Source organism: Heterodontus francisci, chromosome 8, assembly GCF_036365525.1.
Source record: "Heterodontus francisci isolate sHetFra1 chromosome 8, sHetFra1.hap1, whole genome shotgun sequence".
Classification (NCBI taxonomy): domain Eukaryota; kingdom Metazoa; phylum Chordata; class Chondrichthyes; order Heterodontiformes; family Heterodontidae; genus Heterodontus; species Heterodontus francisci.
In genome coordinates this window covers 120,027,651-120,099,739 of record NC_090378.1, presented here as the reverse complement: position 1 = coordinate 120,099,739, position 72,089 = coordinate 120,027,651, and positions in this window count along the sequence as shown.

The window sequence follows — 72,089 nt, the reverse complement described above, 5'->3', positions numbered from 1 at the left end:
ACGCCCTCCATCACTGAAGCACAGTGACAGCAGTGTGTACCATCTACAAGATGCACTGCAGCAATGCACCAAGGCTCCTTAGACAGCACCTTCCAAATCCGCGACCTCTACCAACTGGAAGGACAAGGGCAGCAAATCCATGGGAATACCACCACCTGCAAGTTCCCCTCCAAGTCACACACCATCCTGATTTGGAACTGTATCGCCGTTCCTTCACTGATGGAGGGTCAAAAACCTGGAACTCCCTTCCTAACACCACTGTGGGTGTACCTACCCCAAATGGACTGCAGTGGTTCAAGAAGGCAGCTCACCACCACCTTCTCAAGGGCAATTAGAGATGATCAATAAATGCTGGCCTGGCCAGCGGCACCCACATCCCATGAACGAATGAAATAAAAGCAACTCAACTCATCCCACTCCCCTGCCTTTTCCCCATAGCCCTGCAAATCGTTTCTCTTCAGGTGTTTATCCAATCCCCTTCTGAAAGCCCCGATTGAATCAGCCTCCACCATACTCTCAGACAGTTCATTCCAGATCCTGACCACTCTCTGGGTAAAACAGTTTTTCCTCATGTCATCATTGGTTCCTTTACCAACCTCCTTAAATTGGTGTCCTATTCCTCTACACAGCGGGTCTTTCTCTCTCTCCAGGCAGGTCACAGCCAAATTCCAAAAATGCCTGCTCTTTGTCCAACTCATTGGTTTTAAAAAGTGTCAAAAGTGAAAGCAAACCTTCCTGAACCAATCACATGACAAGACAGTCTCTCCAGTCATTCAAAGTGTTGCTCTGAGCAGGTCAAAACCCCTTGCTGTTTCCTTGAAACTGTCTGCTTCCCAGTTCTTTTGTACAGAGTCAACATCCAAAAAATTCAGCTATTTGCAGGTCAATGTCCACTGAGTGAAAGTCCTTTTCTCAGTTTTTAAAACACAAAGAATTCTAAGTTCTGAGTACAAAAAGTAAAATTCTTGTTACACTACGCTGAAGACAGTGCTGCAGGTGATCAGGAACAATGAGGGGAAATATGACTATTATATACACAAAATGAAGGCTCATGCTAAGACAGAGGTGAGATGGGGAGGAAACGAGAAAGAAGACATACTAGCAAAGAAAGGCGCTATAGGAGGAGAGTCTTGGGATCCCATGGAAGAAGTGGGAGAAATAGCAATGATGGCAGTGGTTGAGCCAGTGAGAGTGAGTGATCTTATAGAAGTGAAAAAGTTGGATCCAGCACTCAGGGAGGTGTTAAACAAACTAGAAAAGGAGGAGACTGTTGAGAGACCCTGTGGAAGAGCTGAAATGGGAATTAAAGAAGGGATGTTATTTAAAAATGACAAGTGGGTGGTGCCTACAACCCAGAGGGAAGATTTTCTCTGATTAGTACATGGAGGGACCAGGAGCAGGACATCCTAGTGCAGAGGGAACATGGAAAAGAGTGAATGTGGTGGGATCGTGGCCTCATCAGACAGAGGATGTGGAGGATTTTTTCATAATTGTTGATTTGTGCAGCCAATAATCCAGACCTACAGAGGAGAAAGGCACCTTTGGGGCACACCCAAAGATTAGAAGCACCTTGGCAGTGTGCATATAGATTTTATAGAATCTCTTCCAACTTCCAGCAGTGGGAATAAATACTGTTTATTCTGGTTGATAACTTCACCAAATGGGTTGAGGCAGTTCCATGTAACGCAGCTACCCACTGAAGTATCTCGAAAATCCTGGTGAAGGAGATATTCTCCAGAAGGTGACTACCACGGATCATGGGATCAGATCAGGAAAGACACTTTACTGGAAAGGGAATGCCAGTGACTTTGAAACTGCTGGATATTGAAGGGAAATAGCACATAAATCATAATCCACAGTCCTCAGTAATTGTAGAGCACATGAATAAAACCCAATCGGCCCGTCATTTCTGTGAACACCTGGAAAGCATAAATGGGATTGGACAAAGTCAGCATGGGTTTACGGAAGGGAGATCATGCTTATCAAATCTACTGGAGTTTTTTGAGGCTGTAACTAGTAGAATAGATAAGGATGATAAGGATAATAGATAATAGATAACCAGTGGATGTGGTGTATTTGGATTTTCAGAAGGCTTTTGATAAGGTCCCACGTAAGAGGTTCGTGGGCAAAATTAAAGCACATGGGATTGGGGGTAATATATTGGCATGGAATGAGAATTGGTTTACAGACAGGAAACAGAGAATAGGAATAAATGGGTCTTTTCCGAGTGGCAGGCAGTGACTAGTGGGGTATGGCAGGGATCAGTGCTTGGACCCCAGCTATTCACAATATATATTAATGACTTGGGTGAGGGAACTAAATGTAACATTTCCCAGTTTGCAGACGACACAAAGCTGGAGGAGGGGGGGGTGGGGGTGGGGTGCGAGTGATCTGTGAGAAGGATGCAAAGAGGCTTCAATGTGATTTGCACAAATTGGGTGAATGGGCAAATGCATGGCAGATGCAGTATAATGTGGATAAATGTGAAGTAATCCACTTTGGTTGGCATAATAGAAAGGCAGATTATCTGTATGGTGAAAGATTAGGTAAGGGGAAGGTGCAACGAGACCTGGGTGTCCTTGTGCACCAGTCACTGAAAGCAAGCATTCAGGTGCTGCAAGCAGTTAGGAAGGCAAATGGTATGTTGGCCTTCATTGCAAGAGGATTTGAGTACCGGAGTAAGGATGTCTTACTGCAGTTATACAGGGCCTTGGTGAGACCGCGTCTGGAGTATATTGTGCAGTTTTGGTCTCCTTATCTGAGGAAGATGTTCTTGCCATGGAGGGAGTTCAAAGAAGATTTACTAGGCTGATTCCTGGAATGGCAGGATTGACGGATGAGGAGAGAATGGATCGACTCGGTCTATATTCACTAGAGTTTAGAAGAATGAGAGGGGATCTCATAGAAACCTATAAAATTCTAACAGGACTAGACAGGCTAGATGCAGGGTGGATGTTCCTGATGGCTGGGGAGTCCAGAACCAGGGGTAACTGTCTCAGGATATGGAGTATGCCATTTAGAACCGAGATGAGGAGAAATTTCTTCACTCAGAGGGTGGTGAACCTGTGGAGTTCTCTACCGCAGAAGGCAATGGAGGCCAAGTCATTAAAATATATTCAAGAAGGAGAAACATATATTTCTGAATGCCAAAGGGATCAAGGGATATGGAGAGAAAGCAGGAACAGGAAACTGAATTAAACTATCAGCCATGATCTTTTTTGAATGGCGGAGCAGGCCTGAAGGGCCGAACGGCCTATTCCTGCTCCTATTTTCTATGTTTCTATGTGTTGGTTCTCAGAATGAGCAATTCAGAGTGTGCCACACTCCCGCCTTCTCCCCGTAGCCCTGAACATTCTTCCTTTTCAGACAATAATCAAAAGGCAATGGAAGCAGAGTCCTTAAATATTTTTAAGGCAGAGGGAGATAGATTCTTGATAAGGAAGAGGGAGAAAGGTTCTCAGAGGGAGGTGGGAATGTGGAGTCGTGGTTACAATCAGATCAGCCATGATCTTATTGAATAGTGCAGCAGGCTCGAGGGGCCGAGTGACCTCCTCCTGCTCCTAATTCCTATGTTCGGATGCTTGTAACTGCTTCCACCACACTCTCAGACAGTGCATTTCAGATTCTAACCACTCGCTGTGTGAAAAGGTTTTCTTCATGTCTCCATTGCTTCTTTTGCCGATTATCTTAAATCTGTGCCCTCTGGTTCTCGATCCTTCCTTCAGTGGGAGCAGTTTTTCTCTATCTACTCTCTCCAGACCCCTCATGATTTTGAATACCTCAATCAAATCCCCTCTCAGCCTTCTCTTCTCCGAGGAAAACAGTTCCGGCCTCTCCAATCTATCTAAATAACTGAAGTTCCTCATCCCTGGAACTATTCTTGTGAATCTTTTCTGCACCCTCTCTAATGCCTTCACATCCTTCCTTTCGTGTGGTGCTCAGAACTGGATGCAATGCTCTAGTTGACGATGAACCAGTGTTTTATACAAGTTTAACATAACTTCCTTGCTTCTGTATTCTATGTCCTTACTGATAAAACTTAGGATGATGTATGCTTTATTAACCACCCTCACAACCTGTCCTGCCACTGCAATGATTTACACACGTCTACACCCAGGTCCCTCTGTTACTGCAATAAAAACAAGAAATGCTGGAACCACCCAGCAGGTCTGGCAGCATCTGTGATAAGAGAAGCAGAGTTAACATTTCGGGTCAGTGACCCTTCTTCGGAACCGACAAATATGAGAAAAGTCACAGGTTATAATCAAGTGAGGTGGGGCTGGGGCAAGAGAGAACAAAGGAGAAGGTGTAGATTGGACAAGGCCACATAGCTGACCAAAAGGTCATGGAGCAAAGGCAAACAATATGTTAATGGTGTGTTGAAAGACAAAGCATTAGTACAGATTAGGTGTTAACGGACTGAATACTGAACAGCAGCAAGTGCAAACCTGAAATAAACAGTGGGTAAGCAAACTGAACAAACTAAGATGAAATGAAATAAATGCAAAAAAAAAAAATTGTAAAAAATGAAAAAAGAGAAAAAGAAAAAAGAACTAAAAATGAAAGTAAAATGGGGGGGCTGTCATGCTCTGAAATTATTGAACTCAATGTTCAGTCCGGCAGGCTGTAGTGTGCCTAATCGGTAGATGAGATGCTGTTCCTCGAGCTTGCGTTGATGCTGCACCCACTTTAGAATCTTACCCTTTATTTTATATTGTTTCTCCACATTCTTTCTACTGAAATAAATCACTTCACACATTTCTACATTAAATTTCATCTGCCACTTGTCTGCCCATTCCACCAACCTGTCTATGTGCTTTGGAAGTTCTACACTATCCTCCTCACAATTCACAATGCTTCCAATGTGATCACAAATGACAGAATCTGCCCACACTGACAGTGAGTGAAATACACAGCACATTCAGACAGACCCGAACCACATCCCTATCCTATTAAATGATGCACGAACTTTGTTTCTCAGTGAAATCAGTAATAATCAACATCACAGGAACCAGCTCGGAAATTATTTTCTAGAAACACAATTTAAATTCAAGTACGAATGCCTAGCAAGCTGTACAAAGAATGTTACTGTTTATAAAGCAGCAAAGCAGTGAACTGCATTAGGCCCAGGATAGTTTAACTACTTAGTAAAGGGTGCCCTCTATTGACTGTCATCACTGTCACATACACAGAATACACTGAACCATTAGTCATACTCAAGTATGGTCGACAGGAGTTGAGAATCCACCAGGGCCCTGAGCAGACATTTGCTTCCAGGTGTCTCTTGGTCTGTTGCTCTGGAATGTTGGATGTGGGAGATACACACAAGGATATAGGAAAGCATATAACAAGAAAAGGCCATTCTGCTCATCAAGCCTGCTCCTTTCACTAACAAGGTACAAATCTTCCCTGTTCTCGATTATATTCCCACTGAATCTCAGAAGAGAAGTTTCTGTGTAAATACACTTTGATTGCCAAACATAATCAAACAAAATTAGAGAATAGTAATTCATCTTCCCATTTTCACCCCTGGATTGCTCTCCTCGAGGGATCAATTTCCTCTTTGGAATATGTTAACAGACCTCATTATCTCAAACTGATATGGTTGTACAAAATGTACCATCCTGGATCAATGGTTTAATTGAAATTAATTTTCACTCCGAGAATGTGTGTGTGTTCTGTGGAAATAATTCTTCACAAATCAAATTAACAATAGCATCAAATTAATCACCTCAATTGCTCCTCGGTGAAACAAGTTGACAGTGAGTGGCAACAGGCTATTCAATCATGGGGGCATCACAGGAAACCTGATTCTGTAATAACCTGACATCCCTACATACAAACTTTCTAGTGAGTAACATGTACAGTGATTGGAAACTGACACTTTAATTTAATTCAAGTTTTTATATAAAACTCACAAACTCCTGTTAAAATGCATTTGTGAAGTTATCAAATATTGTCTTGTATTCCTCTGAGTTTAGAAAGTTGAACGGATGATTTAATTAAGGTGCTTAAAGTAATAAAAGGATTTGATAGGTTTGATGAAGAGAAGTTATTTTATCAAGTTCGGGAATCCACAACAAGGTGACATAATCCTAAAATTAGAAGATTCGAAATCAGGAAGCACTTCTTCACACAAAGGGTGGTGGAAATTGGAATTCTCTCCTCTAAAACATTGGAGATGTTGGTCAATTGACATTTTAAAGGCAGAGATTGACTGATTTTTATTAGATAAGAATAACAAGGAATATGGATCAAAGGCAGGTAAATGGAGTACAGATCAGCCATGATTGAACTGAATGATGGAACAGTCTTGAAGGGGCTGAATGGCCTACCCCTGTTCCTATATTCTACATAGCAGAGTAACAGTTACGTGCTCATTTGGAGGCTCATATCTGGGGCTTTGTTCTTTGCTGGGTTTCTGCTTCTGTGTTTACTTCCCGAGATACTAAACACAAAACACTTTTTTTTATTTTTTTATTTCCAAAATATACTTTATTCATAAAAATCTGTAAAAATTACATTGCCAAACAGTTTCCAAACAGCACGAAAAAATACAAACATTGCAAAAGAGATCAGTTTCTTTCAATAATGTCATGAGTTTCTTCCCAACCTTTCCGTTTCACAATTGTCATGTCAATTACAGTTTTACATTTACAGCAATTGAGAATATTAACGATACAGTTCGAGGGGTTTCCCATGGTTCCAGCCCCTCAGTCCAGCTTGGTGGGGGAACCTTACACTGTGGTCTTTCCCCATTGAGCCTTTGCTGCGGCTGCCCCAAGCTTTAGTGCGTCCCTCAGCACGTAGTCCTGGACCTTGGAATGTGCCAGTCTGCAACATTCGGTGGTGGACAACTCTTTGCGCTGGAAGACCAGCAGGTTTCGGGCAGACCAAAGGGCGTCTTTCACCGAATTGATAGTCCTCCAGCAGCAGTTGATGTTTGTCTCGGTGTGCGTCCCTGGGAACAGCCCGTAGAGCACAGACTCCTGTGTTACAGAGCTGCTTGGGATGAACCTTGACAAAAACCACTGCATCTCTTTCCACACCTGCTTTGCAAAGGCACATTCCAGGAGGAGGTGGGCGACCGTCTCTTCCCCACCACAGCCAACGCGGGGGCACTGTGCGGAGGGGGCGAGACTTCGGGTGTGCATGAAGGATCTGACGGGGAGGGCCCTTCTCACCACCAGCCAAGCTATGTCTTGGTGCTTGTTTGAAAGTTCTGGTGATGAGGCATTCCGCCAAATGACTTTGACGGTCTGCTCGGGGAACCATCCGACAGGATCCACCGTTTCCTTTTCCCGTAGGGCCTTGAGGACATTCCGTGCAGACCACTGCCTGATGGACCGGTGGTCAAAGGTGTTTTTCCGCAGAAACTGCTCCACGAAGGATAGGTGGTACGGCGCCGCCCAACTGCATGGTGCGTTCCGCGGCAATGTGACCAGGCCCATCCTTCGCAACACCGGGGACAGATAGAACCTCAGCACGTAGTGACACTTGGAGTTTGCGTACTGGGGATCTACACATAGCTTGATGCAGCCACACACGAAGGTGGTCATCAGGATGAGGGCCACGTTGGGTACATTTTTCCCGCCCATGTCCAGAGATTTGAACATCGTGTCCCTCCGGACCCGGTCCATTTTAGATCCCCAGACGAAGCGGAAAATGGCTCTGGTGACTGCCACGGCGCAGGAGTGGGGTATGAGCCAGACCTGCGCCACGTAGAGCAACAACGTGAGCGCCTCGCACCTGATGACCAGGTTCTTACCCACAATGGAGAGAGATCGCTGCCCCCACATGCCCAACTTTTGTCGTACCTTGGCTACTCGCTCCTCCCATGTTTTGGTGCACGCCCCGGCACTTCCGAACCATATCCCCAGCACCTTCAGGTAATCTGACCTGACGGTGAAGGGGACAAAGGATCGGTCAGCCCAGTTCCCAAAGAACATGGTCTCGCTCTTGCCGTGGTTAACTTTGGCTCCCGAGGCCAGTTCGAACTGGTCGCAGATGCTCATCAGTCTGCGCACGGACAGCGGATCCGAGCAGAAGACGGCGACGTCATCCATGTACAGGGAGGTTTTGACCTGAGTGCCTCCGCTGCCTGGGATTGTCACCCCTCTTATGCTCGCATCCTTCCTAATAGACTCAGCAAAGGGTTCAATACAGCAAACAAACAAGACCGGGGACAGAGGACAGCCCTGTCTGACTCCAGATTTGATCGGGAAACTTTCAGATTCCCAACCGTTGATTGACACTGCGCTACTGATGTTTGTGTAGAGCAGTTGGATCCAATTGCAGATTCCCTCCCCAAACCCCATTTTGGAAAGCACGTCCATCATGTAGGTGTGCGATATCCTGTCAAAAGCCTTCTCCTGGTCCAGACTGATGAGGCAGGTGTCCACCCTCCTGTCCCGTACGTAGGCGATCGTATCCCTGAGTAGCGCGAGACTATCAGAGATCTTCCTGCCGGGTACAGTACAGGTCTGATCGGGGTGAATCACCAACTCCAGAGCAGACTTGACTCGACTGGCTATGACTTTGGACAGAATCTTGTAATCAACATTAAGCAGTGAGATGGGCCGCCAATTTCTGATTTCTGCCCTCTCCCCCTTCTGCTTGTAAATGAGGGTGATGATGCCTCTTCTCATGGATTCTGCCATGCTGCCGGCCAGGAGCATACTCTCGTATACTTCCAGCAGGTCCGGGCCGACCCAGTCCCACAGGGACGAGTACAACTCGACCGGTAAGCCGTCGCTCCCGGGAGTTTTACTCGTCTCGAAAGACTCGACGGCCTTTGTCAGCTCGTCCAGAATTAGCGGCTTGTCCAGTCTCTCCCTCCTGCTGTCATCTAGGACCTCTGTGATAGATGACAGGAAGGACTGGGAGGCTCTGCTGTCTGTGGGCTTCGCGTCATACAGCCCAGCATAAAAGGATTTGCTGATCCTTAGTATGTCGGACTGCGAAGACGTTACCGAGCCATCTTCTTCCTTCAGGCTGCTGATAACAGAGCTCTCTCTGTGTACCTTTTGGAAGAAGTAACGCGAGCACGTCTCATCCTGCTCGATGGAGCGGACTCTGGACCGGAAGATGATCTTGGAGGCCTCCTTGGCAAAGAGCGAGGCTTGCTGGCTCTTCACCTCTTGGAGGTCCTCCTTGACCTCGACCCCCATTGACTGCAAACGGAGTAGATTTTGCATAATTTTCTGGAGTCGGGACAGTTCCCTCTGTCTCTCTCTCGCCTTCTGAACACCTTTGTGGATGAAGAACCTCTTGATGTTCTCCTTTATCGCTTCCCACCAGTGAACTGGAGACTCAAAGAGGGGTTTCACGGTCCTCCAACCTTTGTAATCCCTTTTGAGTTCCTCAACGTTCTCTGGGGTCAGCAGTGTCGCATTGAGCTTCCACGTCCCTCTGCCAACCCGCTGGTCGTCCTGTAAGTGACAGTCGGCCAGTAAGAGGCAGTGGTCGGAGAAGAACACCGGCTTGACGTCGGTGGATCCGACCGTGACAGCACGGGACACAAACAGGAAGTCAATCCTGGAACGGGCAGACCCGTCCGATCTTGACCATGTGTATCTGCGCTGCGCTCCGTCTGCAGGTTTGCTGAAGACGTCGTGCAGTTTGGCATCCTTAACTGTTTCTATTAGGAATCTGGACGTAGCGTCCAGTTTGCTGTCGTCACTGCCGGATCGTCCAGCCGCATCGATGATGCAGTTGAAGTCACACAAAACACAACTTCACAAATTGAAGCAGAAGCAGCATCTTCAGCTACAGATGAAAGTTGATTTTCGCTGCCAGTTCAAAGTGCAGCACATTAGGGTCATTACAGCCGTAACCTTGGACCGACTTCCAATTTCCACCAGCTGCTCCTGAGGAGTATCGATAAGAGGGAGACGGACAAGTCCCCACCCTCCCCCACTCTCCTCCACATGTGGGGGGTGGGGAATAGGTGCTTAACCGTGGTTGCAGCAGGGGGGCTAAATTTTGCTCAGGGTGGGAATACGACATTATTCCCGACTGTCCAAATCTGCTCCCTTTCCCAGACCATGGTGCCATTGACAGGAAACACTGGGTCACTAAACACTGGGCGGACACATACAGCAATTTTACAGAATAAACATTGGGTCACACTCACATTCACCTGTGTCTAAAGAATATTCTTGGTCTGATGTTGGATATTGAATCATCAGGTAACAGAAATATGTCCTTGGTATTTATTCTGGAAAAAGTAAATCCCAACAATTACTTCCAATTAAATTATGACAAGAGCTGGAGGCCACACATTCAAACTAGTAAAAGGCAGCTTCAGGACTAATATCAAGGAGTCTTTCTTCATATCAGAGTGACTAATCATGGAATGGATTCCCAGATAAAGTAATGGAAATGAAAGTCATGGAAGAACCAGCTGGATGCTGCATTGGGGAGACTTTAGGGTCATCATCAATGAGGGAGCTAAGGTGGGCCGAATGGCCTTCCTCTTCCATTAATATCTTGTAATATATAGAGGAAAGGGGCAATGTCTGTCATCGTAAATGAAAGAACTGGATATTCAGGATTAGTGACTTGTTGAAACTGAAGTGTTCACACTCTTTGTTTCAGAGACAGGATCAGTGACACCTACAATGAGATTTTTCTCAGCAATTTACCGAGACCTCAATATGCTGAGGAAATCTGTCCGAGTGTGGCACTGGGTACAGAAATTTAAAGTGAAATATAACCATTATTTCAGAACATCAGGAAATCCTTTTAAAAGTGATTCATTATCTTCACTAAGACTGCTGTGATGAACCAGTTCTCTGAGGAAGATCTTAATGTGCGTGATGTTTCAAAACATTGGCTTCAAACGGAGACTAGAAACATGCTTTCCTGCCCTCTGTCAGAATAGCTACAGTGATAAACCTGGGCCTAGGAATTCAGGTGCACCTATTTTTGGGAATGTGAACAATGATCCCAGTACCTGAATGGTGAAGTCCACGGCACCACCAACACTGGGTCACTGGTCTCATTTCCATTGGGCTGGTGAGTTGTGGACAGCAACAGGTTTCTCTTTCTGAGGTCTGGCCTGCACTTTGGGCCACCAGACAATCCAGTAGAAATGAGGAACTCACCACAGGAGGAAAAGTGGAGGTGGAATGGCACTGTGATACTTTGAGGAATGGCTGAACGTGTGAGAGAGCGTGCACCAAGCTTTTCTGATGATGTGTTACAGGTCTTGGTGGAAGATGTGGAAAGAAGGAGAAACATCCAGTATCCACAGAGAGGCAGGAACTCCTCCAGATAGATGTTCAAGAGACAGTGTGAAGAAGTAATAGCAGAGCTCAATGTCAGGAGTGTTGCTCCAAGAACAAGGATGCAGGAAGAAGTTTAATGATCTGACACGAGTTGTCAAGGTGACTGAGTGCATCTTCAAATGGCAGATCCTTCCAACTGCATCACTAACCTCATCCATTGCTCAATTCACCAAACCCACATCACCCAGCCACCAACAGTCTCTATAAATCAGTATTCAACCCTTCAATTCATAGGATTTACCTCACCCTCACACACTTAGCATTACTGCCAACCTTGTACCAACAACTCACAGCTAGCACACAGCTATTCAACCATGACAGCCACATCAAACATATTACAGGACACTCACTCTCACACTTCTCTCTTTCTTATAGGAGAAGGTGGTTCATAATAGAGGCAACAAGAAGGAACTGGAGGCGGACAAGCAGGTCTGCAGATTTTGACCCTCACGGAGGAGACAGTGCTGGTCAATATGGGAAGGGGCATCGCTGAGGCTATGGACACTGGTGGGGCTGGAGAGATCGATGATAAGGTTGTCTGTATACCTAATCCTCCTTCTCTCATCACACAATCTCTTCAGACTCTCAAGCTGCAGACGGTGTAAACATGCACTTCTTACTTTCTCCTCTCCCCTCACCACAACCCAATCCTTGTCCATATTCATTTCAGGTACCCGAAAACTGGGAGCTTCCCAGTCAGGGAGGAAGAGGCAGAAAACAAGGAAGATAAAGAGACACCGTCACTCAATCTTACACTTACAGCCACCAGTATTTTAGAGGCTAAGATAGAGGAGGGATCCAGATAGACTGATTTATAGTTAGAGTTTCTGCCAGGTTAACAGTGTCTTAAAGGGACACGGTCTCTTTAATTACTCTTACTATTAATCATTTCAGCACTGAAATGTTTCTGCCTCCACCACCCTTTCAGGCAGTGAGTTCCAGATCCCCACCACCCTCTGGGTGAAAAAATTACTCCTCAACTCACCTCTAATCCTTCCACCAATTACTTTAAGTCTATGCCTCCTGGTTATTGACCTCTCTGCTGAGGGAAATAGGTCCTTCCTATTCACTCTATCTTGGCCCCTCATAATTTTATACACCTCAATTAAACCTCCCCTCAGCCTCCTCTGTTTCAAAGATTATAACCCCAGCCAATCCAATCTTTCCTCATAGCTGAAATTCTCCATTCCTGGTAACATCCTTGTAAATCTCCTCTGTACCCTCTCTTGTGTGATCACATTCTTCCTGTAATGTGGTGACCAGAACTGTACACAGTATTCTAGCTGTGGTCTAACGATCCACTGATTTAAGGTGATTGGTGGAAGGATTAGAGAGGACATGAGGAAACACATTTTCACCCAGAGGGTGGTGGGTATCTGGAATTCACTGCCTGGATCGGTGGTGAAGGCAGAAACCCTCAACTCATTGAAAAGGTACCTGGACCTGCACCTGAAGTGCTGTAACCTGCCAGGCTATGGACCAGGTGCCGGAAGGTGGGATTAGAATGGGCAGCTTGTTTGTTCAGCCAGCGCAGCCACGATGGGCTGAATGGCCTCTTTCTGTGCCGTAACCTTTCTCTGGTTCTAACTAGTGTTTTATACAGTTCCAGAATAACCGCTTTGCTCTTATAGTCTAGGCTCAGCTAATAATGGAAAGTATTCCATATGCCTTTTTGACCACCTTTTCTACCTGTCCTGCTACTTTCAGAGAGCTGTACAGATAAACTCCAAGTTCCCTCTATTCCTCTACACTTCTCAGAATCCTCCATTTATTGTATATTCATTTCCCTGGTTTGTCCTGCCCAAATTCATTCCCTCTCACTTCTCTGGATTAAGTTCCATTTGCCATTTTTCTGCTCACCTGACCAGTCCATTGATATCTTCCTGCAGTTTACAGCTTTCTTCCTCACTATCCACCACACGGACAATCTTTGCATCATCTGCAATCTTTTTAATCATGCCCCGACATTGAAGTTTAAATCACTGATATATACACAAATAGTGAGGGACCCAGTACTGAGACCTGTGGAACCCACTGGAAAGAAACTTCCAGTCACTAAAACACCTGCCAACCAGAATCCTTTGCTTCCTGTCACTGATCCAATTTCCCACTTTCCCTTGGATCCCATGGGCTTTTAATTTTCTGAACAGTCTGCCATGTGGAACCTTATCAAAAGCCTTGCTAAACTCCATGTAGACTGCATCAAACATGCTGCCCTCATTGACGCTCCTTGTAACCTTCTCAAAAAATTCAATCAACTTAATCAGACATGACCTTCCCTTAACAAATCCAAGATCACTGTCCTGGATCAATCTGTGCCTCTCTAAATGATGATTTATATGGTCTATCAGAATGTTTCCAATAATTTTCCCACCACTGCAGTTAGGCAGACTGGCCTGTAATTGCTCGGGTTTTCCCTTCCTTGTGCTGTGCTAGATATTATTTGCTCTTTGACAGGATGTAGAATAGATTTGTTAAAATGTTACCTTGATTTCACTAAGTAGTGAGAATCGATGCAAGGTTAAGGGGTATAAAAGTACTACTCACTTTCGGTGAGGTGATGACAACACATTAAGGTCACTAAAGACTGTTGTAATTTTGTGAAATTGTTGTAATTCTGTAATTCAGTTGAAATCCCCCACTATTACTGTTTAATTGTTTTTGCAGTTCTGAAATTTATCTACATATTTGCTCTTCTCTCCCCTTCTAACAGTTTCAGGGTCTATAGCACACTCCCAGTAGTGTGATTGCCCCTGTTTTGTTCTTCAGTTCAACCCATATGGCAACATTTGTTTATCCTTCTACCATATCTTCTCTCCTCACAGCTATAATTGTTTCTTTAATCAATATTGCAACTCACCCCCTCCTGAGATATCCCCATCTCTGTCTCGTCTGAAAACCCTGTAACTAGGAATGTTGAGCTGCCATTCCTGCCCTTCTTTCAGCCATGTCTCAGTAATAGCTAAAATATCATACTGCCATGTGTCAATCTGTGCTCTCAGCTCATCAGCCTTATTTCCTCAACTTGGATTATTTAGCTCTGTCAAACTCCCTTGTTTATTTTCTAACCTTCGTTTTCTCTGCCTTCCAAACACGCTGACTAATTTACTGCCTTCCATTTCCAACTTTTCTTCTCTCTCTTCTGAATCTACTCTCAGGTTCCCATCCCTGTGCTCAGCTAGTTTAAACTCTCCCCAACAGCACGAGTAAAACTCACTGCGAGGATATTGGTCCCGGCCCTGTTGATTTGCAAACAGTCCGTCTTGTCCAGGTCCCACCTCCTCCAGAAGCAGTCCCAAAGCCTCAGGAATCTAAAGCCCTCCCTCCTGCATAATCTCTCCAGCTCTATGTATTCATCAGCTCTATCTTCCTATTTCTGTACTCACTAACACGTGGCACTGGGAGTAATCTGGAGATTAATACTTTTGAGGTTCTGCTTTTCAATCTCCCTCCTAGCTGCCTAAATTCTGCCTCAGGACCTCATCCCTCCTTCTGCCTCTGTCATTGGTGCCAATATGGACCACGACCTCTGGCTGTTCACTCTCCCCTGTCAGAATGTCCTGCTGACGCTCAGTGATATCCTTGTCCCTGGCACCAGGGAGGCAACATACCATCATGGAGACACCTCTGTAGTCACAGAAGCACCTGTCTATTCTCCTCACTATCGAAGTCCCTCCCACTATTGTTCTTCCACTCTTCTTCCTCCCTCCCTGTACAGCTGAGACACCCATGGTGCTGTGGACTTGGCTCTGCCTGCACTCCCCAGTGGAACCATTACTCTGACCAGTATTCAGAACTGAATACCAGTTAGAGATTGAGACGCACTCATGGGATCACTGTCCTGCATGCCTGGTCCTCCTTGTTCTTCTGGCCCTCACCCATTCCCCCTCTGCCAGCACATTTTTAAACTGCAGGGTGACCACCTCCAGAAAGCTCTCAGCCTCGTGGATGCTGCATAGTGACTCCAGTCAGTGCTCAAACTCCGAAACCCAGAGCTCGAGCTGCTGTAACCGGTGACACTTCCTGTACATGTGGTCATCCAGGTCATGAGAAGTGTCCAGGATTTCCCACATGACACAGGATGTGTATTCCACGGGGCTGAGGTTCCCTGCCATGTTTTACTTTCTAGACTATTATCTAGAAACACTTAGAGCTGATCACCAGGTCTCGCTGTCTCCCGCTCCATCACTCTACTGCTCCGTGTTTTGTCAAAGATCAGAATAGAATCTCTTCAGTCATTGCACTGAATTCCCTCAATCCCCAATTCTCCGAGTTAGGTATCTGTTGAAGCAGTACTCCATCAAGCTGCACTTGGTGCTGGGCTGCTGGGTGAGCCTGCAAGCCCCTTTGAGCACTGGCATCCACAGCCATGATGGCAGCAGTCTGAGCCTGTGTGGCAGCAAGCTCAGATTACAATACCACAGTCTGAGCTTCCACTGCAGCACTCAGATATTGGGGTGGCCTCTACTTGTACTGCAATTCACTCATCCATGTCTCTGATAGTCTGGAAATGTTAATCTGCTCACTTGTGTTTATATTAATCAAATCATCAGAGGAATTTGTAACAGCAATATAATCATGGAGCTTCAGAGGGCAATATAACCATTGAAACAGGATGATTTGAAGGGATAGAGAGGAATAAAGAGCCTTTGCTGGCTCCATGTGGTTATTCTGATATCACTTTTATGTATCTTTGATGTGCTCTGATTCAGTGGCAGTATGAATGGAATGTAGATGTAGATAAAGTAGAATTAGGATAAGACTTGTGAGTTAAACACTGCATGTTGTATTCATACTGGATTGTGAAGTGTGATGTTCCTGAGTACACAGACTGGATTGTGAAGTGTGATCTACCTGAGTACACAGACAGGACTGTGAAGCGTGATGTTCCTGAGTACACAGACTGGATTGTGAGGTGTGATGTACCTGAGTACACAGACTGGATTGTGAAGTGTGATGTTCCTGAGTACACAGACTGGATTGTGAAGTGTGATGTACCTGAGTACACAGACTGGATTGTGAAGTGTGATGTCACTGAGTACACAGAATGGATTGTGAAGTGTGATGTACCTGAGTACACAGAATGGATTGTGAAGTGTGATGTACCTGAGGACACAGAATGGATTGTGAAGTGTGATGTACCTGAGTACACAGACCGGATTGTGAAGTGTGATGTACCTGAGTACACAGACTGGATTGTGAAGTGTGATCTACCTGAGTACACAGACAGGACTGTGAAGCGTGATGTTCCTGAGTACACAGACTGGATTGTGAAGTGTGATGTACCTGAGTAACCAGACTGGATTGTGAAGTGTGATGTTCCTGAGTACACAGATTGGATTGTGAAGGGTGATGTACCCGAGTACACAGACTGGATTGTGAAGTGTGATGTAACTGAGTACACAGACAGGACTGTGAAGCGTGATGTTCCTGAGTACACAGACTGGATTGTGAAGTGTGATGTACCTGAGTACACAGACTGGATTGTGAAGTGTGATGTTCCTGAGTACACAGACTGGATTGTGAAGTGTGATGTACCTGAGTACACAGACTGGATTGTGAAGTGTGATCTACCTGAGTACACAGACAGGACTGTGAAGCGTGATGTTCCTGAGTACACAGACTGGATTGTGAAGTGTGATGTACCTGAGTACACAGACTGGATTGTGAAGTGTGATCTACCTGAGTACACAGACAGGACTGTGAAGCGTGATGTTCCTGAGTACACAGACTGGATTGTGAAGTGTGATGTACCTGAGTACACAGACTGGATTGTGAAGTGTGATGTTCCTGAGTACACAGACTGGATTGTGAAGTGTGATCTACCTGAGTACACAGACAGGACTGTGAAGCGTGATGTTCCTGAGTACACAGACTGGATTGTGAAGTGTGATGTACCTGAGTACACAGACTGGATTGTGAAGTGTGATGTTCCTGAGTACACAGACTGGATTGTGAAGTGTGATGTACCTGAGTACACAGACTGGATTGTGAAGTGTGATGTCACTGAGTACACAGAATGGATTGTGAAGTGTGATGTACCTGAGGACACAGAATGGATTGTGAAGTGTGATGTACCTGAGTACACAGACCGGATTGTGAAGTGTGATGTACCTGAGTACACAGACTGGATTGTGAAGTGTGATCTACCTGAGTACACAGACAGGACTGTGAAGCGTGATGTTCCTGAGTACACAGACTGGATTGTGAAGTGTGATGTACCTGAGTAACCAGACTGGATTGTGAAGTGTGATGTTCCTGAGTACACAGATTGGATTGTGAAGGGTGATGTACCCGAGTACACAGACTGGATTGTGAAGTGTGATGTAACTGAGTACACAGACAGGACTGTGAAGCGTGATGTTCCTGAGTACACAGACTGGATTGTGAAGTGTGATGTACCTGAGTACACAGACTGGATTGTGAAGTGTGATGTTCCTGAGTACACAGACTGGATTGTGAAGTGTGATGTACCTGAGTACACAGACTGGATTGTGAAGTGTGATCTACCTGAGTACACAGACAGGACTGTGAAGCGTGATGTTCCTGAGTACACAGACTGGATTGTGAAGTGTGATGTACCTGAGTACACAGACTGGATTGTGAAGTGTGATCTACCTGAGTACACAGACAGGACTGTGAAGCGTGATGTTCCTGAGTACACAGACTGGATTGTGAAGTGTGATGTACCTGAGTACACAGACTGGATTGTGAAGTGTGATGTTCCTGAGTACACAGACTGGATTGTGAAGTGTGATCTACCTGAGTACACAGACAGGACTGTGAAGCGTGATGTTCCTGAGTACACAGACTGGATTGTGAAGTGTGATGTACCTGAGTACACAGACTGGATTGTGAAGTGTGATGTTCCTGAGTACACAGACTGGATTGTGAAGTGTGATGTACCTGAGTACACAGACTGGATTGTGAAGTGTGATGTCACTGAGTACACAGAATGGATTGTGAAGTGTGATGTACCTGAGTACACAGAATGGATTGTGAAGTGTGATGTACCTGAGGACACAGAATGGATTGTGAAGTGTGATGTACCTGAGTACACAGACCGGATTGTGAAGTGTGATGTATCGGAGTACACAGATTGGATTGTGAAGTGTGATGTACCTGAGTACACAGAATGGATTGTGAAGTGTGATGTACCTGAGGACACAGACCGGATTGTGAAGTGGGATGTATCTGAGTACACAGATTGGATTGTGAAGGGTGATGTACCCGAGTACACAGACTGGATTGTGAAGTGTGATGTACCTGAGTACACAGAATGGATTGTGAAGTGTGATGTACCTGAGTACACAGACCGGATTGTGAAGTGTGATGTATCTGAGTACACAGACTGGATTGAGAAGTGTGATGTATCTGAGTACACAGAATGGATTGTGAAGTGTGACGTATCTGAGTACACAGAATGGATTGTGAAGTGTGATGTACCTGAGTACACAGACCGGATTGTGAAGTGTGATCTACCTGAGTACACAGAATGGATTGTGAAGTGTGATGTACCTGAGTACACAGACCGGATTGTGAAGTGTGATGTACCTGAGTACACAGACTGAATTGTGAAGTGTGATGTATCTGAGGACACAGAATGGATTGTGAAGTGTGATGTATCTGAGTACACAGAATGGATTGTGAAGTGTGATGTACCTGAGTACACAGACCGGATTGTGAAGTGTGATGTACCTGAGTACACAGACTGGATTGTGAAGTGTGATGTATCTGAGTACACAGAATGGATTGTGAAGTGTGATGTATCTGAGTACACAGAATGGATTGTGAAGTGTGATGTACCTGAGTACACAGACCGGATTGTGAAGTGTGATGTACCTGAGTACACAGAATGGATTGTGAAGTGTGATGTATCTGAGTACACAGAATGGATTGTGAAGTGTGATGTACCTGAGTACACAGACCGGATTGTGAAGTGTGATGTATCTGAGTACACAGATTGGATTGTGAAGTGTGATGTACCTGTGTACACAGATTGGATTGTGAAGTGTGATGTACCTGTGTACACAGACTGGATTGTGAAGTGTGATGTATCTGAGTACACAGAATGGATTGTGAAGTGTGATGTACCTGAGTACACAGACCGGATTGTGAAGTGTGATGTACCTGAGTACACAGAATGGATTGTGAAGTGTGATGTACCTGAGTACACAGACAGGATTGTGAAGTGTGATGTACCTGAGTACACAGCCCGGATTGTGAAGAGTGATGTACCTGAGTACACAGACTGGATTGTGAAGTGTGATGTACCTGAGTACACAGACTGGATTGTGAAGTGTGATGTACCTGAGTACATAGCCCGGATTGTGAAGAGTGATGTACCTGTGTACACAGACTGGATTACGAAGTGTGATGTACCTGAGAACAAAGACTGGATTGCGAAGTGTGATGTACCTGTGTACACAGACTGGATTGCGAAGAGTGATGTAACTGAGTACACAGTCTGTTTTGTGAAGTGTTATATACCTGATTACACAGACTGGATTGTGAAGTGTGATGTACCTGAGTACAAAGACTGGATTGTGAAGGGTGATGTTCCTGAGTACACAGAATGGATTGTGAAGTGTGATGTATCTGAGTACACAGACTGGATTGTGAAGTGTGATGTACCTTGGTACACAGACTGGATTGTGAAGTGTGATGTACCTGAGTACACCGACTGGATTGTGAAGTGTGATGTATCGGAGTACACAGACTGGACTGTGAAGTGTGATATACCTGAGTACACAGACTGGATTGTGAAGTGTGATATACCTGAGTACACAGACTGGATTGTGAAGTGTGATGTACCTGAGTACACGGACTGGATTGTGAAGTGTGATGTACCTGATTACACAGAGTGGATTGTGAAGTGTGATGTACCTGAGAACACGGACTGGGTTGTGAAGTGTGATGTACCTGAGTACACAGACTGGATTGTGAAGTGTGATGTACCTGAGTACACAGACTGGATTGTGAAGTGTGATGTACCTGAGTACACAGACGGGATTGTGAAGTGTGATGTACCTGAGTACACAGACTGGATTGTGAAGTGTGATGTACCTGAGAACACGGACTGGATTGTGAAGTGTGATGTACCTGAGTACACAGAGTGGATTGTGAAGTGTGATGTACCTGAGTACACAGACTAGATTGTGAAGTGTGATGTACCTGAGTACACAGACCGGATTGTGAAGTGTGATGTACCTGAGAACACGGACTGGATTGTGAAGTGTGATGTACCTGAGTACACAGACTGGATTGTGAAGTGTCATGTACCTGAGTACACAGACTGGATTGTGAAGTGTGTTGTACCTGAGTACACAGACGGGATTGTGAAGTGTGATGTACCTGAGTACACAGACCGGATTGTGAAGTGTGATCTACCTGAGAACACGGACTGGATTGTGAAGTGTGATGTACCTGAGTACACAGAATGGATTGTGAAGTGTGATGTACCTGAGAACACAGACTGGATTGTGAAGTGTGATGTACCTGAGTATACAGACTGGATTGTGAAGTGTGATGTACCTGAGTACACAGACTGGATTGTGAAGTGTGATGTAACTGAGTACTCAGACAGAATTGTGAAGTGTGATGTACCTGAGTACACAGAGTGGATTGTGAAGTGTGATGTACCTGAGTACACAGACTGGATTGTGAAGCGTGATGTACCCGAGTACACAGACTGGATTGTGAAGTGTGATGTACCTGAGTACACAGACTGGATTGTGAAGTGTGATGTACCTGAGAACACAGCCCGGATTGTGTAGAGTGATGTACCTGAGTACACAGAATGGATTGTGAAGTGTGATGTACCTGAGTACACAGACTGGATTGTGAAGTGTGATGTACCTGAGTACAGAGCCCGGATTGTGAAGAGTGATGTACCTGTGTACACAGACTGGATTACGAAGTGTGATGTACCTGAGTACACAGACTGGATTGCGAAGTGTGATGTACCTGTGTACACAGACTGGATTGCGAAGTGTGATGTACCTGAGGACACAGTCTGGTTTGTGAAGTGTTATATACCTGAGTACACAGACTGGATTGTGAAGTGTGATGTACCTGAGTACACAGACTGGATTGTGAAGTGTGATGTTCCTGAGTACACAGACTGGATTGTGAAGTGTGATGTACTTGAGTACACAGACTGGATTGTGAAGTGTGATGTACCTGAGTACACAGACTGGATTGTGAAGTGTGATGTGCCTGAGTACACGGACTGGATTGTGAAGTGTGATGTACCTGAGTACATAGACTGGATTGTGAAGTGTGATGTCCCTGAGTACACAGACCGGATTGTGAAGTGTGATGTACCTGAGTACACAGACTGGATTGTGAAGTGTGATGTATCGGAGTACACAGACTGGATTGTGAAGTGTGATATACCTGAGTACACAGACTGGATTGTGAAGTGTGATGTGCCTGAGTACACAGACTGGATTGTGAAGTGTGATGTACCTGAGTACACAGAATGGATTGTGAAGTGTGATGTACCTGAGTACACAGACTGGATTGTGAAGTGTGATGTTCCTGAGTACACAGACTGGATTGTGAAGTGTGATGTACCTGAGTACACAGACTGGATTGTGAAGTGTGATGTACCTGAGTACACAGAATGGATTATGAAGTGTGATGTACCTGAGTACACGGACTGGATTGTGAAGTGTGATGTACCTGAGTACACAGAATGGATTGTGAAGTGTGATGTATCTGAGTACACAGACTGGATTGTGAAGTGTGATGTATCTGAGTACACAGACTGGATTGTGAAGTGTGATGTACCTGAGTACACAGACTGGATTGTGAAGTGTGATGTATCTGAGTACACAGACTGGATTGTGAAGTGTGATGTACTTGAGTACACAGCCCGGATTGTGAAGAGTGATGTACCTGAGTACACAGACTGGATTGTGAAGTGTGATGTACCTGAGTACACAGACTGGATTGTGAAGTGTGATGTACCTGAGTACATAGCCCGGATTGTGAAGAGTGATGTACCTGTGTACACAGACTGGATTACGAAGTGTGATGTACCTGAGTACACAGACTGGATTGCGAAGTGTGATGTACCTGTGTACACAGACTGGATTGCGAAGAGTGATGTAACTGAGTACACAGTCTGGTTTGTGAAGTGTTATATACCTGATTACACAGACTGGATTGTGAAGTGTGATGTACCTGAGTACAAAGACTGGATTGTGAAGGGTGATGTTCCTGAGTACACAGAATGGATTGTGAAGTGTGATGTACCTGAGTACACAGAGTGGATTGTGAAGTGTGATGTACCTGAGTACACAGACTAGATTGTGAAGTGTGATGTACCTGAGTACACAGACCGGATTGTGAAGTGTGATGTACCTGAGAACACGGACTGGATTGTGAAGTGTGATGTACCTGAGTACACAGACTGGATTGTGAAGTGTCATGTACCTGAGTACACAGACTGGATTGTGAAGTGTGTTGTACCTGAGTACACAGACGGGATTGTGAAGTGTGATGTACCTGAGTACACAGACCGGATTGTGAAGTGTGATCTACCTGAGAACACGGACTGGATTGTGAAGTGTGATGTACCTGAGTACACAGAATGGATTGTGAAGTGTGATGTACCTGAGAACACAGACTGGATTGTGAAGTGTGATGTACCTGAGTATACAGACTGGATTGTGAAGTGTGATGTACCTGAGTACACAGACTGGATTGTGAAGTGTGATGTAACTGAGTACTCAGACAGAATTGTGAAGTGTGATGTACCTGAGTACACAGAGTGGATTGTGAAGTGTGATGTACCTGAGTACACAGACTGGATTGTGAAGCGTGATGTACCCGAGTACACAGACTGGATTGTGAAGTGTGATGTACCTGAGTACACAGACTGGATTGTGAAGTGTGATGTACCTGAGAACACAGCCCGGATTGTGTAGAGTGATGTACCTGAGTACACAGAATGGATTGTGAAGTGTGATGTACCTGAGTACACAGACTGGATTGTGAAGTGTGATGTACCTGAGTACAGAGCCCGGATTGTGAAGAGTGATGTACCTGTGTACACAGACTGGATTACGAAGTGTGATGTACCTGAGTCCACAGACTGGATTGCGAAGTGTGATGTACCTGTGTACACAGACTGGATTGCGAAGTGTGATGTACCTGAGGACACAGTCTGGTTTGTGAAGTGTTATATACCTGAGTACACAGACTGGATTGTGAATGTGATGTACCTGAGTACACAGACTGGATTGTGAAGTGTGATGTTCCTGAGTACACAGACTGGATTGTGAAGTGTGATGTACTTGAGTACACAGACTGGATTGTGAAGTGTGATGTACCTGAGTACACAGACTGGATTGTGAAGTGTGATGTGCCTGAGTACACGGACTGGATTGTGAAGTGTGATGTACCTGAGTACACAGAATGGATTGTGAAGTGTGATGTCCCTGAGTACACAGACCGGATTGTGAAGTGTGATGTACCTGAGTACACAGACTGGATTGTGAAGTGTGATGTATCGGAGTACACAGACTGGATTGTGAAGTGTGATATACCTGAGTACACAGACTGGATTGTGAAGTGTGATGTGCCTGAGTACACAGACTGGATTGTGAAGTGTGATGTACCTGAGTACACAGAATGGATTGTGAAGTGTGATGTACCTGAGTACACAGAATGGATTATGAAGTGTGATGTACCTGAGTACACGGACTGGATTGTGAAGTGTGATGTACCTGAGTACACAGAATGGATTGTGAAGTGTGATGTATCTGAGTACACAGACTGGATTGTGAAGTGTGATGTATCTGAGTACACAGACTGGATTGTGAAGTGTGATGTACCTGAGTACACAGACTGGATTGTGAAGTGTGATGTATCTGAGTACACAGACTGGATTGTGAAGTGTGATGTACTTGAGTACACAGCCCGGATTGTGAAGTGTGATGTACCTGAGTACACAGAATGGATTATGAAGTGTGATGTACCTGAGTACACGGACTGGATTGTGAAGTGTGATGTACCTGAGTACACAGAATGGATTGTGAAGTGTCATGTACCTGAGTACACAGACTGGATTGTGAAGTGTGTTGTACCTGAGTACACAGACGGGATTGTGAAGTGTGATGTACCTGAGTACACAGACCGGATTGTGAAGTGTGATCTACCTGAGAACACGGAATGGATTGTGAAGTGTGATGTACCTGAGAACACAGACTGGATTGTGAAGTGTGATGTACCTGAGTATACAGACTGGATTGTGAAGTGTGATGTACCTGAGTACACAGACTGGATTGTGAAGTGTGATGTAACTGAGTACTCAGACAGAATTGTGAAGTGTGATGTACCTGAGTACACAGAGTGGATTGTGAAGTGTGATGTACCTGAGTACACAGACTGGATTGTGAAGCGTGATGTACCCGAGTACACAGACTGGATTGTGAAGTGTGATGTACCTGAGTACACAGACTGGATTGTGAAGTGTGATGTACCTGAGAACACAGCCCGGATTGTGTAGAGTGATGTACCTGAGTACACAGAATGGATTGTGAAGTGTGATGAACCTGAGTACACAGACTGGATTGTGAAGTGTGATGTACCTGAGTACAGAGCCCGGATTGTGAAGAGTGATGTACCTGTGTACACAGACTGGATTACGAAGTGTGATGTACCTGAGTACACAGACTGGATTGCGAAGTGTGATGTACCTGTGTACACAGACTGGATTGCGAAGTGTGATGTACCTGAGGACACAGTCTGGTTTGTGAAGTGTTATATACCTGAGTACACAGACTGGATTGTGAAGTGTGATGTACCTGAGTACACAGACTGGATTGTGAAGTGTGATGTTCCTGAGTACACAGACTGGATTGTGAAGTGTGATGTTCCTGAGTACACAGACTGGATTGTGAAGTGTGATGTACCTGAGTACACAGACTGGATTGTGAAGTGTGATGTACCTGAGTACACAGAATGGATTATGAAGTGTGATGTACCTGAGTACACGGACTGGATTGTGAAGTGTGATGTACCTGAGTACACAGAATGGATTGTGAAGTGTGATGTATCTGAGTACACAGACTGGATTGTGAAGTGTGATGTATCTGAGTACACAGACTGGATTGTGAAGTGTGATGTACCTGAGTACACAGACTGGATTGTGAAGTGTGATGTATCTGAGTACACAGACTGGATTGTGAAGTGTGATGTACTTGAGTACACAGCCCGGATTGTGAAGAGTGATGTACCTGAGTACACGGACTGGATTGTGAAGTGTGATGTACCTGAGTACACAGACTGGATTGTGAAGTGTGATGTACCTGAGTACATAGCCCGGATTGTGAAGAGTGATGTACCTGTGTACACAGACTGGATTACGAAGTGTGATGTACCTGAGTACACAGACTGGATTGCGAAGTGTGATGTACCTGTGTACACAGACTGGATTGCGAAGTGTGATGTACCTGAGGACACAGTCTGGTTTGTGAAGTGTTATATACCTGAGTACACAGACTGGATTGTGAAGTGTGATGTACCTGAGTACACAGACTGGATTGTGAAGTGTGATGTACCTGAGTACACAGACTGGATTGTGAAGTGTGATGTGCCTGAGTACACGGACTGGATTGTGAAGTGTGATGTACCTGAGTACACAGAATGGATTGTGAAGTGTGATGTCCCTGAGTACACAGACCGGATTGTGAAGTGTGATGTACCTGAGTACACAGACTGGATTGTGAAGTGTGATGTATCGGAGTACACAGACTGGATTGTGAAGTGTGATATACCTGAGTACACAGACTGGATTGTGAAGTGTGATGTGCCTGAGTACACAGACTGGATTGTGAAGTGTGATGTACCTGAGTACACAGAATGGATTGTGAAGTGTGATGTACCTGAGTACACAGACTGGATTGTGAAGTGTGATGTTCCTGAGTACACAGACTGGATTGTGAAGTGTGATGTACCTGAGTACACAGACTGGATTGTGAAGTGTGATGTACCTGAGTACACAGAATGGATTATGAAGTGTGATGTACCTGAGTACACGGACTGGATTGTGAAGTGTGATGTACCAGAGTACACAGAATGGATTGTGAAGTGTGATGTATCTGAGTACACAGACTGGATTGTGAAGTGTGATGTATCTCAGTACACAGACTGGATTGTGAAGTGTGATGTACCTGAGTACACAGACTGGATTGTGAAGTGTGATGTATCTGAGTACACAGACTGGATTGTGAAGTGTGATGTACTTGAGTACACAGCCCGGATTGTGAAGAGTGATGTACCTGAGTACACAGACTGGATTGTGAAGTGTGATGTACCTGAGTACACAGACTGGATTGTGAAGTGTGATGTACCTGAGTACATAGCCCGGATTGTGAAGAGTGATGTACCTGTGTACACAGACTGGATTACGAAGTGTGATGTACCTGAGTACACAGACTGGATTGCGAAGTGTGATGTACCTGTGTACACAGACTGGATTGCGAAGAGTGATGTAACTGAGTACACAGACTGGATTGTGAAGTGTGATGTACCTGAGTACAAAGACTGGATTGTGAAGGGTGATGTTCCTGAGTACACAGAATGGATTGTGAAGTGTGATGTATCTGAGTACACAGACTGGATTGTGAAGTGTGATGTACCTGAGTACACAGACTGGATTGTGAAGTGTGATGTACCTGAGTACACGGACTGGATTGTGAAGTGTGATGTATCGAAGTACACCGACTGGACTGTGAAGTGTGATATACCTGAGTACACAGACTGGATTGTGAAGTGTGATATACCTGAGTACACAGACTGGATTGTGAAGTGTGATGTACCTGAGTACACGGACTGGATTGTGAAGTGTGATGTACCTGATTACACAGAGTGGATTGTGAAGTGTGATGTACCTGAGAACACGGACTGGGTTGTGAAGTGTGATGTACCTGAGTACACAGACTGGATTGTGAAGTGTGATGTACCTGAGTACACAGACTGGATTGTGAAGTGTGATGTACCTGAGTACACAGACGGGATTGTGAAGTGTGATGTACCTGAGTACACAGACCGGATTGTGAAGTGTGATGTACCTGAGAACACGGACTGGATTGTGAAGTGTGATGTACCTGAGTACACAGAGTGGATTGTGAAGTGTGATGTACCTGAGTACACAGACTGGATTGTGAAGTTTGATGTACCTGAGTACACAGACCGGATTGTGAAGTGTGATGTGCCTGAGAACACGGACTGGATTGTGAAGTGTGATGTACCTGAGTACACAGACTGGATTGTGAAGTGTCATGTACCTGAGAACACGGACTGGATTGTGAAGTGTGATGTACCTGAGTACACAGACTGGATTGTGAAGTGTCATGTACCTGAGTACACAGACTGGATTGTGAAGTGTGTTGTACCTGAGTGCACAGACGGGATTGTGAAGTGTGATGTACCTGAGTACACAGACCGGATTGTGAAGTGTGATCTACCTGAGAACACGGACTGGATTGTGAAGTGTGATGTACCTGAATACACAGAATGGATTGTGAAGTGTGATGTACCTGAGTACACAGACTGGATTGTGAAGTGTGATGTACCTGAGTATACAGACTGGATTGTGAAGTGTGATGTACCTGAGTACACAGACTGGATTGTGAAGTGTGATGTAACTGAGTACTCAGACAGAATTGTGAAGTGTGATGTACCTGAGTACACAGAGTGGATTGTGAAGTGTGATGTACCTGAGTACACAGACTGGATTGTGAAGCGTGATGTACCCGAGTACACAGACTGGATTGTGAAGTGTGATGTACCTGAGTACACAGACTGGATTGTGAAGTGTGATGTACCTGAAAACACAGCCCGGATTGTGTAGAGTGATGTACCTGAGTACACAGAATGGATTGTGAAGTGTGATGTACCTGAGTACACAGACTGGATTGTGAAGTGTGATGTACCTGAGTACAGAGCACGGATTGTGAAGAGTGATGTACCTGTGTACACAGACTGGATTACGAAGTGTGATGTACCTGAGTACACAGACTGGATTACGAAGTGTGATGTACCTGTGTACACAGACTGGATTGCGAAGTGTGATGTACCTGAGGACACAGTCTGGTTTGTGAAGTGTTATATACCTGAGTACACAGACTGGATTGTGAAGTGTGATGTACCTGAGTACACAGACTGGATTGTGAAGTGTGATGTTCCTGAGTACACAGACTGGATTGTGAAGTGTGATGTACTTGAGTACACAGACTGGATTGTGAAGTGTGATGTACCTGAGTACACAGACTGGATTGTGAAGTGTGATGTACCTGAGTACACAGACTGGATTGTGAAGTGTGATGTACCTGAGTACACAGAATGGATTGTGAAGTGTGATGTCCCTGAGTACACAGACCGGATTGTGAAGTGTGATGTACCTGAGTACACAGACTGGATTGTGAAGTGTGATGTATCGGAGTACACAGACTGGATTGTGAAGTGTGATATACCTGAGTACACAGACTGGATTGTGAAGTGTGATGTGCCTGAGTACACAGACTGGATTGTGAAGTGTGATGTACCTGAGTACACAGAATGGATTGTGAAGTGTGATGTACCTGAGTACACAGACTGGATTGTGAAGTGTGATGTTCCTGAGTACACAGACTGGATTGTGAAGTGTGATGTACCTGAGTACACAGACTGGATTGTGAAGTGTGATGTACCTGAGTACACAGAATGGATTATGAAGTGTGATGTACCTGAGTACACGGACTGGATTGTGAAGTGTGATGTACCTGAGTACACAGAATGGATTGTGAAGTGTGATGTACCTGAGTACACAGACTGGATTGTGAAGTGTGATGTATCTGAGTACACAGACTGGATTGTGAAGTGTGATGTACCTGAGTACACAGACTGGATTGTGAAGTGTGATGTATCTGAGTACACAGACTGGATTGTGAAGTGTGATGTACCTGAGTACACAGAATGGATTGTGAAGTGTGATGTACCTGTGTACACAGACCGGATTGTGAAGTGTGATGTATCTGAGTACACAGAATGGATTGTGAAGTGTGATGTACCTGAGTATAGAGACTGGATTGTGAAGTGTGATGTACCTGAGTACACAGACTGGATTGTGAAGTGTGATGTACCTGAGTACACAGACCGGATTGTGAAGTGTGATGTACCTGAGTACACAGAATGGATTGTGAAGTGTGATGTACCTGAGTACACAGACTGGATTGTGAAGTGTGATGTTCCTGAGTACACAGAATGGATTGTGAAGTGTGATGCACCTGAGTACACAGACCGGATTGTGAAGTGTGATGTACCTGAGTACACAGACTGGATTGTGAAGTGTGATGTATCGGAGTACACAGACTGGATTGTGAAGTGTGATATACCTGAGTACACAGACTGGATTGTGAAGTGTGATGTACCTGAGAACACGGACTGGATTGTGAAGTGTGATGTACCTGAGTACACAGAGTGGATTGTGAAGTGTGATGTACCTGACTACACAGACTGGATTGTGAAGTGTGATGTACCTGAGTACACAGAATGGATTGTGAAGTGTGATGTACCTGAGTACAGAGACTGGATTGTGAAGTGTGATGTACCTGAGTACACAGACTGGATTGTGAAGTGTGATGCACCTGAGTACACAGACGGGATTGCGAAGTGTGATGTACCTGAGTACACAGACTGGATTGTGAAGTGTGATTTTCCTGAGTACACAGACTGGATTGTGAAGTGTGATTTTCCTGAGTACACAGACTGGATTGTGAAGTGTGATGTACCTGAATACACGGACTGGATTGCGAAGTGTGATGTACCTGAGAACACAGACTGGATTGTGAAGTGTGATGTACCTGAGTACACAGACTGGACTGTGAAGTGTGATGTACCTGAGTACACAGACCGGATTGTGACGTGTGATGTACCTGAGTACACGGACAGGATTGCGAAGTGTGATGTACCTGAGTACACAGTCTGGATTGTGAAGTGTGATGTACCTGAGCACACAGACCGGATTGTGAAGTGTGATGTATGCGAGTACACAGATTGGATTGTGAAGGGTGATGTATCTGTGTACACAGACTGGATTGTGAAGTGTGATGTTCCTGATTACACAGACTGATTGTGAAGTGTGATGTACCTGTGTACACAGACTGGATTGTGAAGTGTGATGTACCTGAGTACACAGACCGGATTGTGAAGTGTGATGTACATGAGTACACAGTCAGGTTTGTGAAGTGTTATAGACCTGAGCACACAGACTGGATTGTGAAGTGTGATGTTCCTGAGTACACAGACTGGATTGTGAAGTGTGATGTACCTGGGTACACAGACCGGATTGTGAAGTGTGATGTACATGAGTACACAGTCAGGTTTGTGAAGTGTTATATACCTGAGTACACCGACTGGATTGTGAAGTGTGATGTTCCTTAGTACACAGACTGGATTGTGAAGTGTGATGTACTTGAGTACACAGACTGGATTGTGAAGTGTGATGTACCTGAGTACACAGACTGGATTGTGAAGTGTGATGTACCTGAGTACACGGACTGGATTGTGAAGTGTAATGTACCTGAGTACACAGAATGGATTGTGAAGTGTGATGTCCCTGAGTACACAGACCGGATTGTGTAGTGTGATGTACCTGAGTACACAGACTGGATTGTGAAGTGTGATGTATCGGAGTACACAGACTGGATTGTGAAGTGTGATATACCTGAGTACACAGACTGGATTGTGAAGTGTGATGTACCTGAGTACACAGACTGGACTGTGAAGTGTGATGTACCTGAGTACACAGAATGGATTGTGAAGTGTGATGTACCTGAGTACACAGACTGGATTGTGAAGTGTGATGTTCCTGAGTACACAGACTGGATTGTGAAGTGTGATGTACCTGAGTACACAGACTGGATTGTGAAGTGTGATGTACCTGAGTACACAGAATGGATTGTGAAGTGTGATGTACCTGAGTACACGGACTGAATTGTGAAGTGTGATGTACCTTAGTACACAGAATGGATTGTGAAGTGTGATGTACCTGAGTACACAGACCGGATTGTGAAGTGTGATGTATCTGAGTACACAGACTGGATTGTGAAGTGTGATGTACCTGAGTACACAGAATGGATTGTGAAGTGTGATGTACCTGAGTACACAGACCGGATTGTGAAGTGTGATGTATCTGAGTACACAGAATGGATTGTGAAGTGTGATGTACCTGAGTACACAGACTGGACTGTGAAGTGTGATGTACCTGAGTACACAGACCGGATTGTGAAGTGCGATGTACACGAGTACACAGATTGGATTGTGAAGTGTGATGTACCTGAATACACGGACTGGATTGCGAAGTGTGATGTACCTGAGAACACAGACTGGATTGTGAAGTGTGATGTACCTGAGTACACAGACTGGACTGTGAAGTGTGATGTACCTGAGTACACAGACCGGATTGTGACGTGTGATGTACATGAGTACACGGACAGGATTGCGAAGTGTGATGTACCTGAATACACAGAATGGATTGTGAAGTGTGATGTACCTGAGTACACAGACTGGATTGTGAAGTGTGATGTACCTGAGTATACAGACTGGATTGTGAAGTGTGATGTACCTGAGTACACAGACTGGATTGTGAAGTGTGATGTAACTGAGTACTCAGACAGAATTGTGAAGTGTGATGTACCTGAGTACACAGAGTGGATTGTGAAGTGTGATGTACCTGAGTACACAGACTGGATTGTGAAGCGTGATGTACCCGAGTACACAGACTGGATTGTGAAGTGTGATGTACCTGAGCACACAGACTGGATTGTGAAGTGTGATGTACCTGAGAACACAGCCCGGATTGTGTAGAGTGATGTACCTGAGTACACAGAATGGATTGTGAAGTGTGATGTACCTGAGTACACAGACTGGATTGTGAAGTGTGATGTACCTGAGTACACAGACCGGATTGTGAAGAGTGATGTACCTGTGTACACAGACTGGATTACGAAGTGTGATGTACCTGAGTACACAGACTGGATTGCGAAGTGTGATGTACCTGTGTACACAGACTGGATTGCGAAGTGTGATGTACCTGAGGACACAGTCTGGTTTGTGAAGTGTTATATACCTGAGTACACAGACTGGATTGTGAAGTGTGAGGTACCTGAGTACACAGACTGGATTGTGAAGTGTGATGTTCCTGAGTACACAGACTGGATTGTGAAGTGTGATGTACTTGAGTACACAGACTGGATTGTGAAGTGTGATGTACCTGAGTACACAGACTGGATTGTGAAGTGTGATGTACCTGAGTACACAGACTGGATTGTGAAGTGTGATGTACCTGAGTACACAGAATGGATTGTGAAGTGTGATGTCCCTGAGTACACAGACCGGATTGTGAAGTGTGATGTACCTGAGTACACAGACCGGATTGTGAAGTGTGATGTATCGGAGTACACAGACTGGATTGTGAAGTGTGATATACCTGAGTACACAGACTGGATTGTGAAGTGTGATGTGCCTGAGTACACAGACTGGATTGTGAAGTGTGATGTACCTGAGTACACAGAATGGATTGTGAAGTGTGATGTACCTGAGTACACAGACTGGATTGTGAAGTGTGATGTTCCTGAGTACACAGACTGGATTGTGAAGTGTGATGTACCTGAGTACACAGACTGGATTGTGAAGTGTGATGTATCTGAGTACACAGAATGGATTATGAAGTGTGATGTACCTGAGTACACGGACTGGATTGTGAAGTGTGATGTACCTGAGTACACAGAATGGATTGTGAAGTGTGATGTACCTGAGTACACAGACTGGATTGTGAAGTGTGATGTATCTGAGTACACAGACTGGATTGTGAAGTGTGATGTACCTGAGTACACAGACTGGATTGTGAAGTGTGATGTATCTGAGTACACAGACTGGATTGTGAAGTGTGATGTACCTGAGTACACAGAATGGATTGTGAAGTGTGATGTACCTGTGTACACAGACCGGATTGTGAAGTGTGATGTATCTGAGTACACAGAATGGATTGTGAAGTGTGATGTACCTGAGTATAGAGACTGGATTGTGAAGTGTGATGTCCCTGAGTACACAGACTGGATTGTGAAGTGTGATGTACCTGAGTACACAGACCGGATTGTGAAGTGTGATGTACCTGAGTACACAGAATGGATTGTGAAGTGTGATGTACCTGAGTACACAGACTGGATTGTGAAGTGTGATGTTCCTGAGTACACAGAATGGATTGTGAAGTGTGATGCACCTGAGTACACAGACCGGATTGTGAAGTGTGATGTACCTGAGTACACAGACTGGATTGTGAAGTGTGATGTATCGGAGTACACAGACTGGATTGTGAAGTGTGATATACCTGAGTACACAGACTGGATTGTGAAGTGTGATGTACCTGAGAACACGGACTGGATTGTGAAGTGTGATGTACCTGAGTACACAGAGTGGATTGTGAAGTGTGATGTACCTGACTACACAGACTGGATTGTGAAGTGTGATGTACCTGAGTACACAGAATGGATTGTGAAGTGTGATGTACCTGAGTACAGAGACTGGATTGTGAAGTGTGATGTACCTGAGTACACAGACTGGATTGTGAAGTGTGATGCACCTGAGTACACAGACGGGATTGCGAAGTGTGATGTACCTGAGTACACAGACTGGATTGTCAAGTGTGATTTTCCTGAGTACACAGACTGGATTGTGAAGTGTGATTTTCCTGAGTACACAGACTGGATTGTGAAGTGTGATGTACCTGAATACATGGACTGGATTGCGAAGTGTGATGTACCTGAGAACACAGACTGGATTGTGAAGTGTGATGTACCTGAGTACACAGACTGGACTGTGAAGTGTGATGTACCTGAGTACACAGACCGGATTGTGACGTGTGATGTACCTGAGTACACGGACAGGATTGCGAAGTGTGATGTACCTGAGTACACAGTCTGGATTGTGAAGTGTGATGTACCTGAGCACACAGACCGGATTGTGAAGTGTGATGTATACGAGTACACAGATTGGATTGTGAAGGGTGATGTATCTGTGTACACAGACTGGATTGTGAAGTGTGATGTTCCTGATTACACAGACTGATTGTGAAGTGTGATGTACCTGTGTACACAGACTGGATTGTGAAGTGTGATGTACCTGAGTACACAGACCGGATTGTGAAGTGTGATGTACATGAGTACACAGTCAGGTTTGTGAAGTGTTATATACCTGAGCACACAGACTGGACTGTGAAGTGTGATGTACCTGAGTACACAGACCGGATTGTGACGTGTGATGTACATGAGTACACGGACAGGATTGCGAAGTGTGATGTACCTGAATACACAGAATGGATTGTGAAGTGTGATGTACCTGAGTACACAGACTGGATTGTGAAGTGTGATGTACCTGAGTATACAGACTGGATTGTGAAGTGTGATGTACCTGAGTACACAGACTGGATTGTGAAGTGTGATGTAACTGAGTACTCAGACAGAATTGTGAAGTGTGATGTACCTGAGTACACAGAGTGGATTGTGAAGTGTGATGTACCTGAGTACACAGACTGGATTGTGAAGCGTGATGTACCCGAGTACACAGACTGGATTGTGAAGTGTGATGTACCTGAGCACACAGACTGGATTGTGAAGTGTGATGTACCTGAGAACACAGCCCGGATTGTGTAGAGTGATGTACCTGAGTACACAGAATGGATTGTGAAGTGTGATGTACCTGAGTACACAGACTGGATTGTGAAGTGTGATGTACCTGAGTACAGAGCCCGGATTGTGAAGAGTGATGTACCTGTGTACACAGACTGGATTACGAAGTGTGATGTACCTGAGTACACAGACTGGATTGCGAAGTGTGATGTACCTGTGTACACAGACTGGATTGCGAAGTGTGATGTACCTGAGGACACAGTCTGGTTTGTGAAGTGTTATATACCTGAGTACACAGACTGGATTGTGAAGTGTGAGGTACCTGAGTACACAGACTGGATTGTGAAGTGTGATGTTCCTGAGTACACAGACTGGATTGTGAAGTGTGATGTACTTGAGTACACAGACTGGATTGTGAAGTGTGATGTACCTGAGTACACAGACTGGATTGTGAAGTGTGATGTACCTGAGTACACAGACTGGATTGTGAAGTGTGATGTACCTGAGTACACAGAATGGATTGTGAAGTGTGATGTCCCTGAGTACACAGACCGGATTGTGAAGTGTGATGTACCTGAGTACACAGACCGGATTGTGAAGTGTGATGTATCGGAGTACACAGACTGGATTGTGAAGTGTGATATACCTGAGTACACAGACTGGATTGTGAAGTGTGATGTGCCTGAGTACACAGACTGGATTGTGAAGTGTGATGTACCTGAGTACACAGAATGGATTGTGAAGTGTGATGTACCTGAGTACACAGACTGGATTGTGAAGTGTGATGTTCCTGAGTACACAGACTGGATTGTGAAGTGTGATGTACCTGAGTACACAGACTGGATTGTGAAGTGTGATGTATCTGAGTACACAGAATGGATTATGAAGTGTGATGTACCTGAGTACACGGACTGGATTGTGAAGTGTGATGTACCTGAGTACACAGAATGGATTGTGAAGTGTGATGTACCTGAGTACACAGACTGGATTGTGAAGTGTGATGTATCTGAGTACACAGACTGGATTGTGAAGTGTGATGTACCTGAGTACACAGACTGGATTGTGAAGTGTGATGTATCTGAGTACACAGACTGGATTGTGAAGTGTGATGTACCTGAGTACACAGAATGGATTGTGAAGTGTGATGTACCTGTGTACACAGACCGGATTGTGAAGTGTGATGTATCTGAGTACACAGAATGGATTGTGAAGTGTGATGTACCTGAGTATAGAGACTGGATTGTGAAGTGTGATGTCCCTGAGTACACAGACTGGATTGTGAAGTGTGATGTACCTGAGTACACAGACCGGATTGTGAAGTGTGATGTACCTGAGTACACAGAATGGATTGTGAAGTGTGATGTACCTGAGTACACAGACTGGATTGTGAAGTGTGATGTTCCTGAGTACACAGAATGGATTGTGAAGTGTGATGCACCTGAGTACACAGACCGGATTGTGAAGTGTGATGTACCTGAGTACACAGACTGGATTGTGAAGTGTGATGTATCGGAGTACACAGACTGGATTGTGAAGTGTGATATACCTGAGTACACAGACTGGATTGTGAAGTGTGATGTACCTGAGAACACGGACTGGATTGTGAAGTGTGATGTACCTGAGTACACAGAGTGGATTGTGAAGTGTGATGTACCTGACTACACAGACTGGATTGTGAAGTGTGATGTACCTGAGTACACAGAATGGATTGTGAAGTGTGATGTACCTGAGTACAGAGACTGGATTGTGAAGTGTGATGTACCTGAGTACACAGACTGGATTGTGAAGTGTGATGCACCTGAGTACACAGACGGGATTGCGAAGTGTGATGTACCTGAGTACACAGACTGGATTGTGAAGTGTGATTTTCCTGAGTACACAGACTGGATTGTGAAGTGTGATTTTCCTGAGTACACAGACTGGATTGTGAAGTGTGATGTACCTGAATACATGGACTGGATTGCGAAGTGTGATGTACCTGAGAACACAGACTGGATTGTGAAGTGTGATGTACCTGAGTACACAGACTGGACTGTGAAGTGTGATGTACCTGAGTACACAGACCGGATTGTGACGTGTGATGTACCTGAGTACACGGACAGGATTGCGAAGTGTGATGTACCTGAGTACACAGTCTGGATTGTGAAGTGTGATGTACCTGAGCACACAGACCGGATTGTGAAGTGTGATGTATACGAGTACACAGATTGGATTGTGAAGGGTGATGTATCTGTGTACACAGACTGGATTGTGAAGTGTGATGTTCCTGATTACACAGACTGATTGTGAAGTGTGATGTACCTGTGTACACAGACTGGATTGTGAAGTGTGATGTACCTGAGTACACAGACCGGATTGTGAAGTGTGATGTACATGAGTACACAGTCAGGTTTGTGAAGTGTTATATACCTGAGCACACAGACTGGATTGTGAAGTGTGATGTTCCTGAGTACACAGACTGGATTGTGAAGTGTGATGTACCTGGGTACACAGACCGGATTGTGAAGTGTGATGTACATGAGTACACAGTCAGGTTTGTGAAGTGTTATATACCTGAGTACACCGACTGGATTGTGAAGTGTGATGTTCCTTAGTACACAGACTGGATTGTGAAGTGTGATGTACTTGAGTACACAGACTGGATTGTGAAGTGTGATGTACCTGAGTACACAGACTGGATTGTGAAGTGTGATGTACCTGAGTACACGGACTGGATTGTGAAGTGTGATGTACCTGAGTACACAGAATGGATTGTGAAGTGTGATGTACTTGAGTACACAGACTGGATTGTGAAGTGTGATGTACCTGAGTACACAGACTGGATTGTGAAGTGTGATGTACCTGAGTACACGGACTGGATTGTGAAGTGTGATGTACCTGAGTACACAGAATGGATTGTGAAGTGTGATGTCCCTGAGTACACAGACCGGATTGTGTAGTGTGATGTACCTGAGTACACAGACTGGATTGTGAAGTGTGATGTATCGGAGTACACAGACTGGATTGTGAAGTGTGATATACCTGAGTACACAGACTGGATTGTGAAGTGTGATGTACCTGAGTACACAGACTGGATTGTGAAGTGTGATGCACCTGAGTACACAGACGGGATTGCGAAGTGTGATGTACCTGAGTGCACAGACTGGATTGTGAAGTGTGATTTTCCTGAGTACACAGACTGGATTGTGAAGTGTGATTTTCCTGAGTACACAGACTGGATTGTGAAGTGTGATGTACCTGAATACATGGACTGGATTGCGAAGTGTGATGTACCTGAGAACACAGACTGGATTGTGAAGTGTGATGTACCTGAGTACACAGACTGGACTGTGAAGTGTGATGTACCTGAGTACACAGACCGGATTGTGACGTGTGATGTACCTGAGTACACGGACAGGATTGCGAAGTGTGATGTACCTGAGTACACAGTCTGGATTGTGAAGTGTGATGTACCTGAGCACACAGACCGGATTGTGAAGTGTGATGTATACGAGTACACAGATTGGATTGTGAAGGGTGATGTATCTGTGTACACAGACTGGATTGTGAAGTGTGATGTTCCTGATTACACAGACTGATTGTGAAGTGTGATGTACCTGTGTACACAGACTGGATTGTGAAGTGTGATGTACCTGAGTACACAGACCGGATTGTGAAGTGTGATGTACATGAGTACACAGTCAGGTTTGTGAAGTGTTATATACCTGAGCACACAGACTGGATTGTGAAGTGTGATGTTCCTGAGTACACAGACTGGATTGTGAAGTGTGATGTACCTGGGTACACAGACCGGATTGTGAAGTGTGATGTACATGAGTACACAGTCAGGTTTGTGAAGTGTTATATACCTGAGTACACCGACTGGATTGTGAAGTGTGATGTTCCTTAGTACACAGACTGGATTGTGAAGTGTGATGTACTTGAGTACACAGACTGGATTGTGAAGTGTGATGTACCTGAGTACACAGACTGGATTGTGAAGTGTGATGTACCTGAGTACACGGACTGGATTGTGAAGTGTGATGTACCTGAGTACACAGAATGGATTGTGAAGTGTGATGTACTTGAGTACACAGACTGGATTGTGAAGTGTGATGTACCTGAGTACACAGACTGGATTGTGAAGTGTGATGTACCTGAGTACACGGACTGGATTGTGAAGTGTGATGTACCTGAGTACACAGAATGGATTGTGAAGTGTGATGTCCCTGAGTACACAGACCGGATTGTGTAGTGTGATGTACCTGAGTACACAGACTGGATTGTGAAGTGTGATGTATCGGAGTACACAGACTGGATTGTGAAGTGTGATATACCTGAGTACACAGACTGGATTGTGAAGTGTGATGTACCTGAGTACACAGACTGGATTGTGAAGTGTGATGTACCTGAGTACACAGAATGGATTGTGAAGTGTGATGTACCTGAGTACACAGACTGGATTGTGAAGTGTGATGTTCCTGAGTACACAGACTGGATTGTGAAGTGTGATGTACCTGAGTACACAGACTGGATTGTGAAGTGTGATGTACCTGAGTACACAGAATGGATTGTGAAGTGTGATGTACCTGAGTACACGGACTGGATTGTGAAGTGTGATGTACCTTAGTACACAGAATGGATTGTGAAGTGTGATGTACCTGAGTACACAGACCGGATTGTGAAGTGTGATGTATCTGAGTACACAGACTGGATTGTGAAGTGTGATGTACCTGAGTACACAGACTGGATTGTGAAGTGTGATGTATCTCAGTACACAGACTGGATTGTGAAGTGTGATGTACCTGAGTACACAGAATGGATTGTGAAGTGTGATGTACCTGAGTACACAGACCGGATTGTGAAGTGTGATGTATCTGAGTACACAGAATGGATTGTGAAGTGTGATGTACCTGAGTACACAGACTGGACTGTGAAGTGTGATGTACCTGAGTACACAGACCGGATTGTGAAGTGCGATGTACACGAGTACACAGATTGGATTGTGAAGTGTGATGTACCTGAATACACGGACTGGATTGCGAAGTGTGATGTACCTGAGAACACAGACTGGATTGTGAAGTGTGATGTACCTGAGTACACAGACTGGACTGTGAAGTGTGATGTACCTGAGTACACAGACCGGATTGTGACGTGTGATGTACCTGAGTACACGGACAGGATTGCGAAGTGTGATGTACCTGAGTACACAGTCTGGATTGTGAAGTGTGATGTACCTGAGCACACAGACCGGATTGTGAAGTGTGATGTACACGAGTACACAGATTGGATTGTGAAGGGTGATGTATCTGTGCACACAGACTGGATTGTGAAGTGTGATGTTCCTGATTACACAGACTGGATTGTGAAGTGTGATGTACCTGTGTACACAGACTGGATTGTGAAGTGTGATGTACCTGAGTACACAGACCGGATTGTGAAGTGTGATGTACATGAGTACACAGTCAGGTTTGTGAAGTGTTATATACCTGAGCACACAGACTGGATTGTGAAGTGTGATGTTCCTGAGTACACAGACTGGATTGTGATGTGTGATGTACCTGGGTACACAGACCGGATTGTGAAGTGTGATGTACATGAGTACACAGTCAGGTTTGTGAAGTGTTATATACCTGAGTACACCGACTGGATTGTGAAGTGTGATGTTCCTTAGTACACAGACTGGATTGTGAAGTGTGATGTACTTGAGTACACAGACTGGACTGTGAAGTGTGATGTACCTGAGTACACAGACCGGATTGTGACGTGTGATGTACCTGAGTACACGGACAGGATTGCGAAGTGTGATGTACCTGAGTACACAGTCTGGATTGTGAAGTGTGATGTCCCTGAGCACACAGACCGGATTGTGAAGTGTGATGTACACGAGTACACAGATTGGATTGTGAAGGGTGATGTATCTGTGTACACAGACTGGATTGTGAAGTGTGATGTTCCTGATTACACAGACTGGATTGTGAAGTGTGATGTACCTGTGTACACAGACTGGATTGTGAAGTGTGATGTACTTGAGTACACAGACTGGATTGTGAAGTGTGATGTACCTGAGTACACAGACTGGAATTTGAAGTGTGATGTATCGGAGTACACAGACTGGATTGTGAAGTGTGATATACCTGAGTACACAGACTGGATTGTGAAGTGTGATGTACCTGAGAACACGGACTGGATTGTGAAGTGTGATGTACCTGAGTACACAGAGTGGATTGTGAAGTGTGATGTACCTGACTACACAGACTGGATTGTGAAGTGTGATGTACCTGAGTACAGAGACTGGATTGTGAAGTGTGATGTACCTGAGTACACAGACTGGATTGTGAAGTGTGATGCACCTGAGTACACAGACGGGATTGCGAAGTGTGATATACCTGAGTACACAGACTGGATTGTGAAGTGTGATTTTCCTGAGTACACAGACTGGATTGTGAAGTGTGATTTTCCTGAGTACACAGACTGGATTGTGAAGTGTGATGTACCTGAATACACGGACTGGATTGCGAAGTGTGATGTACCTGAGAACACAGACTGGATTGTGAAGTGTGATGTACCTGAGTACTCAGACTGGACTGTGAAGTGTGATGTACCTGAGTACACAGACCGGATTGTGACGTGTGATGTACCTGAGTACACGGACAGGATTGCGAAGTGTGATGTACCTGAGTACACAGTCTGGATTGTGAAGTGTGATGTACCTGAGCACACAGACCGGATTGTGAAGTGTGATGTATAAGAGTACACAGATTGGATTGTGAAGGGTGATGTATCTGTGTACACAGACTGGATTGTGAAGTGTGATGTTCCTGATTACACAGACTGATTGTGAAGTGTGATGTACCTGTGTACACAGACTGGATTGTGAAGTGTGATGTACCTGAGTACACAGACCGGATTGTGAAGTGTGATGTACATGAGTACACAGTCAGGTTTGTGAAGTGTTATATACCTGAGCACACAGACTGGATTGTGAAGTGTGATGTTCCTGAGTACACAGACTGGATTGTGAAGTGTGATGTCCCTGGGTACACAGACCGGATTGTGAAGTGTGATGTACATGAGTACACAGTCAGGTTTGTGAAGTGTTATATACCTGAGTACACCGACTGGATTGTGAAGTGTGATGTTCCTTAGTACACAGACTGGATTGTGAAGTGTGATGTACTTGAGTACACAGACTGGATTGTGAAGTGTGATGTACCTGAGTACACAGACTGGATTGTGAAGTGTGATGTACCTGAGTACACGGACTGGATTGTGAAGTGTGATGTACCTGAGTACACAGAATGGATTGTGAAGTGTGATGTCCCTGAGTACACAGACCGGATTGTGTAGTGTGATGTACCTGAGTACACAGACTGGATTGTGAAGTGTGATGTATCGGAGTACACAGACTGGATTGTGAAGTGTGATATACCTGAGTACACAGACTGGATTGTGAAGTGTGATGTACCTGAGTACACAGACTGGATTGTGAAGTGTGATGTACCTGAGAACACAGAATGGATTGTGAAGTGTGATGTACCTGAGTACACAGACTGGATTGTGAAGTGTGATGTTCCTGAGTACACAGACTGGATTGTGAAGTGTGATGTACCTGAGTACACAGACTGGATTGTGAAGTGTGATGTACCTGAGTACACAGAATGGATTGTGAAGTGTGATGTACCTGAGTACACGGACTGGATTGTGAAGTGTGATGTACCTTAGTACACAGAATGGATTGTGAAGTGTGATGTACCTGAGTACACAGACCGGATTGTGAAGTGTGATGTATCTGAGTACACAGACTGGATTGTGAAGTGTGATGTACCTGAGTACACAGACTGGATTGTGAAGTGTGATGTATCTGAGTACACAGACTGGATTGTGAAGTGTGATGTACCTGAGTACACAGAATGGATTGTGAAGTGTGATGTACCTGAGTACACAGAACGGATTGTGAAGTGTGATGTATCTGAGTACACAGAATGGATTGTGAAGTGTGATGTACCTGAGTACACAGACTGGACTGTGAAGTGTGATGTACCTGAGTACACAGACCGGATTGTGAAGTGCGATGTACACGAGTACACAGATTGGATTGTGAAGTGTGATGTACCTGAATACACGGACTGGATTGCGAAGTGTGATGTACCTGAGAACACAGACTGGATTGTGAAGTGTGATGTACCTGAGTACACAGACTGGACTGTGAAGTGTGATGTACCTGAGTACACAGACCGGATTGTGACGTGTGATGTACCTGAGTACACGGACAGGATTGTGAAGTGTGATGTACCTGAGTACACAGTCTGGATTGTGAAGTGTGATGTACCTGAGCACACAGACCGGATTGTGAAGTGTGATGTACACGAGTACACAGATTGGATTGTGAAGGGTGATGTATCTGTGTACACAGACTGGATTGTGAAGTGTGATGTTCCTGATTACACAGACTGGATTGTGAAGTGTGATGTACCTGTGTACACAGACTGGATTGTGAAGTGTGATGTACCTGAGTACACAGACCGGATTGTGAAGTGTGATGTACATGAGTACACAGTCAGGTTTGTGAAGTGTTATATACCTGAGCACACAGACTGGATTGTGAAGTGTGATGTTCCTGAGTACACAGACTGGATTGTGAAGTGTGATGTACCTGGGTACACAGACCGGATTGTGAAGTGTGATGTACATGAGTACACAGTCAGGTTTGTGAAGTGTTATATACCTGAGTACACCGACTGGATTGTGAAGTGTGATGTTCCTTAGTACACAGACTGGATTGTGAAGTGTGATGTACCTGAGTACACGGACAGTATTGCGAAGTGTTATGTACCTGAGTACACAGTCTGGATTGTGAAGTGTGATGTACCTGAGCACACAGACCGGAATGTGAAGTGTGATGTACACGAGTACACAGATTGGATTGTGAAGGGTGATGTATCTGTGTACACAGACTGGATTGTGAAGTGTGATGTTCCTGATTACACAGACTGGATTGTGAAGTGTGATGTACCTGTGTACACAGACTGGATTGTGAAGTGTGATGTACCTGAGTACACAGACCGGATTGTGAAGTGTGATGTACATGAGTACACAGTCAGGTTTGTGAAGTGTTATATACCTGAGCACACAGACTGGATTGTGAAGTGTGATGTTCCTGAGTACACAGACTGGATTGTGAAGTGTGATGTACCTGGGTACACAGACCGGATTGTGAAGTGTGATGTACATGAGTACACAGTCAGGTTTGTGAAGTGTTATATACCTGAGTACACCGACTGGATTGTGAAGTGTGATGTTCCTTAGTACACAGACTGGATTGTGAAGTGTGATGTACTTGAGTACACAGACTGGATTGTGAAGTGTGATGTACCCGAGTACACAGACTGGATTGTGAAGTGTGATGTACCTGAGTACACGGACTGGATTGTGAAGTGTGATGTACCTGAGTACACAGAATGGATTGTGAAGTGTGATGTACTTGAGTACACAGACTGGATTGTGAAGTGTGATGTACCTGAGTACACAGACTGGATTGTGAAGTGTGATGTACCTGAGTACACGGACTGGATTGTGAAGTGTGATGTACCTGAGTACACAGAATGGATTGTGAAGTGTGATGTCCCTGAGGACACAGACCGGATTGTGTAGTGTGATGTACCTGAGTACACAGACTGGATTGTGAAGTGTGATGTATCGGAGTAATAAGACTGGATTGTGAAGTGTGATATACCTGAGTACACAGATTGGATTGTGAAGTGTGATGTACCTGAATACACGGACTGGATTGCGAAGTGTGATGTACCTGAGAACACAGACTGGATTGTGAAGTGTGATGTACCTGAGTACACAGACTGGACTGTGAAGTGTGATGTACCTGAGTACACAGACCGGATTGTGACGTGCGATGTACACGAGTACACAGATTGGATTGTGAAGTGTGATGTACCTGAATACACGGACTGGATTGCGAAGTGTGATGTACCTGAGAACACAGACTGGATTGTGAAGTGTGATGTACCTGAGTACACAGACTGGACTGTGAAGTGTGATGTACCTGAGTACACAGACCGGATTGTGACGTGTGATGTACCTGAGTACACGGACAGGATTGCGAAGTGTGATGTACCTGAGTACACAGTCTGGATTGTGAAGTGTGATGTACCTGAGCACACAGACCGGATTGTGAAGTGTGATGTACACGAGTACACAGATTGGATTGTGAAGGGTGATGTATCTGTGTACACAGACTGGATTGTGAAGTGTGATGTTCCTGATTACACAGACTGGATTGTGAAGTGTGATGTACCTGTGTACACAGACTGGATTGTGAAGTGTGATGTACCTGAGTACACAGACCGGATTGTGAAGTGTGATGTACATGAGTACACAGTCAGGTTTGTGAAGTGTTATATACCTGAGCACACAGACTGGATTGTGAAGTGTGATGTTCCTGAGTACACAGACTGGATTGTGAAGTGTGATGTACCTGGGTACACAGACCGGATTGTGAAGTGTGATGTACATGAGTACACAGTCAGGTTTGTGAAGTGTTATATACCTGAGTACACCGACTGGATTGTGAAGTGTGATGTTCCTTAGTACACAGACTGGATTGTGAAGTGTGATGTACTTGAGTACACAGACTGGACTGTGAAGTGTGATGTACCTGAGTACACAGACCGGATTGTGACGTGTGATGTACCTGAGTACACGGACAGTATTGCGAAGTGTGATGTACCTGAGTACACAGTCTGGATTGTGAAGTGTGATGTACCTGAGCACACAGACCGGATTGTGAAGTGTGATGTACACGAGTACACAGATTGGATTGTGAAGGGTGATGTATCTGTGTACACAGACTGGATTGTGAAGTGTGATGTTCCTGATTACACAGACTGGATTGTGAAGTGTGATGTACCTGTGTACACAGACTGGATTGTGAAGTGTGATGTACCTGAGTACACAGACCGGATTGTGAAGTGTGATGTACATGAGTACACAGTCAGGTTTGTGAAGTGTTATATACCTGAGCACACAGACTGGATTGTGAAGTGTGATGTTCCTGAGTACACAGACTGGATTGTGAAGTGTGATGTACCTGGGTACACAGACCGGATTGTGAAGTGTGATGTACATGAGTACACAGTCAGGTTTGTGAAGTGTTATATACCTGAGTACACCGACTGGATTGTGAAGTGTGATGTTCCTTAGTACACAGACTGGATTGTGAAGTGTGATGTACTTGAGTACACAGACTGGATTGTGAAGTGTGATGTACCCGAGTACACAGACTGGATTGTGAAGTGTGATGTACCTGAGTACACGGACTGGATTGTGAAGTGTGATGTACCTGAGTACACAGAATGGATTGTGAAGTGTGATGTACTTGAGTACACAGACTGGATTGTGAAGTGTGATGTACCTGAGTACACAGACTGGATTGTGAAGTGTGATGTACCTGAGTACACGGACTGGATTGTGAAGTGTGATGTACCTGAGTACACAGAATGGATTGTGAAGTGTGATGTCCCTGAGGACACAGACCGGATTGTGTAGTGTGATGTACCTGAGTACACAGACTGGATTGTGAAGTGTGATGTATCGGAGTACACAGACTGGATTGTGAAGTGTGATATACCTGAGTACACAGATTGGATTGTGAAGTGTGATGTACCTGAATACACGGACTGGATTGCGAAGTGTGATGTACCTGAGAACACAGACTGGATTGTGAAGTGTGATGTACCTGAGTACACAGACTGGACTGTGAAGTGTGATGTACCTGAGTACACAGACCGGATTGTGACGTGTGATGTACCTGAGTACACGGACAGGATTGCGAAGTGTGATGTACCTGAGTACACAGTCTGGATTGTGAAGTGTGATGTACCTGAGCACACAGACCGGATTGTGAAGTGTGATGTACACGAGTACACAGATTGGATTGTGAAGGGTGATGTATCTGTGTACACAGACTGGATTGTGAAGTGTGATGTTCCTGATTACACAGACTGGATTGTGAAGTGTGATGTACCTGTGTACACAGACTGGATTGTGAAGTGTGATGTACCTGAGTACACAGACCGGATTGTGAAGTGTGATGTACATGAGTACACAGTCAGGTTTGTGAAGTGTTATATACCTGAGCACACAGACTGGATTGTGAAGTGTGATGTTCCTGAGTACACAGACTGGATTGTGAAGTGTGATGTACCTGGGTACACAGACCGGATTGTGAAGTGTGATGTACATGAGTACACAGTCAGGTTTGTGAAGTGTTATATACCTGAGTACACCGACTGGATTGTGAAGTGTGATGTTCCTTAGTACACAGACTGGATTGTGAAGTGTGATGTACTTGAGTACACAGACTGGACTGTGAAGTGTGATGTACCTGAGTACACAGACCGGATTGTGACGTGTGATGTACCTGAGTACACGGACAGTATTGCGAAGTGTGATGTACCTGAGTACACAGTCTGGATTGTGAAGTGTGATGTACCTGAGCACACAGACCGGATTGTGAAGTGTGATGTACACGAGTACACAGATTGGATTGTGAAGGGTGATGTATCTGTGTACACAGACTGGATTGTGAAGTGTGATGTTCCTGATTACACAGACTGGATTGTGAAGTGTGATGTACCTGTGTACACAGACTGGATTGTGAAGTGTGATGTACCTGAGTACACAGACCGGATTGTGAAGTGTGATGTACATGAGTACACAGTCAGGTTTGTGAAGTGTTATATACCTGAGCACACAGACTGGATTGTGAAGTGTGATGTTCCTGAGTACACAGACTGGATTGTGAAGTGTGATGTACCTGGGTACACAGACCGGATTGTGAAGTGTGATGTACATGAGTACACAGTCAGGTTTGTGAAGTGTTATATACCTGAGTACACCGACTGGATTGTGAAGTGTGATGTTCCTTAGTACACAGACTGGATTGTGAAGTGTGATGTACTTGAGTACACAGACTGGATTGTGAAGTGTGATGTACCCGAGTACACAGACTGGATTGTGAAGTGTGATGTACCTGAGTACACGGACTGGATTGTGAAGTGTGATGTACCTGAGTACACAGAATGGATTGTGAAGTGTGATGTACTTGAGTACACAGACTGGATTGTGAAGTGTGATGTACCTGAGTACACAGACTGGATTGTGAAGTGTGATGTACCTGAGTACACGGACTGGATTGTGAAGTGTGATGTACCTGAGTACACAGAATGGATTGTGAAGTGTGATGTCCCTGAGGACACAGACCGGATTGTGTAGTGTGATGTACCTGAGTACACAGACTGGATTGTGAAGTGTGATGTACCTGAGTACACGGACTGGATTGTGAAGTGTGATGTACCTGAGTACACAGAATGGATTGTGAAGTGTGATGTACTTGAGTACACAGACTGGATTGTGAAGTGTGATGTACCTGAGTACACAGACTGGATTGTGAAGTGTGATGTACCTGAGTACACGGACTGGATTGTGAAGTGTGATGTACCTGAGTACACAGAATGGATTGTGAAGTGTGATGTCCCTGAGGACACAGACCGGATTGTGTAGTGTGATGTACCTGAGTACACAGACTGGATTGTGAAGTGTGATGTATCGGAGTACACAGACTGGATTGTGAAGTGTGATATACCTGAGTACACAGATTGGATTGTGAAGTGTGATGTACCTGAATACACGGACTGGATTGCGAAGTGTGATGTACCTGAGAACACAGACTGGATTGTGAAGTGTGATGTACCTGAGTACACAGACTGGACTGTGAAGTGTGATGTACCTGAGTACACAGACCGGATTGTGACGTGTGATGTACCTGAGTACACGGACAGGATTGCGAAGTGTGATGTACCTGAGTACACAGTCTGGATTGTGAAGTGTGATGTACCTGAGCACACAGACCGGATTGTGAAGTGTGATGTACACGAGTACACAGATTGGATTGTGAAGGGTGATGTATCTGTGTACACAGACTGGATTGTGAAGTGTGATGTTCCTGATTACACAGACTGGATTGTGAAGTGTGATGTACCTGTGTACACAGACTGGATTGTGAAGTGTGATGTACCTGAGTACACAGACCGGATTGTGAAGTGTGATGTACATGAGTACACAGTCAGGTTTGTGAAGTGTTATATACCTGAGCACACAGACTGGATTGTGAAGTGTGATGTTCCTGAGTACACAGACTGGATTGTGAAGTGTGATGTACCTGGGTACACAGACCGGATTGTGAAGTGTGATGTACATGAGTACACAGTCAGGTTTGTGAAGTGTTATATACCTGAGTACACCGACTGGATTGTGAAGTGTGATGTTCCTTAGTACACAGACTGGATTGTGAAGTGTGATGTACTTGAGTACACAGACTGGACTGTGAAGTGTGATGTACCTGAGTACACAGACCGGATTGTGACGTGTGATGTACCTGAGTACACGGACAGTATTGCGAAGTGTGATGTACCTGAGTACACAGTCTGGATTGTGAAGTGTGATGTACCTGAGCACACAGACCGGATTGTGAAGTGTGATGTACACGAGTACACAGATTGGATTGTGAAGGGTGATGTATCTGTGTACACAGACTGGATTGTGAAGTGTGATGTTCCTGATTACACAGACTGGATTGTGAAGTGTGATGTACCTGTGTACACAGACTGGATTGTGAAGTGTGATGTACCTGAGTACACAGACCGGATTGTGAAGTGTGATGTACATGAGTACACAGTCAGGTTTGTGAAGTGTTATATACCTGAGCACACAGACTGGATTGTGAAGTGTGATGTTCCTGAGTACACAGACTGGATTGTGAAGTGTGATGTACCTGGGTACACAGACCGGATTGTGAAGTGTGATGTACATGAGTACACAGTCAGGTTTGTGAAGTGTTATATACCTGAGTACACCGACTGGATTGTGAAGTGTGATGTTCCTTAGTACACAGACTGGATTGTGAAGTGTGATGTACTTGAGTACACAGACTGGATTGTGAAGTGTGATGTACCCGAGTACACAGACTGGATTGTGAAGTGTGATGTACCTGAGTACACGGACTGGATTGTGAAGTGTGATGTACCTGAGTACACAGAATGGATTGTGAAGTGTGATGTACTTGAGTACACAGACTGGATTGTGAAGTGTGATGTACCTGAGTACACAGACTGGATTGTGAAGTGTGATGTACCTGAGTACACGGACTGGATTGTGAAGTGTGATGTACCTGAGTACACAGAATGGATTGTGAAGTGTGATGTCCCTGAGGACACAGACCGGATTGTGTAGTGTGATGTACCTGAGTACACAGACTGGATTGTGAAGTGTGATGTATCGGAGTACACAGACTGGATTGTGAAGTGTGATATACCTGAGTACACAGACTGGATTGTGAAGTGTGATGTACCTGAGTACACAGACTGGATTGTGAAGTGTGATGTACCTGAGTACACAGAATGGATTGTGAAGTGTGATGTACCTGAGTACACAGACTGGATTGTGAAGTGTGATGTTCCTGAGTACACAGACTGGATTGTGAAGTGTGATGTACCTGAGTACACGGACTGGATTTTGAAGTGTGATGTACCTGAGTACACAGAATGGATTGTGAAGTGTGATGTACCTGAGTACACGGACTGGATTGTGAAGTGTGATGTACCTTAGTACACAGAATGGATTGTGAAGTGTGATGTACCTGAGTACACAGACCGGATTGTGAAGTGTGATGTATCTGAGTACACAGACTGGATTGTGAAGTGTGATGTACCTGAGTACACAGACTGGATTGTGAAGTGTGATGTATCTGAGTACACAGACTGGATTGTGAAGTGTGATGTACCTGAGTACACAGAATGGATTGTGAAGTGTGATGTACCTGAGTACACAGACCGGATTGTGAAGTGTGATGTATCTGAGTACACAGAATGGATTGTGAAGTGTGATGTACCTGAGTACACAGACTGGACTGTGAAGTGTGATGTACCTGAGTACACAGACCGGATTGTGAAGTGCGATGTACACGAGTACACAGATTGGATTGTGAAGTGTGATGTACCTGAATACACGGACTGGATTGCGAAGTGTGAGGTACCTGAGAACACAGACTGGATTGTGAAGTGTGATGTACCTGAGTACACAGACTGGACTGTGAAGTGTGATGTACCTGAGTACACAGACCGGATTGTGACGTGTGATGTACCTGAGTACACGGACAGGATTGCGAAGTGTGATGTACCTGAGTACACAGTCTGGATTGTGAAGTGTGATGTACCTGAGCACACAGACCGGATTGTGAAGTGTGATGTACAGGAGTACACAGATTGGATTGTGAAGGGTGATGTATCTGTGTACACAGACTGGATTGTGAAGTGTGATGTTCCTGATTACACAGACTGGATTGTGAAGTGTGATGTACCTGTGTACACAGACTGGATTGTGAAGTGTGATGTACCTGAGTACACAGACCGGATTGTGAAGTGTGATGTACATGAGTACACAGTCAGGTTTGTGAAGTGTTATATACCAGAGCACACAGACTGGATTGTGAAGTGTGATGTTCCTGAGTACACAGACTGGATTGTGAAGTGTGATGTACCTGGGTACACAGACCGGATTGTGAAGTGTGATGTACATGAGTACACAGTCAGGTTTGTGAAGTGTTATATACCTGAGTACACCGACTGGATTGTGAAGTGTGATGTTCCTTAGTACACAGACTGGATTGTGAAGTGTGATGTACTTGAGTACACAGACTGGATTGTGAAGTGTGATGTACCTGAGTACACAGACTGGATTGTGAAGTGTGATGTACCTGAGTACACGGACTGGATTGTGAAGTGTGATGTACCTGAGTACACAGAATGGATTGTGAAGTGTGATGTACTTGAGTACACAGACTGGATTGTGAAGTGTGATGTACCTGAGTACACAGACTGGATTGTGAAGTGTGATGTACCTGAGTACACGGACTGGATTGTGAAGTGTGATGTACCTGAGTACACAGAATGGATTGTGAAGTGTGATGTCCCTGAGTACACAGACCGGATTGTGTAGTGTGATGCACCTGAGTACACAGACTGGATTGTGAAGTGTGATGTATCGGAGTACACAGACCGGATTGTGAAGTGTGATATACCTGAGTACACAGACTGGATTGTGAAGTGTGATGTACCTGAGTACACAGACTGGATTGTGAAGTGTGATGTACCTGAGTACACAGAATGGATTGTGAAGTGTGATGTACCTGAGTACACAGACTGGATTGTGAAGTGTGATGTTCCTGAGTACACAGACTGGATTGTGAAGTGTGATGTACCTGAGTACACAGACTGGATTGTGAAGTGTGATGTACCTGAGTACACAGAATGGATTGTGAAGTGTGATGTACCTGAGTACACGGACTGGATTGTGAAGTGTGATGTACCTTAGTACACAGAATGGATTGTGAAGTGTGATGTACCTGAGTACACAGACCGGATTGTGAAGTATGATGTATCTGAGTACACAGACTGGATTGTGAAGTGTGATGTACCTGAGTACACAGACTGGATTGTGAAGTTTGATGTATCTGAGTACACAGACTGGATTGTGAAGTGTGATGTACCTGAGTACACAGAATGGATTGTGAAGTGTGATGTACCTGAGTACACAGACCGGATTGTGAAGTGTGATGTATCTGAGTACACAGAATGGATTGTGAAGTGTGATGTACCTGAGTACACAGACTGGACTGTGAAGTGTGATGTACCTGAGTACACAGACCGGATTGTGAAGTGTGATGTACACGAGTACACAGATTGGATTGTGAAGGGTGATGTATCTGTGTACACAGACTGGATTGTGAAGTGTGATGTTCCTGATTACACAGACTGGATTGTGAAGTGTGATGTACCTGTGTACACAGACTGGATTGTGAAGTGTGATGTACCTGAGTACACAGACCGGATTGTGAAGTGTGATGTACATGAGTACACAGTCAGGTTTGTGAAGTGTTATATACCTGAGTACACAGACTGGATTGTGAAGTGTGATGTACCTGAGTACACAGACTGGATTGTGAAGTGTCATGTTCCTGAGTACACAGACTGGATTGTGAAGTGTGATGTACCTGAGTACATAGACTGGATTGTGAAGTGTGATGTACCTGAGTACACAGATTGGATTGTGAAGGGTGATGTATCTGAGTACACAGACTGGATTGTGAATTGTGATGTTCTGAGTACACAGACCGGATTGTGAAGTTTGATATACCTGAGTGCACAGACTGGATTGTGAATTGTGATGTTCTGAGTACACAGACTGGATTGTGAAGTGTGATGTACTTGAGTACACAGACTGGATTGTGAAGTGTGATGTACCTGAGTACACAGACTGGATTGTGAAGTGTGATGTACCTGAGTACACGGACTGGATTGTGAAGTGTGATGTACCTGAGTACACAGAATGGATTGTGAAGTGTGATGTACTTGAGTACACAGACTGGATTGTGAAGTGTGATGTACCTGAGTACACAGACTGGATTGTGAAGTGTGATGTACCTGAGTACACGGACTGGATTGTGAAGTGTGATGTACCTGAGTACACAGAATGGATTGTGAAGTGTGATGTCCCTGAGTACACAGACCGGATTGTGAAGTGTGATGTACCTGAGTACACAGACTGGATTGTGAAGTGTGATGTATCGGAGTACACAGACTGGATTGTGAAGTGTGATATACCTGATTACACAGACTGGATTGTGAAGTGTGATGTACCTGAGTACACAGACTGGATTGTGAAGTGTGATGTACCTGAGTACACAGAATGGATTGTGAAGTGTGATGTACCTGAGTACACAGACTGGATTGTGAAGTGTGATGTTCCTGAGTACACAGACTGGATTGTGAAGTGTGATGTACCTGAGTACACAGAATGGATTGTGAAGTGTGATGTACCTGAACACACAGAATGGATTGTGAAGTGTGATGTACCTGAGTACACGGACTGGATTGTGAAGTGTGATGTACCTGAGTACACAGAATGGATTGTGAAGTGTGATGTACCTGAGTACACAGACCGGATTGTGAAGTGTGATGTATCTGAGTACACAGACTGGATTGTGAAGTGTGATGTACCAGAGTACACAGACTGGACTGTGAAGTGTGATGTACCTGAGTACACAGAATGGATTGTGAAGTGTGATGTACCTGAGTACACAGACTGGATTGAGAAGTGTGATGTACCTGAGTACACAGAATGGATTGTGAAGTGTGATGTACCTGAGTACACGGACTGGATTGTGAAGTGTGATGTACCTGAGTACACAGAATGGATTGTGAAGTGTGATGTACCTGAGTACACAGACCGGATTGTGAAGTGTGATGTATCTGAGTACACAGACTGGATTGTGAAGTGTGATGTACCTGAGTACTCAGACTGGATTGTGAAGTGTGATGTATCTGAGTACACAGACTGGATTGTGAAGTGTGATGTACCTGAGTACACAGAATGGATTGTGAAGTGTGATGTACCTGAGTACACAGACCGGATTGTGAAGTGTGATGTATCTGAGTACACAGAATGGATTGTGAAGTGTGATGTACCTGAGTACAGAGACTGGATTGTGAAGTGTGATGTACCTGAGTACCCAGACTGGATTGTGAAGTGTGATGTACCTGAGTACACAGACCGGATTGTGAAGTGTGATGTACCTGAGTACACAGAATGGATTGTGAAGTGTGATGTACCTGAGCACAGAGACTGGATTGTGAAGTGTGATGTACCTGAGTACACAGACTGGATTGTGAAGTGTGATGTTCCTGAGTACACAGAATGGATTGTGAAGTGTGATGTATCGGAGTACACAGACTGGATTGTGAAGTGTGATATACCTGAGTACACAGACTGGATTGTGAAGTGTGATGTACCTGAGAACACGGACTGGATTGTGAAGTGTGATGTACCTGAGTACACAGAGTGGATTGTGAAGTGTGATGTACCTGACTACACAGACTGGATTGTGAAGTGTGATGTACCTGAGTACACAGAATGGATTGTGAAGTGTGATGTACCTGAGTACAGAGACTGGATTGTGAAGTGTGATGTACCTGAGTATACAGACTGGATTGTGAAGTGTGATGCACCTGAGTACACAGACGGGATTGCGAAGTGTGATGTACCTGAGTACACAGACTGGATTGTGAAGTGTGATTTTCCTGAGTACACAGACTGGATTGTGAAGTGTGATTTTCCTGAGTACACAGACTGGATTGTGAAGTGTGATGTACCTGAGTACACAGAATGGATTGTGAAGTGTGATGTCCCTGAGTACACAGACCGGATTGTGAAGTGTGATGTACCTGAGTACACAGACTGGATTGTGAAGTGTGATGTATCGGAGTACACAGACTGGATTGTGAAGTGTGATATACCTGAGTACACAGACTGGATTGTGAAGTGTGATGTACCTGAGTACACAGACTGGATTGTGAAGTGTGATGTACCTGAGTACACAGAATGGATTGTGAAGTGTGATGTACCTGAGTACACAGACTGGATTGTGAAGTGTGATGTTCCTGAGTACACAGACTGGATTGTGAAGTGTGATGTACCTGAGTACACAGACTGGATTGTGAAGTGTGATGTACCTGAGTACACAGAATGGATTGTGAAGTGTGATGTACCTGAGTACACGGACTGGATTGTGAAGTGTGATGTACCTGAGTACACAGAATGGATTGTGAAGTGTGATGTACCTGAGTACACAGACCGGATTGTGAAGTGTGATGTATCTGAGTACACAGACTGGATTGTGAAGTGTGATGTACCTGAGTACACAGACTGGATTGTGAAGTGTGATGTATCTGAGTACACAGACTGGATTGTGAAGTGTGATGTACCTAAGTACACAGAATGGATTGTGAAGTGTGATGTACCTGAGTACAGAGACTGGATTGTGAAGTGTGATGTACCTGAGTACCCAGACTGGATTGTGAAGTGTGATGTACCTGAGTACACAGACCGGATTGTGAAGTGTGATGTACCTGAGTACACAGAATGGATTGTGAAGTGTGATGTACCTGAGCACAGAGACTGGATTGTGAAGTGTGATGTACCTGAGTACACAGACTGGATTGTGAAGTGTGATGTTCCTGAGTACACAGAATGGATTGTGAAGTGTGATGTACCTGAGTACACAGACCGGATTGTGAAGTGTGATGTACCTGAGTACACAGACTGGATTGTGAAGTGTGATGTATCGGAGTACACAGACTGGATTGTGAAGTGTGATATACCTGAGTACACAGACTGGATTGTGAAGTGTGATGTACCTGAGAACACGGACTGGATTGTGAAGTGTGATGTACCTGAGTACACAGAGTGGATTGTGAAGTGTGATGTACCTGACTACACAGACTGGATTGTGAAGTGTGATGTACCTGAGTACACAGAATGAATTGTGAAGTGTGATGTACCTGAGTACAGAGACTGGATTGTGAAGTGTGATGTACCTGAGTACACAGACTGGATTGTGAAGTGTGATGCACCTGAGTACACAGACGGGATTGCGAAGTGTGATGTACCTGAGTACACAGACTGGATTGTGAAGTGTGATTTTCCTGAGTACACAGACTGGATTGTGAAGTGTGATTTTCCTGAGTACACAGACTGGATTGTGAAGTGTGATGTACCTGAATACACGGACTGGATTGCGAAGTGTGATGTACCTGAGAACACGGACTGGATTGTGAAGTGTGATGTACCTGAGTACACAGACTGGACTGTGAAGTGTGATGTACCTGAGTACACAGACCGGATTGTGAAGTGTGATGTACACGAGTACACAGATTGGATTGTGAAGGGTGATGTATCTGTGTACACAGACTGGATTGTGAAGTGTGATGTTCCTGATTACACAGACTGGATTGTGAAGTGTGATGTACCTGTGTACACAGACTGGATTGTGAAGTGTGATGTACCTGAGTACACAGACCGGATTGTGAAGTGTGATGTACATGTGTACACAGTCAGGTTTGTGAAGTGTTATATACCTGAGTACACAGACTGGATTGTGAAGTGTGATGTACCTGAGTACACAGACTGGATTGTGAAGTGCCATGTTCCTGAGTACACAGACTGGATTGTGAAGTGTGATGTACCTGAGTACATAGACTGGATTGTGAAGTGTGATGTACCTGAGTACACAGATTGGATTGTGAAGGGTGATGTATCTGAGTACACAGACTGGATTGTGAATTGTGATGTTCTGAGTACACAGACCGGATTGTGAAGTTTGATATACCTGAGTGCACAGACTGGATTGTGAATTGTGATGTTCTGAGTACACGGACCGGATTGTGAAGTTTGATATACCTGAGTACTCAGACCGGATTGTGAAGTGTGATGTACCTGAGTGCACAGACTGGATTGTGAATTGTGATGTTCTGAGTACACGGACCGGATTGTGAAGTTTGATATACCTGAGTACTCAGACCGGATTGTGAAGTGTGATGTACCTGAGTACACAGACAGGATTGTGAATTGTGATGTTCCTGAGTACACAGACTGGATTGTGAAGTGTGATGTACCTGAGTACACAGACCGGATTGTGAAGTGTGATGTACCTGAGTACACAGACCGGATTGTGAAGAGTGATGTACCTGAGTACACAGAATGGATTGTGAAGTGTGACGCATCTGAATACACAGACTGGACTGTGAATTGTGATGTACCTGAGTACACAGAACGGATTGTGAAGTGTGATGTACCTGAGTACACAGAGTGGATTGTCAAGTGCGATGTACCTGTGTACACTGACTGGATTGTGAAGTGTGATGTTCCTGAGTACACAGACTGGATTGTGAAGTGTGATGTACCTGAGTACACAGACTGGATTGTGAAGTGTGATGTACCTGAGTACACAGACTGGATTCTGAAGTGTGATGTACCTGAGTACACAGACCGGATGGTGAAGTGTGATGTCCCTGAGTACACAGACTGGATTGTGAAGTGTGATGTACCTGAGTACACGGACTGGATTGTGAAGTGTGATGTACCTGTGTACACAGAGTGGATTGTGAAGTGTGATATACCTGAGAACACGGACTGGGTTGTGAAGTGTGATGTACCTGAGTACACAGAATGGATTGTGAAGTGTGATGTACCTGAGTACAGAGACTGGATTGTGAAGTGTCATGGACCTGAGTACACAGACTGGATTGTGAAGTGTCATGTACCTGAGTACACAGACTGGATTGTGAAGTGTGATGTACCTGAGTACACGGACTGGATTGTGAAGTGTGATGTACCTGAGTACACAGAATGGATTGTGAAGTGTGATGTACCTGAGTACACAGACCGGATTGTGAAGTGTGATGTTCCTGAGTACACAGACTGGATTGTGAAGTGTGATATACCTGAGTACACAGACTGGATTGTGAAGTGTGATGTACCTGAGAACACGGACTGGATTGTGAAGTGTGATGTACCTGAGTACACAGAGTGGATTGTGAACTGTGATGTACCTGAGTACAGAGACTGGATTGTGAAGTGTGATGTACCTGAGTACACAGACTGGATTGTGAAGTGTGATGTACCTGAGCACACAGACGGGATTGTGAAGTGTGATATACCTGAGTACACAGACTGGATTGCGAAGTGTGATGTACCTGAGAACACGGACTGGATTGTGAAGTGTGATATACCTGAGAACACGGACTGGGTTGTGAAGTGTGATGTACCTGAGTACACAGAATGGATTGCGAAGTGTGATGTACCTGAGAACACGGACTGGATTGTGAAGTGTGATGTACCTGAGTACACAGACCGGATTGTGAAGTGCGATGTACACGAGTACACAGATTGGATTGTGAAGTGTGATGTACCTGAATACACGGACTGGATTGCGAAGTGTGAGGTACCTGAGAACACAGACTGGATTGTGAAGTGTGATGTACCTGAGTACACAGACTGGACTGTGAAGTGTGATGTACCTGAGTACACAGACCGGATTGTGACGTGTGATGTACCTGAGTACACGGACAGGATTGCGAAGTGTGATGTACCTGAGTACACAGTCTGGATTGTGAAGTGTGATGTACCTGAGCACACAGACCGGATTGTGAAGTGTGATGTACACGAGTACACAGATTGGATTGTGAAGGGTGATGTATCTGTGTACACAGACTGGATTGTGAAGTGTGATGTTCCAGATTACACAGACTGGATTGTGAAGTGTGATGTACCTGTGTACACAGACTGGATTGTGAAGTGTGATGTACCTGAGTACACAGACCGGATTGTGAAGTGTGATGTACATGAGTACACAGTCAGGTTTGTGAAGTGTTATATACCAGAGCACACAGACTGGATTGTGAAGTGTGATGTTCCTGAGTACACAGACTGGATTGTGAAGTGTGATGTACCTGGGTACACAGACCGGATTGTGAAGTGTGATGTACATGAGTACACAGTCAGGTTTGTGAAGTGTTATATACCTGAGTACACCGACTGGATTGTGAAGTGTGATGTTCCTTAGTACACAGACTGGATTGTGAAGTGTGATGTACTTGAGTACACAGACTGGATTGTGAAGTGTGATGTACCTGAGTACACAGACTGGATTGTGAAGTGTGATGTACCTGAGTACACGGACTGGATTGTGAAGTGTGATGTACCTGAGTACACAGAATGGATTGTGAAGTGTGATGTACTTGAGTACACAGACTGGATTGTGAAGTGTGATGTACCTGAGTACACAGACTGGATTGTGAAGTGTGATGTACCTGAGTACACGGACTGGATTGTGAAGTGTGATGTACCTGAGTACACAGAATGGATTGTGAAGTGTGATGTCCCTGAGTACACAGACCGGATTGTGTAGTGTGATGCACCTGAGTACACAGACTGGATTGTGAAGTGTGATGTATCGGAGTACACAGACTGGATTGTGAAGTGTGATATACCTGAGTACACAGACTGGATTGTGAAGTGTGATGTACCTGAGTACACAGACTGGATTGTGAAGTGTGATGTACCTGAGTACACAGAATGGATTGTGAAGTGTGATGTACCTGAGTACACAGACTGGATTGTGAAGTGTGATGTTCCTGAGTACACAGACTGGATTGTGAAGTGTGATGTACCTGAGTACACAGACTGGATTGTGAAGTGTGATGTACCTGAGTACACAGAATGGATTGTGAAGTGTGATGTACCTGAGTACACGGACTGGATTGTGAAGTGTGATGTACCTTAGTACACAGAATGGATTGTGAAGTGTGATGTACCTGAGTACACAGACCGGATTGTGAAGTGTGATGTATCTGAGTACACAGACTGGATTGTGAAGTGTGATGTACCTGAGTACACAGACTGGATTGTGAAGTTTGATGTATCTGAGTACACAGACTGGATTGTGAAGTGTGATGTACCTGAGGACACAGAATGGATTGTGAAGTGTGATGTACCTGAGTACACAGACCGGATTGTGAAGTGTGATGTATCTGAGTACACAGAATGGATTGTGAAGTGTGATGTACCTGAGTACACAGACTGGACTGTGAAGTGTGATGTACCTGAGTACACAGACCGGATTGTGAAGTGTGATGTACACGAGTACACAGATTGGATTGTGAAGGGTGATGTATCTGTGTACACAGACTGGATTGTGAAGTGTGATGTTCCTGATTACACAGACTGGATTGTGAAGTGTGATGTACCTGTGTACACAGACTGGATTGTGAAGTGTGATGTACCTGAGTACACAGACCGGATTGTGAAGTGTGATGTACATGAGTACACAGTCAGGTTTGTGAAGTGTTATATACCTGAGTACACAGACTGGATTGTGAAGTGTGATGTACCTGAGTACACAGACTGGATTGTGAAGTGTGATGTATCGGAGTACACAGACTGGATTGTGAAGTGTGATATACCTGATTACACAGACTGGATTGTGAAGTGTGATGTACCTGAGTACACAGACTGGATTGTGAAGTGTGATGTACCTGAGTACACAGAATGGATTGTGAAGTGTGATGTACCTGAGTACACAGACTGGATTGTGAAGTGTGATGTTCCTGAGTACACAGACTGGATTGTGAAGTGTGATGTACCTGAGTACACAGAATGGATTGTGAAGTGTGATGTACCTGAGTACACAGAATGGATTGTGAAGTGTGATGTACCTGAGTACACGGACTGGATTGTGAAGTGTGATGTACCTGAGTACACAGAATGGATTGTGAAGTGTGATGTACCTGAGTACAGAGACCGGATTGTGAAGTGTGATGTATCTGAGTACACAGACTGGATTGTGAAGTGTGATGTACCAGAGTACACAGACTGGACTGTGAAGTGTGATGTACCTGAGTACACAGAATGGAAATCTGAAGTGTGATGTACCTGAGTACACAGACTGGATTGTGAAGTGTGATGTACCTGAGTACACAGAATGGATTGTGAAGTGTGATGTACCTGAGTACACGGACTGGATTGTGAAGTGTGATGTACCTGAGTACACAGAATGGATTGTGAAGTGTGATGTACCTGAGTACACAGACCGGATTGTGAAGTGTGATGTATCTGAGTACACAGACTGGATTGTGAAGTGTGATGTACCTGAGTACTCAGACTGGATTGTGAAGTGTGATGTATCTGAGTACACAGACTGGATTGTGAAGTGTGATGTACCTGAGTACATAGAATGGATTGTGAAGTGTGATGTACCTGAGTACACAGACCGGATTGTGAAGTGTGATGTATCTGAGTACACAGAATGGATTGTGAAGTGTGATGTACCTGAGTACAGAGACTGGATTGTGAAGTGTGATGTACCTGAGTACCCAGACTGGATTGTGAAGTGTGATGTACCTGAGTACACAGACCGGATTGTGAAGTGTGATGTACCTGAGTACACAGACTGGATTGTGAAGTGTGATGTTCCTGAGTACACAGAATGGATTGTGAAGTGTGATGTATCGGAGTACACAGACTGGATTGTGAAGTGTGATATACCTGAGTACACAGACTGGATTGTGAAGTGTGATGTACCTGAGAACACGGACTGGATTGTGAAGTGTGATGTACCTGAGTACACAGAGTGGATTGTGAAGTGTGATGTACCTGACTACACAGACTGGATTGTGAAGTGTGATGTACCTGAGTACACAGAATGGATTGTGAAGTGTGATGTACCTGAGTACAGAGACTGGATTGTGAAGTGTGATGTACCTGAGTATACAGACTGGATTGTGAAGTGTGATGCACCTGAGTACACAGACGGGATTGCGAAGTGTGATGTACCTGAGTACACAGACTGGATTGTGAAGTGTGATTTTCCTGAGTACACAGACTGGATTGTGAAGTGTGATTTTCCTGAGTACACAGACTGGATTGTGAAGTGTGATGTACCTGAGTACACAGAATGGATTGTGAAGTGTGATGTCCCTGAGTACACAGACCGGATTGTGAAGTGTGATGTACCTGAGTACACAGACTGGATTGTGAAGTGTGATGTATCGGAGTACACAGACTGGATTGTGAAGTGTGATATACCTGAGTACACAGACTGGATTGTGAAGTGTGATGTACCTGAGTACACAGACTGGATTGTGAAGTGTGATGTACCTGAGTACACAGAATGGATTGTGAAGTGTGATGTACCTGAGTACACAGACTGGATTGTGAAGTGTGATGTTCCTGAGTACACAGACTGGATTGTGAAGTGTGATGTACCTGAGTACACAGACTGGATTGTGAAGTGTGATGTACCTGAGTACACAGAATGGATTGTGAAGTGTGATGTACCTGAGTACACGGACTGGATTGTGAAGTGTGATGTACCTGAGTACACAGAATGGATTGTGAAGTGTGATGTACCTGAGTACACAGACCGGATTGTGAAGTGTGATGTATCTGAGTACACAGACTGGATTGTGAAGTGTGATGTACCTGAGTACACAGACTGGATTGTGAAGTGTGATGTATCTGAGTACACAGACTGGATTGTGAAGTGTGATGTACCTGAGTACACAGAATGGATTGTGAAGTGTGATGTACCTGAGTACAGAGACTGGATTGTGAAGTGTGATGTACCTGAGTACCCAGACTGGATTGTGAAGTGTGATGTACCTGAGTACACAGACCGGATTGTGAAGTGTGATGTACCTGAGTACACAGAATGGATTGTGAAGTGTGATGTACCTGAGCACAGAGACTGGATTGTGAAGTGTGATGTACCTGAGTACACAGACTGGATTGTGAAGTGTGATGTTCCTGAGTACACAGAATGGATTGTGAAGTGTGATGTACCTGAGTACACAGACCGGATTGTGAAGTGTGATGTACCTGAGTACACAGACTGGATTGTGAAGTGTGATGTATCGGAGTACACAGACTGGATTGTGAAGTGTGATATACCTGAGTACACAGACTGGATTGTGAAGTGTGATGTACCTGAGAACACGGACTGGATTGTGAAGTGTGATGTACCTGAGTACACAGAGTGGATTGTGAAGTGTGATGTACCTGACTACACAGACTGGATTGTGAAGTGTGATGTACCTGAGTACACAGAATGAATTGTGAAGTGTGATGTACCTGAGTACAGAGACTGGATTGTGAAGTGTGATGTACCTGAGTACACAGACTGGATTGTGAAGTGTGATGCACCTGAGTACACAGACGGGATTGCGAAGTGTGATGTACCTGAGTACACAGACTGGATTGTGAAGTGTGATTTTCCTGAGTACACAGACTGGATTGTGAAGTGTGATTTTCCTGAGTACACAGACTGGATTGTGAAGTGTGATGTACCTGAATACACGGACTGGATTGCGAAGTGTGATGTACCTGAGAACACGGACTGGATTGTGAAGTGTGATGTACCTGAGTACACAGACTGGACTGTGAAGTGTGATGTACCTGAGTACACAGACCGGATTGTGAAGTGTGATGTACACGAGTACACAGATTGGATTGTGAAGGGTGATGTATCTGTGTACACAGACTGGATTGTGAAGTGTGATGTTCCTGATTACACAGACTGGATTGTGAAGTGTGATGTACCTGTGTACACAGACTGGATTGTGAAGTGTGATGTACCTGAGTACACAGACCGGATTGTGAAGTGTGATGTACATGTGTACACAGTCAGGTTTGTGAAGTGTTATATACCTGAGTACACAGACTGGATTGTGAAGTGTGATGTACCTGAGTACACAGACTGGATTGTGAAGTGCCATGTTCCTGAGTACACAGACTGGATTGTGAAGTGTGATGTACCTGAGTACATAGACTGGATTGTGAAGTGTGATGTACCTGAGTACACAGATTGGATTGTGAAGGGTGATGTATCTGAGTACACAGACTGGATTGTGAATTGTGATGTTCTGAGTACACAGACCGGATTGTGAAGTTTGATATACCTGAGTGCACAGACTGGATTGTGAATTGTGATGTTCTGAGTACACGGACCGGATTGTGAAGTTTGATATACCTGAGTACTCAGACCGGATTGTGAAGTGTGATGTACCTGAGTGCACAGACTGGATTGTGAATTGTGATGTTCTGAGTACACGGACCGGATTGTGAAGTTTGATATACCTGAGTACTCAGACCGGATTGTGAAGTGTGATGTACCTGAGTACACAGACAGGATTGTGAATTGTGATGTTCCTGAGTACACAGACTGGATTGTGAAGTGTGATGTACCTGAGTACACAGACCGGATTGTGAAGTGTGATGTACCTGAGTACACAGACCGGATTGTGAAGAGTGATGTACCTGAGTACACAGAATGGATTGTGAAGTGTGACGCATCTGAATACACAGACTGGACTGTGAATTGTGATGTACCTGAGTACACAGAACGGATTGTGAAGTGTGATGTACCTGAGTACACAGAGTGGATTGTCAAGTGCGATGTACCTGTGTACACTGACTGGATTGTGAAGTGTGATGTTCCTGAGTACACAGACTGGATTGTGAAGTGTGATGTACCTGAGTACACAGACTGGATTGTGAAGTGTGATGTACCTGAGTACACAGACTGGATTCTGAAGTGTGATGTACCTGAGTACACAGACCGGATGGTGAAGTGTGATGTCCCTGAGTACACAGACTGGATTATGAAGTGTGATGTACCTGAGTACACGGACTGGATTGTGAAGTGTGATGTACCTGAGTACACAGAGTGGATTGTGAAGTGTGATATACCTGAGAACACGGACTGGGTTGTGAAGTGTGATGTACCTGAGTACACAGAATGGATTGTGAAGTGTGATGTACCTGAGTACAGAGACTGGATTGTGAAGTGTCATGGACCTGAGTACACAGACTGGATTGTGAAGTGTCATGTACCTGAGTACACAGACTGGATTGTGAAGTGTGATGTACCTGAGTACACGGACTGGATTGTGAAGTGTGATGTACCTGAGTACACAGAATGGATTGTGAAGTGTGATGTACCTGAGTACACAGACCGGATTGTGAAGTGTGATGTTCCTGAGTACACAGACTGGATTGTGAAGTGTGATATACCTGAGTACACAGACTGGATTGTGAAGTGTGATGTACCTGAGAACACGGACTGGATTGTGAAGTGTGATGTACCTGAGTACACAGAGTGGATTGTGAACTGTGATGTACCTGAGTACAGAGACTGGATTGTGAAGTGTGATGTACCTGAGTACACAGACTGGATTGTGAAGTGTGATGTACCTGAGCACACAGACGGGATTGTGAAGTGTGATATACCTGAGTACACAGACTGGATTGCGAAGTGTGATGTACCTGAGAACACGGACTGGATTGTGAAGTGTGATATACCTGAGAACACGGACTGGGTTGTGAAGTGTGATGTACCTGAGTACACAGAATGGATTGCGAAGTGTGATGTACCTGAGAACACGGACTGGATTGTGAAGTGTGATGTACCTGAGTACACAGACTGGACTGTGAAGTGTGATGTACCTGAGTACACAGACCGGATTGTGAAGTGTGATGTACACGAGTACACAGATTGGATTGTGAAGGGTGATGTATCTGTGTACACAGACTGGATTGTGAAGTGTGATGTTCCTGATTACACAGACTGGATTGTGAAGTGTGATGTACCTGTGTACACAGACTGGATTGTGAAGTGTGATGTACCTGAGTACACAGACCGGATTGTGAAGTGTGATGTACATGTGTACACAGTCAGGTTTGTGAAGTGTTATATACCTGAGTACACAGACTGGATTGTGAAGTGTGATGTACCTGAGTACACAGACTGGATTGTGAAGTGCCATGTTCCTGAGTACACAGACTGGATTGTGAAGTGTGATGTACCTGAGTACATAGACTGGATTGTGAAGTGTGATGTACCTGAGTACACAGATTGGATTGTGAAGGGTGATGTATCTGAGTGCACAGACTGGATTGTGAATTGTGATGTTCTGAGTACACAGACCGGATTGTGAAGTTTGATATACCTGAGTGCACAGACTGGATTGTGAATTGTGATGTTCTGAGTACACGGACCGGATTGTGAAGTTTGATATACCTGAGTACTCAGACCGGATTGTGAAGTGTGATGTACCTGAGTGCACAGACTGGATTGTGAATTGTGATGTTCTGAGTACACGGACCGGATTGTGAAGTTTGATATACCTGAGTACTCAGACCGGATTGTGAAGTGTGATGTACCTGAGTACACAGACAGGATTGTGAATTGTGATGTTCCTGAGTACACAGACTGGATTGTGAAGTGTGATGTACCTGAGTACACAGACCGGATTGTGAAGTGTGATGTACCTGAGTACACAGACCGGATTGTGAAGAGTGATGTACCTGAGTACACAGAAAGGATTGTGAAGTGTGACGCATCTGAATACACAGACTGGACTGTGAATTGTGATGTACCTGAGTACACAGAACGGATTGTGAAGTGTGATGTACCTGAGTACACAGAGTGGATTGTCAAGTGCGATGTACCTGTGTACACTGACTGGATTGTGAAGTGTGATGTTCCTGAGTACACAGACTGGATTGTGAAGTGTGATGTACCTGAGTACACAGACTGGATTGTGAAGTGTGATGTACCTGAGTACACAGACTGGATTCTGAAGTGTGATGTACCTGAGTACACAGACCGGATGGTGAAGTGTGATGTCCCTGAGTACACAGACTGGATTGTGAAGTGTGATGTACCTGAGTACACGGACTGGATTGTGAAGTGTGATGTACCTGAGTACACAGAGTGGATTGTGAAGTGTGATATACCTGAGAACACGGACTGGGTTGTGAAGTGTGATGTACCTGAGGACACAGAATGGATTGTGAAGTGTGATGTACCTGAGTACAGAGACTGGATTGTGAAGTGTCATGGACCTGAGTACACAGACTGGATTGTGAAGTGTCATGTACCTGATTACACAGACTGGATTGTGAAGTGTGAGGTACCTGAGTACACGGACTGGATTGTGAAGTGTGATGTACCTGAGTACACAGAATGGATTGTGAAGTGTGATGTACCTGAGTACACAGACCGGATTGTGAAGTGTGATGTTCCTGAGTACACAGACTGGATTGTGAAGTGTGATATACCTGAGTACACAGACTGGATTGTGAAGTGTGATGTACCTGAGAACACGGACTGGGTTGTGAAGTGTGATGTACCTGAGTACACAGAATGGATTGCGAAGTGTGATGTACCTGAGAACACGGACTGGATTGTGAAGTGTGATGTACCTGAGTACACAGACTGGACTGTGAAGTGTGATGTACCTGAGTACACAGACCGGATTGTGAAGTGTGATGTACACGAGTACACAGATTGGATTGTGAAGGGTGATGTATCTGTGTACACAGACTGGATTGTGAAGTGTGATGTTCCTGATTACACAGACTGGATTGTGAAGTGTGATGTACCTGTGTACACAGACTGGATTGTGAAGTGTGATGTACCTGAGTACACAGACCGGATTGTGAAGTGTGATGTACATGTGTACACAGTCAGGTTTGTGAAGTGTTATATACCTGAGTACACAGACTGGATTGTGAAGTGTGATGTACCTGAGTACACAGACTGGATTGTGAAGTGCCATGTTCCTGAGTACACAGACTGGATTGTGAAGTGTGATGTACCTGAGTACATAGACTGGATTGTGAAGTGTGATGTACCTGAGTACACAGATTGGATTGTGAAGGGTGATGTATCTGAGTGCACAGACTGGATTGTGAATTGTGATGTTCTGAGTACACAGACCGGATTGTGAAGTTTGATATACCTGAGTGCACAGACTGGATTGTGAATTGTGATGTTCTGAGTACACGGACCGGATTGTGAAGTTTGATATACCTGAGTACTCAGACCGGATTGTGAAGTGTGATGTACCTGAGTGCACAGACTGGATTGTGAATTGTGATGTTCTGAGTACACGGACCGGATTGTGAAGTTTGATATACCTGAGTACTCAGACCGGATTGTGAAGTGTGATGTACCTGAGTACACAGACAGGATTGTGAATTGTGATGTTCCTGAGTACACAGACTGGATTGTGAAGTGTGATGTACCTGAGTACACAGACCGGATTGTGAAGTGTGATGTACCTGAGTACACAGACCGGATTGTGAAGAGTGATGTACCTGAGTACACAGAATGGATTGTGAAGTGTGACGCATCTGAATACACAGACTGGACTGTGAATTGTGATGTACCTGAGTACACAGAACGGATTGTGAAGTGTGATGTACCTGAGTACACAGAGTGGATTGTCAAGTGCGATGTACCTGTGTACACTGACTGGATTGTGAAGTGTGATGTTCCTGAGTACACAGACTGGATTGTGAAGTGTGATGTACCTGAGTACACAGACTGGATTGTGAATTGTGATGTACCTGAGTACACAGACTGGATTCTGAAGTGTGATGTACCTGAGTACACAGACCGGATGGTGAAGTGTGATGTCCCTGAGTACACAGACTGGATTGTGAAGTGTGATGTACCTGAGTACACGGACTGGATTGTGAAGTGTGATGTACCTGAGTACACAGAGTGGATTGTGAAGTGTGATATACCTGAGAACACGGACTGGGTTGTGAAGTGTGATGTACCTGAGGACACAGAATGGATTGTGAAGTGTGATGTACCTGAGTACAGAGACTGGATTGTGAAGTGTCATGGACCTGAGTACACAGACTGGATTGTGAAGTGTCATGTACCTGAGTACACAGACTGGATTGTGAAGTGTGAGGTACCTGAGTACACGGACTGGATTGTGAAGTGTGATGTACCTGAGTACACAGAATGGATTGTGAAGTGTGATGTACCTGAGTACACAGACCGGATTGTGAAGTGTGATGTTCCTGAGTACACAGACTGGATTGTGAAGTGTGATATACCTGAGTACACAGACTGGATTGTGAAGTGTGATGTACCTGAGAACACGGACTGGATTGTGAAGTGTGATGTACCTGAGTACACAGAGTGGATTGTGAACTGTGATGTACCTGAGTACAGAGACTGGATTGTGAAGTGTGATGTACCTGAGTACACAGACTGGATTGTGAAGTGTGATGTACCTGAGCACACAGACGGGATTGTGAAGTGTGATATACCTGAGTACACAGACTGGATTGCGAAGTGTGATGCACCTGAGAACACGGACTGGATTGTGAAGTGTGATGTACCTGAGTACACAGACTGGATTGTGAAGTGTGATGTACCTGAGTACACTGAATGGATTGTGAAGTGTGATGTACCTGAATACACGGACTGGATTGCGAAGTGTGATGTACCTGAGAACACGGACTGGATTGTGAAGTGTGATGTACCTGAGTACACAGAATGGTTTGTGAAGTGTGATGTACCTGAGTACACAGACAGGATTGTGAATTGTGATGTTCCTGAGTACACAGACTGGATTGTGAAGTGTGATGTACCTGAGTACACAGACCGGATTGTGAAGTGTGATGTACCTGAGTACACAGACCGGATTGTGAAGAGTGATGTACCTGAGTACACAGACAGGATTGTGAATTGTGATGTTCCTGAGTACACAGACTGGATTGTGAAGTGTGATGTACCTGAGTACACAGACCGGATTGTGAAGTGTGATGTACCTGAGTACACAGACCGGATTGTGAAGAGTGATGTACCTGAGTACACAGAATGGATTGTGAAGTGTGACGCATCTGAATACACAGACTGGACTGTGAATTGTGATGTACCTGAGTACACAGAACGGATTGTGAAGTGTGATGTACCTGAGTACACAGAGTGGATTGTCAAGTGCGATGTACCTGTGTACACTGACTGGATTGTGAAGTGTGATGTTCCTGAGTACACAGACTGGATTGTGAAGTGTGATGTACCTGAGTACACAGACTGGATTGTGAAGTGTGATGTACCTGAGTACACAGACTGGATTCTGAAGTGTGATGTACCTGAGTACACAGACCGGATGGTGAAGTGTGATGTCCCTGAGTACACAGACTGGATTGTGAAGTGTGATGTACCTGAGTACACGGACTGGATTGTGAAGTGTGATGTACCTGAGTACACAGAGTGGATTGTGAAGTGTGATATACCTGAGAACACGGACTGGGTTGTGAAGTGTGATGTACCTGAGGACACAGAATGGATTGTGAAGTGTGATGTACCTGAGTACAGAGACTGGATTGTGATGTGTCATGGACCTGAGTACACAGACTGGATTGTGAAGTGTCATGTACCTGAGTACACAGACTGGATTGTGAAGTGTGAGGTACCTGAGTACACGGACTGGATTGTGAAGTGTGATGTACCTGAGTACACAGAATGGATTGTGAAGTGTGATGTACCTGAGTACACAGACCGGATTGTGAAGTGTGATGTTCCTGAGTACACAGACTGGATTGTGAAGTGTGATATACCTGAGTACACAGACTGGATTGTGAAGTGTGATGTACCTGAGAACACGGACTGGATTGTGAAGTGTGATGTACCTGAGTACACAGAGTGGATTGTGAACTGTGATGTACCTGAGTACAGAGACTGGATTGTGAAGTGTGATGTACCTGAGTACACAGACTGGATTGTGAAGTGTGATGTACCTGAGCACACAGACGGGATTGTGAAGTGTGATATACCTGAGTACACAGACTGGATTGCGAAGTGTGATGCACCTGAGAACACGGACTGGATTGTGAAGTGTGATGTACCTGAGTACACAGACTGGATTGTGAAGTGTGATGTACCTGAGTACACTGAATGGATTGTGAAGTGTGATGTACCTGAATACACGGACTGGATTGCGAAGTGTGATGTACCTGAGAACACGGACTGGATTGTGAAGTGTGATGTACCTGAGTACACAGAATGGTTTGTGAAGTGTGATGTACCTGAGTACACAGACAGGATTGTGAATTGTGATGTTCCTGAGTACACAGACTGGATTGTGAAGTGTGATGTACCTGAGTACACAGACCGGATTGTGAAGTGTGATGTACCTGAGTACACAGACCGGATTGTGAAGAGTGATGTACCTGAGTACACAGAATGGATTGTGAAGTGTGACGCATCTGAATACACAGACTGGACTGTGAATTGTGATGTACCTGTGTACACAGAACGGATTGTGAAGTGTGATGTACCTGAGTACACAGAGTGGATTGTCAAGTGCGATGTACCTGTGTACACTGACTGGATTGTGAAGTGTGATGTTCCTGAGTACACAGACTGGATTGTGAAGTGTGATGTACCTGAGTACACAGACTGGATTGTGAAGTGCGATGTACCTGAGTACACAGACTGGATTCTGAAGTGTGATGTACCTGAGTACACAGACCGGATGGTGAAGTGTGATGTCCCTGAGTACACAGACTGGATTGTGAAGTGTGATGTACCTGAGTACACGGACTTGATTGTGAAGTGTGATGTACCTGAGTACACAGAGTGGATTGTGAAGTGTGATATACCTGAGAACACGGACTGGGTTGTGAAGTGTGATGTACCTGAGTACACAGAATGGATTGTGAAGTGTGATGTACCTGAGTACAGAGACTGGATTGTGAAGTGTCATGGACCTGAGTACACAGACTGGATTGTGAAGTGTCATGTACCTGAGTACACAGACTGGATTGTGAAGTGTGAGGTACCTGAGTACACGGACTGGAT